Genomic DNA, 72,089 nt, shown 5'->3' with positions numbered 1-72,089 from the left:
CCCATATCTGTGGAAGTTGTGCAGTGATCAGGTTACTAGGAGATGCATTCCGGACCATGAGATTGACTCGGTCCTTCAGTTCTACCATGCCTCCTCACTTGGTGGTCATCTGGGAATTCAAAGAATAGCTCGCAGGGTGCTAGATTGTGGTTTTTATTGGCCCTCCATCTTTAAGGGTGCGAAGAGGATTTGCAGTACCTGCGAGCCATGTCAAAGAGCAGAAGGATCACTTTCATGGAGACAACAGATGCCTCAACAGCCTATGCTGTTGTGTGAGGTATTTGATGTCTGGGGTATAGACTTTATGGGTCCTTTTCCTATTTCTTTTGGTTTCTCTTATATTCTCCTTGCTGTGGATTATGTTTCAAAATGGGTAAAAGCTAAAGCCACCAGAACTAACGATGCTCGGGTTGTTGTAGATTTTGTTAGATCTCACCTCTTTTGCAGGTTTGGAGTGCCTAGAGCAATTGTTAGTGACCAAGGAACCCATTTCTACAACAGATCCATGCAAGCTTTGCTCAAGAAATATGAGGTGGTGCATAGAGTCTCTACACCATTCCACCCCCAAACAAATGGGCAAGCTGAGATCTCAAACAAGAAGATAAAGAGGATTTTGGAGAAGATTGTCCAACCCAATAGGAAAGATTCGAGTAATAAGTTGGACGATGCTCTCTAGGCCCACAAGAATGCCTACAAAGCACCTATAGGAATGTCTCCTTATCGGGTTGTCTTTGGAAAGGCATGTCATTTACCAATTGAGATTGAGCATCGGGCATACTGATGGACAAATTTATGAACACCAAAATACAGTGTCACAAACTTGTTTCACAATCGGCAAGTATGACCGAATCGTTTCAAGTAATAAACTTGGTAAGACCAAGTATCGTTCTCCCAAAGGACTCACGGCCTAGTTTAGTTATGTGATTCGTTGATCAGCTAAGACTTAAGAATGAAATAATTGGATTTTACTATGCAAAAGACGAAAATAAACATGTATGCATGAGATTGATCAATGGCTAAAACAAAATACAAACACTTTCAATGGAATATATGGATGAGTATGTTGTTGGGGTTTATCAATTTCATCTTATTCCACTCTCATATATTTTAGGAATTCAACATTCAAGTCATCATTGTTCATGCCACTCTCTAAATTACCTTTCAAGAAGGCTTCTCCCTAATTACGAGTTCATACAATTCCTAGCATCCCTAATAATTAGTTTATTTAGCGCAGGAGCTTAAGGCAACCAATATACTATTGGGAGAAATTCCCCGGATCTAGACTTCCCCGTACGTTTCCGTATCGACAAAACCAATAATCATGCGTTGAATGAGTTAAACAAAGCAAGCCTTGAGCAAAGAGGAAAAACCCTAACTAATGATGAAAGAAAGCATAGGTCTTAAATGTAAGATGTAAAAACAAATTCCATATATGAGAGTTTCATAAGACTACATTGATTCCCCAACAATAATACAAGGTTTAGTTCACCATATTCATGGTGAAACTAGATGAACAACAATGAAATAAGGAAAGATAAAACCCTAAAAAGGTGAAGAGGTAGCCTGAGCATCCAAGATCCTCCTTCAAAGGGGTGGAAGAGAGAGTGTTTGCTTCGTCACAGCCAAAGATACAAACCCTAGGACGTCCTAAAGCTTATATACTATTGTAAAATTACAGAAAATTTAGGTCCAAGCCCATAAGTGTGCCGCTCAGCGGTAAAGTACCGCTAAGCGGTGAGTGCGTGAGTAGTTTCTTCCCCTCAGCGGCCATTTTGCCCCTCAGCGGATCTCCCGTGAGCTCCTGAGTGCCGCTCAGCGGTAAACTGTCGTTGAGCGGTAGTTGCGGCTTCTCCTTTTGCACTTTTTGATGTCTTTTCTGATTCCATCTCTCTCCTTCTTCACTTCTTTCACCAAATTCACCTAAAAACCTGCACAAAAACACTGAAATCAAGCATAAACCTGTCCAGCTCTCTTATTTATGAAAATATGAATAAAAGCATGATTTCAAGCTAGTTACTAAGTATAAAGGTTGCTTTTAGTATAAATTTTAAGCAAGAAAATAACAGTTTTTCAACTGTTATCAGAACCCCAAACTTAGAACTTTGCTTGTCCTCAAGCAAACAAGATGTAACTCAATCTTCAACCAATTCATATGATGGGTCACTCATTCAAAAATCTCCTTTTTAAGATAAATAAAGACTTCAATCAAACTTATGACCAAGATTTCAATCAAGATTTGCACATGCTTTAGTGTTCACAAAGTCAGTCAATATCCAACAAATGCTATTTTTCATGAATGATCAATCAATTAAGCATGGATGTTCATGTGCTCATGGAATATTTCCTCACTAGGTAAAGTGTTTCACTCACACACAAGTGTATAAGAGGTAATCACTCATTCACTCTACTATCACAATATTACATGAATCAACTTTGCCTTTCATTTAACCACAATCAAAAACATTAACAAGAATGCATCATCACAAGGACTTTTCAATGGCTTATAATGTGGCTGGGCTAACAAGAAAATTGGTTTTTCTGGATCACAAAATCCTTGAGTTAAGAGAATTATAACAACACAATCATTCTTATTTTTCCCAACTTGCCTTTGCATTTGCATTGAGCTTTGCTTTTTCTTTTCTTTTCTTTTCTTTTTCTTTTCTTTTTCTTTTAGCTCAATGCTTTTCCTTTTTATTCTTCATGGTTTCCCAACAACCCCAAACTTGAACATTTAACAATACCACACATGATTTTCTACTTAACTCAAGGTAAAGTTTTTCAACAAGGGTTTTCAATTTATGTTCAAGGCTAAGGGTTCAAAGGATAGAACACAAGGTGTTCTCTTGTAGTGGGCTAATTTTTTGAATTTGGCCAATAAAAAGGGTTCCAACAAACGGCCTTGATCATATGATGCAAAACAAGCAATTGATTCAATCATAGAAAACCTGGGCAAAGTCATTCATGCATCCAAAGTAATAGCATTCAATCATAACAAAAACTCTGGAGCTTAAAACCTCACATATAAGCTCATTCACATTTGACATGCGCATCCTGCTTAATATCACAATCACAATCATAATATTCTGCATTTGTTCACAAAGCTTGTGAATCACCTGTATAAGCATTTTATGTGCACATCTATCTCAACATCAATCAATCAATAATCATCATCAAGCACTACTTATCACACAATCACAGTCAATAGCAAACCATCATAACAAACCAGGTTTCCAATAGAGTACATCAACCTTAATCTAAAACAAAAATAAATAAATTCAAAACAACTGGGTTGCCTCCTAGTAAGCGCTTGTTTAACGTCACGAGCCTGACCTAGATTTTCAAGGATCAACCAACAACATCATTGTGGACAATTGTTGCACTTTTCCCCCTAGGTAAGGCTTGAGACGTTGACCATTCACCACCCAACTTTTCCGTGGATCAGCAGTAGCTGGATCAAATATTTCAATTGCTCCATGCGGATGCACTTCTTTTATCACAAATGGTCCTGACCATTTTGACTTCAACTTCCCAGGAAATATCTTCAATCTTGAATTGAAGAATAGTACCTGTTGTCCTGGATTAAAAACTCTATTTACCAACTTCTTGTCATGATAAAATTTGATCTTGTCTTTGTAAGCCTTGGATGAATCATATGCATGTAATCGCATTTCTTCAAGTTCCAAAATCTGCCTTCTGCGTGTGCATGGAGTTTCATAGGGATCAAAATTCAAGAATTTCAAAGCCCATAACGCTCTATGCTCCAATTCGACTAGCAAATGACATGCTTTCCCATAGACTAATTGAAATGGTTATAACCCCATAGACGTCTTCATTGCCGTCCTATAAGCCCAAAGAGCATCATCTAATTTGAGAGACCAATCCTTTCTTGATGAAGTCACCGTTTTTTCCAGGATCCTTTTTATCTCCCTGTTAGACACCTCAGCTTGTCCATTGGTTTGTGGATGATAAGGTGCAGCTACCTTATGTTTCACTTCATAGTGCTTGAGTACTTTTTCTAGCTGATAAGTGCAAAAATGAGATCCTCCATCACTAATCAACACTCTTGGAGTGCCAAAACGTGAGAATATTTGCTTCTTCAAGAATTTAATTACCATGCTAGCATCATTTATAGAACAAGCTAATGCTTCCACCCATTTACTCACATAATCCACTGCTACTAGAATATATTCATTGTTGAAAGATGGAGGAAAGGGTCCAACAAAGTCAATACCCCCAGCAATCAAAAACCTCAACCTCTAAAATGCCTTGTAATGGCATCTCATGACGTTTAGTGATTGTCCCTGCTCTTTGATATTTATCACAATTTCTGGCATGATTATGGGCATCTCTGAATAAAGTTGGCCAGTAAAATCCTGACTGAAGGACTTTTGCTGTTGTTCTTTCTCCATTAAAATGTCCTCCATAGGGTGAATCATGACAATGCCAGAGAATTCCTTCTGCTTCTTCATTCATAACACATCTCCTCAGAAGGTTATCTGCTCTAATCTTGAACAAATAAGGATCATCCCAAACAAACTGCTTGGCATCATGCAAATTTTTTTTTCTTTGTTGCCAAGTTAAGTCTTCTGGCATGACCCTTGCAGCTTTGAAATTAGCCATATCAGCAAACCAGGGCCTCTGCTGAATATACATGAGTGTTTCATCTGAAAAAGATTCCCAGATTTCGGATTCCTTGCTAGTGACCTCATTGTTGACTAACCGTGACAAATGATCAGCAATCAAGTTCTCACTTCCTTTCTTATCACGAATTTCTACATCAAATTCTTGCAACAGTAGTACCCATCTAATCAGACGTGGCTTAGAATCTGACTTTGTCAGCAAATATTTGATAGCTGCATGATCTGTATAGACAATCACCTTAGATCCAATAAGATAAGGTCGGAATTTCTCTAAAGCATATACAATAGCCAGGAATTCTTTCTCTGTGGTAGCATAATTCAGTTGAGCATCATTCAGAACCTTGCTAGCATAATAAATTGGATGAAACTTTTGTTCTTTTCGCTGGCCAAGAACGACTCCTACTGCATAATCACTTGCATCACACATCAATTCAAACTTTTGATTCCAATCTAGCGCTACAATTACTGGAGTTGAAACTAATTTATTCTTCAATATGTCAAAAGCTTTCAAACAATCTTCATTCATCACAAAAGGAGCGTCCTTCATCAAAAGATTACTCAATGGTTTAGCAATTTTTGAGAAATCTTTGATGAATCTTCTATAAAATCCAGCATGACCAAGGAAACTCCTTATCCCTCTTACATTTCTTGGTGGAGGAAGTTTCTCAATGACTTCTACTTTAGCTTTGTCTACCTCAATTCCTTTAGTAGAGATTTTATGCCCTAGCACAATTCCTTCAGTTACCATAAAATGACATTTCTCCCAATTAAGAACAAGATTTGTCTGGACACATCTTTTGAGAACAATGTTCAAATTAGCCAAACATCTTTGGAAAGAATTTCCAAAAACTGAGAAATCATCCATAAACACTTCAATACATTTTTCTAAGAGATCTGCAAAAATTGCCTGCATACACCTTTGAAATGTGGTTGGAGCATTACATAATCCAAATGGCATCTTTTTATATGCAAAGATACCAAAAGGACAAGTAAAAGTCGTCTTCTCTTAGTCTTTTGGATCTACCACAATTTGATTGTATCCAAAATATCCATCTAGAAAAAATAGAAAGCTTGACCTGATAATCTTTCTAACATCTGGTCCATGAAAGGAAGAGGAAAATGATCCTTTCTAGTAGCTTTATTCAGCTTCCTATAGTCAATGCACATACGCCAGCCAGTAACTGTACGAGTAGGAATGAGTTCATTTTTATCATTATGAATTACTGTCATCCCACCTTTCTTTGGAACCACCTGTACTGGACTCACCCATTCACTATCAGAGATTGGATAGATGATACCAGCTTCTAGCAGTTTCAACACTTCTTTTCTAACCACTTCCTTCATAACAGGATTCAACCTTCTCTGTGGTTGAGCACTTGGTTTATAATCTTCTTCCATAAAGATCTTGTGCATTCAATACATTGGGCTAATACCTTTAAGATCCGATATTGACCACCCAATTGCTTCTTTGTTGGCTTTTAAAATTTCTATCAACTGCTCTTCTTCTTGTAAAGATAAAGAGTTATTGATAATGACTGGCTTTGTTCCATCTTCTTCTAGAAAAACATATTTCAGATGTGATGGCAATCTTTTCAATTCTGGCGTCTTTGCTTTGACTTCTTCTTCCTTATCAATTATTTCAAAGATTGGATCTTCCACTGGAATCTTTTTCAAGGTTTCCAAGTCCATCAAACATTCATCAATTAATTTCTCTTCTTCTTCATCTAAATCTTCACAAGCATCAATGAGAGTTTTCTCTAATGGAGAAATATTTCGCACCATCCTTTCTTGCACCATATTTCTTGCACCATACAAACTTCATCAAGTTCATCAAATTGAAAACATGCTTTGTCATCATTTGGGTATGTCATAGCCTTGGATACGTCAAAAGTGACTTCTTCATCATCAACTCTCAACTTAAGCTTACCATTCTCTACATCAATTTAAACTCTAGCAGTCTTCATAAAGGGTCTTCCAAGAATAAGAGGAACATCACTATTTCCTTCCATCTCCATCACAATAAAATCCACTGGGAAAACAAATTTATCAACCTTTACTAGAATATCTTCAATCACTCCATATGGATATTTAAGAGACCTGTCCGCCAGTTGAAGCGCCATTCTGGTAGGTTTGATTTCTACACCCTGAATTTTTCTGCACATGGCTAGCGGCATTAAATTGATGCTAGCTCCTAAATCAATCAAAGCTCTTCCAACTTTCAAATCTCCTATGGTGCATGGAATAGTGAAGCTTCTACAGTTACCCTGTACATTGATAGTTTCCTTTTCAATATACTTATTTTTCTTTGTAAGAAGTTCCTTCAAGAACTTTGCATATGCTGGCATCTGTTGCAATGCTTTAGAGAATGGTATAGTGATCTCCAGCTTTTTAAATAACTCCATGAATCTTTCCAACTGCTTTTCTTTCTCCTTTCTTGAATAGCTCTTTGGATAAGGAAGTGGCATTTCACCCTCTTTTTCTTTTTGTCTCTCCTCTCTTTCTTCTCTCTCTTTTTTTTCTCTCCTCTCATCTTCTTTTTTCTTTTTCTCTCTCTCAACCCTTTCTCTCCACTCACAAGTTTCTTTTTCACTCTCATTCTCATTTTCTTCCTCCTCTTTTTCATTTTTTTTCTCCTCTAACACTTTACCGCTTCTGGTCACAACAGTTTTACACTCCTTTCTAAGATTATCATGTTTCATCTTGTCAACTATTCGTTCAGCATATATCTCCATATTTTTAAATGCAGCATCCACATTCTGACAATAAGATGCATTCGTCTTCAAGAACCTTTGGAAAGTCTCGTCAAGTTTTGTTGTCTTCTCAGATGGAGTAGGTTGCATTTGCCATTTTTGCTGTTGCTCTTGAACCATTGAAACCTAGTGTATTTCTTGTGGTATTTGAGAAAGCTTCATAATTACTTCCTCCAACTGTTGAGAGATAATTCTATTGTGAATAAGCAAAGCATCATTTGATTGTAAGAACTCCTTCTGACTAAAATATCCTCTTTCAATGTTAAGTTCGTTGTCACTAGTAGCCATATTTTCAATAATTTATGTTGCTTCCTTTGGAGTTTTCCATTTAATGTTTCCTCCTGCTGAGGCATTAAGCATCATCTTGGTTTGTGAACCAAGACCTCCAAGGAATGTAAGGACTACTTCCCCTTCATCAAAGCCATGCGTGGGTGTTTTTCGTAGCAAGCTTTTGTATCTATCCCATGCATGCCCCAGTGATTCTTCCATGCCCTGCTTGAATGAAGAAATCTCTTGCTTGCCTTTAGTCACCTTTGATTGTGGGAAGTACTTGTTTAAAAATTTGGTTACCACTGCTTCCCACTCTATGAAACTTCCCTCTGAAAAAGAATTTAACCAAAGCTTAGCATTGCCTCCCAATGAGAAAGGAAACAAGCTAAGTTTGATCACTTCATCTGGCACCCCATTTATTTTGACTATGTTTCAGATCTCATTAAATGTAGTGAGGTGCTCATACGGGCTTTCATGAGATAACCCGTTGAATTGATTGCTCTTCACCAGTTGGATTAATGCTGGTTTGACCTCCATGTTAGCTGCATTGACTCTAGGTCTAGCTATACTGTTAAAGTGTTGAGGTCTAGCTGTATTGGTGTAATCAGCAAGAGTTCTTCTGTTATTATTGTTCTCCATATTTTCTGTGCTATGGTCAGAACCTTGTGGTGATGGTTGCAACAGAGTTTCCGGAGAAGGAAAGAGTTCTCTAGATGTTCTGATTCTTCTCCTCCTTCTACTCTCATCCAAACCTTCAAGAAGAGGTTCTGCAATTATCTTGCTCCTAGTTCGAATTGCTTCCTGCATACACAAGAACACAAAACCCTAGAATTTTTGGTTAGCACAAAAAGATATAGGAGAATATAAAATAAAAACAGAAAAAATAAAAACAGAAAACAGAAAAATAAAATAAAATAAAATAAAATAAAATAAAAACAGAAAAAATAAAAACAGAAAAATAAAAACAGAAATTCAAAATTAAAGTGAAACATAATCAATAATCACACAAATTAACTAGTGAAACCAGAGTCCCCGGCAACGGCGCCAAAAACTTGATGGACAAATTTATGAACACCAAAATACAGTGTCACAAACTTGTTTCACAATCGGAAAGTATGACCGAATCATTTCAAGTAATAAACTTGGTAAGACCAAGTATCGTTCTCCCAAAGGACTCACGGCCTAGTTTAGTTATGTGATTCGTTGATTAGCTAAGACTTAAGAACGAAATAATTGGATTTTACTATGCAAAAGACGAAAATAAACATGTATGCATGAGATTGATCAATGGCTAAAACAAAATACAAACACTTTCAATGGAATATATGGATGAGTATGTTGTTGGGGTTTATCAATTTCATCTTATTCCACTCTCATATATTTTAGGAATTCAACATTCAAGTCATCATTGTTAATGCCACTCTCTAAATTACCTTTCAAGAAGGCTTCTCCCTAATTACGAGTTCATACAATTCCTAGCATCCCTAATAATTAGTTTATTTAGCGCAGGAGCTTAAGGCAACCAATATACTATTGGGAGAAATTCCCCGGATCTAGACTTCCCCGTACGTTTCCGTATTGACAAAACCAATAATCATGCATTGAATGAGTTAAACTAAGCAAGCCTTGAGCAAAGAGGAAAAACCCTAACTAATGATGAAAGAAAGCATAGGTCTTAAATGTAAGATGTAAAAACAAATTCCATATATGAGAGTTTCATAAGACTACATTGATTCCCCAACCACAATACAAGGTTTAGTTCACCATATTCATGGTGAAACTAGATGAACAATAATGAAATAAGGAAAGATAAAACCCTAAAAAGGTGAAGAGGTAGCCTGAGCATCCAAGATCCTTCTTCAAAGGGGTGGAAGAGAGAGTGTTTGCTTCGTCACAGCCAAAGATACAAACCCTAGGACGTCCTAAAGCTTATATACTATTCTAAAATTACATAAAATTTAGGCCCAAGCCCATAAGTGTGCCGCTCAGCGGTAAAGTACCGCTCAACGGTGAGTGCGTGAGTAGTTTCTTCCCCTCAGCGGCCATTTTGCCCCTCAGCGGATCTCCCGTGAGCTCCTGAGTGCCGCTCAGCGGTAAACTGCCGCTGAGCGGTAGTTGCGGCTTCTCCTTTTGCACTTTTTGATGTCTTTTCTGATTCCATCTCTCTCCTTCTTCACTTCTTTCACCAAATTCACCTAAAAACCTACACAAAAACACTGAAATCAAGCATAAACCTGTCCAGCTCTCTTATTTATGAAAATATGAATAAAAGCATGATTTCAAGCTAGTTTCTAAGTATAAAGGTTGCTTTTAGTATCAATTTTAAGCATGAAAATAACAGTTTTTCATTTTTTATCATATACTAGGCTGTGAACTCTTGCAACTTCTCCATGGACCAAGCTGGAGAGGAAAGAAAGTTGCAACTGAATGAATTGGATGAGATCTGATTGGACCACCTTTCCAACAGGTTTTATTGTATAACTATAGGCTCGAACTCATGGGGGGTAAGCTGAGATCAAAGTGGACTGGACCTTTTGTTGTGACTAATGTTTATCCTTATGGTGTAGTTGAGATATGTTTATCCCTCGACAAGTGTAACTGAATCGTATCAAGTAATAAACCTGGTAAGACCAAGTATCCTTCTCCCAAAGGACTCACGACCTAGACAGTTATGTGATTTATTGATTAATTAAGACTTGTGAACAAATTGTTGTAAGTTTCAAATGCAAACCACTGAAAAGTAAATATGTATGCATGTGATGATCAATGGGCAAGAAGAAACCAAACACGTGAATTGAAATATATGGATGAATATGTTGTTGGGGTTTATTAATTTCATCCTATCCACTCTCTTGTATTTAGGAATTCATCATCCTTTTCATTAATGTTAATGTCACTTTCTAAATTACTTTAAACCTGATGTCTCGGCAAAGAAAGCCTAATCATAATCACTAGTTTACAATGTCTTGTCTCCTTAACAATTAATCATGCATTATAATGAACAGAAGCTTAAAGGCAACCAACTGTCATACTCCTATGTCTAGGTTTGTAATATATTGATGGGAGAGATTCCCTAGATCTAGATTTCCCCGTATTTGTCAATATCGACAAAACCAATAATCATGACCTCGAATGAATTAAACAATGCATGCTTTGAGCAAAGAGGAAAAACCCCAACTATTAATGAAAGAAAGCATGTATCATAAAAAAGATCTTGAAGAACAAATTCCATACAAGAGAGTTTCTAAGGATTTACATTGATTCCCCAACAACAAAAAAAGTTTAGTTCACCATATTCATTGTGAAACTAGATGAAATACAATGGAAAAGTGAATGATAGAACCCTAGAAAGTTGTAAAAAGAGCCTTAGCATCCAAAATCCTCCTCCAAGGGGTGAAAGAGTGCATTTTTGCTTCGTCCCAGTCAAAGATACAAACCCTAGAACGTCCTGAAGCTTATATACTATTCTAAAAAATACAGAAAATTAGGCCCAAGCCCATAAAAGTGCCGCTCAGCGGTAGTAACGCGTGACCACTTCTTCCCCTCAGCGGCATTTCTCCCCTCAGTGGTGCCAACGGGTCTTTAAGAGTGCCGCTTAGCGGTAATTTGCACTGAGCGATACTTGCAATTTCTCTTTTTTTGCACTTTTTGTGTCCTTTTCTGATTCCATCTGTATCCCTTTTCACTTCTTTCATCAATTTCATCTAAAAACCTGCAAAAGCAAGGAAATCAAGCATAAAACCTGTCCAACTCTCTTATTTCCAACAATTCAACAAAATCATGAGTTCAAGCTAATTTCTAAGTCATAAAGGTTGTAATTGAAGTCAATTTTAAGTATAAAAATAATAGTTTTTCAACTGTTATCACAACCCCAAACTTAGAACTTTGCTTGTCCTCAAGCAAATAAAATGTAACTCAATCTTCCACCAATCCACACAATGGTTCATCAAATTCAAAAACCCTTCTTTCAAGATAAGTAAATACTCAATTTAGCTCATCAACAAGACTTCAATCAAGATGTGCACATGCTTTTAGTGTTCACTCAATCACATAATATCCAACAAATTCTATTTACATGAATGACCAATCAACTAAGCAAAGATGTTCTTATGTGTTCATGGAATTTATCCTTACTAGATAAAGTGTTTCACTCAAACACACACATGTATAGGAGATATTCACTCATTCACTTTACTAACACAATGTCACATGAATCAACTTTGCATTTCATTTAACCATAATCAAAAACACTTACAAGCATGCATCACCACAAGAACTTTTCAATGGCTTATAATGTGGCTGGGCTAAGAATAACAATTGGTTTTTCTGGATCACAAAACCCTTGAATTAATAGAATCATTTAAACAAAACCATTCTTAATTATTCCTAACTTTCTTTTGCATTGAGATTTTCTTTTCTTTTTCTTCTGCTTTTCACATGCTTAACTTTTGGCTCAATGCTTTTTATTTTCCATTTCAATTTTCCAACAACCCCAAACTTGAACATTTATCAATACCACAGAATATTTTCAACTCAACTTAAAGTAAATCTTTTCAAAAAGGGTTTTCAAATCATGTTCAAGGCTAAGGGTTCAAAGGATAACACACTTAGTGCTCTCTTTTAGTGGGCTAAATTCATGCATCTGGCTAACAAAAGGGTTACCAACAAATGGCCTTGATCATATGATGGAAACAAGCAAGTGATTCAATCATAGAAAACATGGGCAAAGTCATTCATGCTTCTTGTGAACCACCTGTATAAGCATATAATGTGCACATTCTGAATCATTAATCAAGATCAAAACATCATCAAGCAATACTCATCATGCAATAAGTGATAAGCAAACCATCATAACAGAAAAAGTTCAAATTGAGTACATCAACCCTATTCTAAAAGAAGAAGCAAATAAGTTCAATATTACAAAACACTAGGTTGCCTCCCAGTAAAGCGTTCTTTTAACGTCAATAGCTTGACCCAATAAAGCTCCTGTTCCATCTTCAATGTTGGTGTCTATCTTTCTATCATCACACCAACTCATCAACTGCTTCCGGTCCACCTCTTTGATTCTTCTTGAATGTGGAGACTCAATTTCTATCACTGCATCTTCCTTATAGTCTTTTACAACCCACAACCTGTTTTTCAATCTCACATGTTTACCAGGTTTGGGTTGTTCTTGCATTGAATCATCATGAACCGTCCTTCCTTTGTTATTTTGTTCTTCTTCCCTATCCTGAAACAAAAAACATTTTTTACCTGTAAAGCTCGGCTTTGCATCTTGAGGACTAGTCATGAGTACACTTTGATATGTAGCTTTATAACTAGTCTTTGTCTACTGTTCCTCTTTGAAGACATCAATAATCATTATTTCTTCTTGATCCTGAAGCACTACCATTCCTTCATCTACATCAATAATGACTTTGGCCGTTTATATAAACGGTCTTCCAAGAATAACAAGAATTCTTTCATCTTCCATCTCCATAACCACAAAGTCTGCCAAGAATTTTAGTTTGTCTACACAAACTATTATATCTTCCACTATATAAGGCTATTTAAGAGACCTGTTCGCCAATTGAAGTGCCATTCTAGTGGGTTTGAGCTCTAAGCCCTCAATTCTTTTAAATACAGAAAGCGGCATCAAATTAATGCTAGCTCCCAAATCAATTAGAGCTCTTCCAACTCTCCTATAATGCATGGAATAGTGAAGCTCCCTGGATCTTTAAACTTGGGAGGTCATTGTTGTATGATTGCACTATAATTACCTTTTACCTCAATGGTCTCCTTCTCAATATATTTTCTTTTCTTTGTAAGGAGTTCTTTCAAAAACTTTGCATAAGATGGCATCTGTTGCAATGCTTCTGAGAAAGGAATGGTAATCTTCAGTTTTTTAAACATCTTCATGAACCGCTCAAAGTGTTTTTCTTTTTTCTTCCTTGAATAAATCTTTGGATAAAGAAGTATTTTTTCTAACTCTCTCTCTTTTTTTCTCTCACCTAACTCTTCTTTTTCTTTTTCTTTTTTTCTCTCATCTTCCTCTTCTCTCTTTTTTTCTTTTTCAACCATATCTTTCCACTCAAGTGTTTCTTTTTCACTCCCATTTTCTTTCTCTTTTCCCCCTATTTTTCTTTCTTCTAACACTTTACCACTTCTTGTTACAATGGTTTTACATTCTTCATTCAACGTGTTCTTTGCATTCTTTTCAGAACCTTTTATCTTGTTAATCATTTTTCCAATGTTCATTTTCATACAGTTAAATGCATCTTCCACATTCTTACAATAAGAGACACTCATTCTCATAAATTCATGGAAAGTGTCCTCCAATTTTGTGTTTTTCTCATATGAAATAGGTTGTGGTAGCCATAGTTGCTGCTGCTTTTGGACCATTGAAATATTATATATCTCTTGAGGTAGTAGAGAAAGCTTCTTTGTTACTTCTTCTAATTATTGAATGATGATTTCATTTTGCGCAAACAAGGCGTCTTGAGTTTGCATTTGTAACATTCCCATTTGTTGACTGGAAACTCCTATTTTGCTATATAAATCATTATCACTAGCAGCTATGTTCTCTATGAATTTTTTTGCTTCCTCTCGAGTCTTACATTTAATATTATCTCCAGCTGAGGCATCTAACATCAACTTGGTTTGTGAACCAAGACCTCCAAGGAAAAGTAGAACTACCGCTGCTTCACCAAAACCATGCATGGGAGTCTTTCTCAATAAGCTTTTGTACCTGTCACATGCTTGACCTAATGTCTCCTCCATGCCTTGTTTGAAAGAAGAGATCTCTTGCTTCCCTTTGTTGACTTTAGATTGTGGGAAGTACTTGTTCAAAAACTTTGCAACCACAGCTTCCCATTCTGTAAAACTACCTTCTGGAAAAGAATTTAACCATAACTTAGCATTGCCTCCCAATGAGAAAAGAAACAAGCCAAGCTTGATTGCTTCATCCGGCACTCCATTTATCTTAACGGTGTTACAGATTTCATTGAAGATGGTGAGATGTTCATACAGGCTTTCATGTGATAGCCCATTAAACTTATTCCTTTTCATCAACTGTGTCAATGCTGGTTTCACCTTCATGTCTGTAGCACATGAAAGAAAGCATGTATCATATAGATGATTTTGAAGAATAAATTCCATACAAGAGAGTTTCTAAGGATTTACATTGATTCCCCAACAATAGTAAAAGTTTAGTTCTCCATCGTCATGGAAGAACTAGATGAAAAATGGAATGAAAGAATGGAAGAGATAGAAAAACCCGAGAAAGAGAAGAGGAGAGTCGTCACCATCTCCAATTTTACCTCCAATGGGTGAAAAGTGTGTTTCTGCTTTGTTCTCAGCCAAAGATACAAACCCTAGAACGTCATAAAGGTTGTAATTAAAGTCAATTTTAAGTATAAAAATAACAGTTTCTCAACTATTATCAGAGGGCACTACGGTAATTTTACTCTTTGGGCTTTTAAGAAAGGGGTGCTTCAATTAAAAAGGGGAGTGACATCCAGCGAGGCCCAGGAGCAAGGTTTTATTTTTGATTTCAATTGGAGCAACTTAAATTGAAGAGGTCACGGTCAGAAAAGAAAAAAAAAGGTGTCAGGCCTTTTTGGAAGCACACAGCATTGTTTTTAGGTTTTTAAAAAATGTAACGCCTTCAATTGGAGAAGCAGCTGCCACGTCCTGGAATGACAAGGAACTCACGTCCACAATGTAGGGTCAGGTTGGTGTGCACACCTTGAGGGAGTTGCTGCTATCACGTAAAAAGAAAAGCACTGTTGGACCCATTTTGGGCTTGACCAGGAGGTGCTGGGAGAAAAAATCAAAAGCATTTGGCCCAGGGGGACGCGAAGCACATGAAGGTTACGGTACTTCAGGATGTAGGAATTTTATCTTTTTGGCTTGGAATCAGGAGTGCAGCCGCTACCACAAAAACACACATATTTTATTTTTGAAAAGGACTCACTCGGTCACGGCAACACGGATTGCTGGAAGAGAAGCGGTGCTCCAAAAATCAACATTTCAAGGCCTTTTGTCAGACCTCGGAAACTTAACCCAAACCCCACCTGTTTAATATCATTTAATGCGCCCAAAACCCTACTCAGAATCATTAAAAACCCACCCAAAAATCTGACCACTGACGCCAAGTGTCACAGTAGAAGATTCGGAAGTCAGTTAGTGGAGTGCAGGTGTCAACAGGAGAGTGCACGACCGTTTGGACGTGGGGTAAACAAAAATGATTTTTCTGAAAACGCTGCCCACTCTCCTGCACGCACCTTCTTCTTCCCAAACTCAGACCTTCCATTTTCTCCTTCTTCTCTCTAGAAAACCTTTTCTTCTCTCTACTGTAACTCATCCTTCCCTTCTCCGATCCCATTTCAGAGACCATAGAAGAACTCCCGGCGTCGTAAGATTCAATCTGGACCGAACAGTTCCAGATTCTGAAACTGGTAAGTTTCTCTTCTTCGTCGAACGTTCTTTTGTTACATGCAAAGCCAAATTCTGGTTGCATGAAGGGTTAAATTCTAAGTCATTCTTGATTTTTATGGTTAGATTTAGTTGGAAGGATTAAGTGATCTTTGAGGGTAGAAAGCTGTAGACGGACGAACCCGAAATCTTACGTTTAGAAGTTTCACTCACTAATCTAGGTAAGGGAAGCTTATTTAATTTAATTCTCATGTTTTGACTATATTGCATGAATGTTCGTTGAATTGTATGAACGTCCGTTGTGTGAAGGAATGAGTATGATGTATGCTGTTTGATATGTATGACTATGGTTGATATGTATGAATGTGAATATGAGTAATTATTTTGGAGTATGAATTGTTAGTATGGATTCTATAAAGTATGTAAATTGATATTTGATATGAAGTTATAAGGTATGGACTGATATGTTGAAAATAGTAGAAAATTTGAATATGAACTTCTCACTATGATAATGTACGTTCGTCATTGAACGGTCCTCTACCGTTCGGTTTTCTAGTAAACTGTTTAAAATGGAATTCTTTCATTTGGAGAGAACTCTGGTCGAGAATGAGCGTCCTCATGTGAAATACCAAGTTGAGCGTTCGGCTCAGCATAGGTATACCCGGATATCCGAAATAAAGTAATATGTATACATCCTCGAAGTTTAAAATAAGTAGTGCTCGGTCTTATACCTAGCGTTCGTCCTAAGTAGTGCTCGGTCTTATACCTAGCGTTCGTCCTAAGTAGTGCTCGGTCCTATACCTAGCGTTTGTCCTAAGTAGTGCTCGGTCTTATACCAAGCGCTCGCATTATTATATAACCAATCTTGATAAAATAGCGTTCGTTCAACTGTAATAATATTTCCCTTTTTCCATGTTCGGTCATTTACTGACATTTGACTTCCGTATGTGAATTATTCTAAAGATAGTCCCTCACACCTTGATTTTCTTCTTGCATTGGATTCGGTCTAAAGTCTCCATACTTGACTTATTTCTTGAGTATTATTTTGAATTCAAGAGAGTTAGTTCATTTAACTGACTCACGTGGTAACTACCATTCGTTACCGATTTCCTTAGTTTACTAAATCCATTTCTTAAATCTAATAGATATTCTCTTAGTCTTCTTCTGTTCTGAACGAGAGAATTGTTGGTCTTATTCTTATCGTTCGTCCTCGTTCTGATGAGGGTTGAACGTTCGTTATTTTAGGTCCTTGTAACCGATGATGAAAATGATAATAAAGTGGAAGATTTTAAAGGATGGATATTATATGAGATGAATAAGTGATATTGGATATTGAACGAGCGTTCCGGGGAGGAACGACTCCTGTATTGAGTATTGGAATTGGTAAAGTATGACTATGGTTATGCTAATGCTGGCAATTCATCCTGATGTTCCGTGAGTACTCATTCTCACGTAGAGGGGGTAGGTCATGTGTGGGAACGGCAGGAGGTCCTAGTCCTTAGGGGTACTTTGGATAGGGCTAACCTCGGGTGGCAGCTGTTGAGTGTATCCTAGTTACTACATCACCCGGGTGCAAGAACGCCTGTAGCTACACAGATTCATACAGTCCGGACGGTCCGTCTAGTGATAGATTTCGTATGGTTTTATATATGTTGAACTATTCTTATGTTGTTGAAATGTTTGATTTAAATGTTGATGTATGAATTAAATTACATAAGCTTACCCTTCGTTTTTCCTTGTGTTGTCTCTCGTCCCTGTACGTCCGTCCTATCGATGCAATGATCATCCGTGTGGAGGTGAGCAGAAGGCGAGGCATTGCTAGAAGATGTTATTGAAGGGGAGAATCTGGTAGAAGTGGAAGTCAAGGCCGAGCCCTAGAGCGTTCGTTTGTTTAGATGTTAGTTAATTAGTTTTGATTTTTGAACATTCGGTTATTTGGTTTTGTAAAACCGTTCGTCCCTGACTCTTATTATTTCTGTAGTATTGTAGTATATTCTGTACTTAAAGCCGTTTGGTTTATGAACAGTAATTTTAGTGTAAAGACTGCACTGTTTGATTATGAAATGTAATTAATTCTAATTTATGGTTATTACTGTATTTTGGGATGTTACATTAGTGGTATCAGAGCAGTTTTGTTCTCTTAAGGATACTGTAGGTATGAGTACACTATGTTTTTGCTGTGTGCTTAATGTGTGTTTAATGAGTTATTTTTCAACTCTTTAAACATGACTAACGCTCGTTTTCTCTGTTTCCCAGAGAACAAATGGCACCTAGACTCCCTCCTCCACCACAGCCCAATGAACCTGATGCGCCCAACAACACTAGGTTGTTGGAAACAGTGATTGATAGGCTACAACAACAAAACACTACCCTAATGGAGCAGAACGCAGCTGCCCTACAGAGTTTGGAGGCCGCTCGCGCCAACTCTGAAGCTACACAGAGGCAGTTGATGGAGATTATTGCAGCTACTAGGAATACGCAGGGAGCGTCTTCTTCCAATGCTACCCAACATGCTGAATGGAGTTTGGAAAGCTTTCTTCAATACCACCCCGCCAAGTTTAATGGGAAGTGCCTTCCTGATGAGACAGATCAGTGGCTGTGAGATATGGAAAAGATATATAATGCTAAGAGGTGCCTTGATGACAACAGGTTGGCGTTTATCGAGTATTTACTTACTGGTGAGGCCAGCCACTGGTGGTCGAGCGTGAAGACTATACTAACTGACGCTCACATTCCCATCACTTGGGAAGTTTTCAGAAGTAAATTTTATGAAGAGTATTTCCCAGACAACGTTCGTTACGCCAAGGAAGTGGAGTTCCTTCAATTGGTACAAGGGGGGAAGTCAGTATCGGAGTATACCAACACGTTCAAGCAATTATTGAGGTTCAACACTATGGCCACTAGTGAAGAGTGGCAGTGTAGGAAATTTGAGAACGGACTGAGGAGTGATCTGAAGGTGTTGATCTCCAGTTTATGTATTCGGTCATTTCCTGCCATGGTGGAGAGAGCCAAAGTACTGGAGAAGAATCTGGCAGAGGTAGAACGACAAAAGAAGCAACAACAGGTGGTTAGGGGACCGATCGTATCAAGAAACAATACTAATCTGAGAAGGACCCCCTACACTCATCCAAACCAACCATCAAATACAAGTGGGTCTCAAGCGCTGGTCACTACCAGACAACCTGGACAACAAGGAAACGTTACTTGTTTCCAGTGTGGAGGACCACATTACCGTTCGTCATGTCCTCAGCTGGTGGGAGGAAAACACTGCACTCGTTGTGGAAGGAATGGACACTTGAAGAATGAGTGCAACTTTGGAGGACGAGCGGTGACGAGACCACCGAACGCAGGAAGGAATCAACCAAGAGGTGGTCGAGCCCAAGCGGTTGGGCGTGTATATGCTATAACGGGCGCGGAAGCAGCAAGCTCAGGTACACTTATCACCAGCACCTGTTTAGTGTATGGAATACCCTGTTGTGTACTGTATGATTCGGGGGCGACCCACTCCTTCATCTCGAAGGCGTGTGTTGAAAAACTGGGTTTAGAAGTGAGAGAGATGCAGTTCGACCTGGTGGTGTCAACCCTAGCGGCTGGCGAAGTTAGGACGTCCACTATGTGCGTCAGATGTTCTATAGAAGTGGAGGGGCGTAAGTTTACAGTTAATCTCATCTTCTTACCTCTTCAAGGTTTGGAGGTGATTTTAGGAATGGATTGGTTGGCTACCAATCGCGTTCTGATAGATTGTGGTAGGAAGGGATTAGTATTTCCTGATGAAGAAGAAGAAGAGTTATCAGTGACGCTCAGTCAATTGAAGGAAGATATCATGGAGGGTGCCAGCTGTTTCCTGATAATGACGCACGCAGATGAGGAGTTTGGAGGATTAATACTTGAGCGATCGTCCAGTAGCGAACTCGGTGGAGGACGATCGGTTGTGGATGAGTTCCCTGATGTCTTTCCGGAAGAAATGCCTAGACTACCTCCTACTCGTGAGGTTGAGTTCACGATCGACTTGGTGACGACCGCAACACCCATCTCCGTTCAGCCTTATCGTATGTCGCCTGCAGAGTTAGCTGAACTCAAGAATCAGATTTAAGAGTTGATGGACAAGCAGTTTATCAGGCCGAGCGTATCCCCCTGGGGAGTGCCTGTTCTCTTAGTAAGGAAGAAGGATGGCAGCTCTCGGCTTTGTATTGATTACAGACAATTAAACAAGTTGACCATCAAGAATAAGTACCCATTGCCAAGGATAGATGATTTGCTGGATCAACTGCATGGGGCCACAATATTCTCGAAGATTGACTTGCGATCTGGATATCATCAAATCAGAGTTAAGGAGGAAGACATCCAGAAGACTACTTTCAGATCTCGTTACGGACACTATGAGTATGTAGTAATGTCGTTCGGTGTAACGAACGCGCCAGCAATCTTCATGGATTATATGAATGGTATATTCGGACCTTACTTGGACAAATTTGTGGTCGTCTTCATAGATGATATCCTCATCTACTCCAAGACTCAAGACGAACATGAGGAGCACTTGAGAATTGTACTTGGTATACTAAGGGAAAAAGAGTTGTATGCTAAGTTATCAAAATGTGAGTTCTGGATGAAGGAAGTTCAATTCTTGGGGCACGTGGTGTCGGCTGGAGGTATATCAGTGGATCCGGCCAAGGTACGAGCGGTATTGGAATGGGAGAGTCCCCGTTCGGTCACTGAGGTTCGTAGCTTCGTGGGACTTGCAGGCTACTACAGACGTTTTATTGAAGGATTTGCTAAGATAGTAGCTCCGTTAACTCAGCTGACCAGGAAAGACCAACCGTTCGCTTGGATCGATCGGTGTCAGAAAAGTTTTCAAGAGCTGAAGCACAAATTGACGTGCGCTCCAGTTCTGATTATTCCAGACACGGCCAAACCGTTCGAGGTATACTGCGACGCTTCTCACTAAGGTTTGGGTTGTGTGCTGATGCAAGAGAAGAGAGCAGTAGCGTACGCTTCCCGACAGCTGAAGATTCACGAGACAAATTACCCAACGCACGACCTGGAGCTGGCAGCGGTCGTTTTTGCACTAAAGATCTGGAGGCATTACTTGTACGGATCTACGTTCCAGGTCTTTAGTGATCACAAGAGCCTCAAGTATTTATTTGATCAAAAGGAGTTGAACATGAGGTAGAGGCATTGGCTTGAATTCTTGAAGCACTACGATTTTGAGTTACTCTACCATCCAGGGAAAGCGAACGTAGTGGCGGACGCTCTGAGTAGGAAGGTAGTGCACGTTTCGTCCATGATGGTCAGAGAACTTCAGTTGGTGGAGAGCTTTAGAGACCTAAGGTTACAGTTTGACTTAGAGCCGAACAGTATTAAATGTTGTAACCTTAGGATATCCAGTGATGTGTTCGACAGAATCATGGAGAAACAATCTGAGGATGAAGAACTGGTGAAGATTCTGAACGCGCTCGGTACTGATCAGGCCAAAGAAATTAACACTGGAACGGACGGTTTCTTACGCTATAAGGGCCGGACGTGCATTCCAAATGATGGAGAGCTAAAGCGGATCATCCTGGAAGAAGGTCACCAAAGTCGTCTTAGCATGCACCCTGGCATGACTAAGATGTATCAAGATCTCAGGAAGTCATTTTGGTGGCCGGGAATGAAGAATGACATCGCTCGTTTTGTGGCGTCTTGTTTGACTTGTCAACGAGCGAAGGCAGAGCACCAGAGGCCGGGCGGCCTACTGCAACCACTAGAGATTCCCAAATGGAAGTGGGACAGCATTTCCATGGATTTTGTGACCCACCTACCACGCACGGTCAGAAATCATGATTCAATTTGGGTAATTGTGGATCAACTAACGAAGAGCGCTCACTTCCTGGCAGTCAACTTGAAGATGTCGATGACCAACCTAGAGTTAAGGAGATCGTTCGTCTACATGGAGTACCTTCGAGCATCATTTCTGACCGAGACACGAGATTCACATCTCGATTTTGGCAATCTTTGCAAGGCGAATTGGGAAGCAAACTGCAGATGAGTTCAGCTTATCACCCTCAAACGGACGGTCAGTCTGAAAGGACAATCCAGACGCTGGAAGATTTACTGAGGACGTGCGTCCTGGATCACATGGGCGTCTGGGATGAAGTCTTGCCTTTAGTGGAGTTCACTTACAACAACAGCTTCATGTCTAGCATCGGAATGGCGCCGTTTGAAGCTCTCTATGGAAGGAAGTGCCGCACGCCATTGTGTTGGTTTCAAGAAGGAGAGAAAGTGCTGACCGGACCTGAACTAATTCAACAAACGACCGAGAAGGTGAAGCTGATTCAAGAAAGGTTGAAGACGTCTCGGAGCAGGCAGAAATCCTACGCAGATAAGAGAAGAAGACCGTTGGAGTTCGCTGCAGGAGATCACGTGTTCCTTAGGTTGAATCCGACCACGGGAGTAGGCAGAGCCATGCGACCAAAGAAGCTATCCCCAAAATTCGTAGGACCTTATCAAATCTTGAGGAAGATCGGACCAGTGGCGTATGAACTAGCACTACCTCCTCAACTGTCCAACCTTCACCCAGTCTTCCACGTCTCCCAACTCCAAAAATACATAGCCGACCCCTCACATATACTGGAGTTAGAAGACGTTCGTCTTCGCCAAGACCGAACGCTGGAGATGCAGCCGGTACGCATTGAAGACAACCGCACCAAGTACTATAAGGGAAAGGGCGTTCGTTTAGTGAAAATGGTGTGGGACGAAAAGACTGGCGACACTACTTGGGAAGTGGAGGATGCCATGAAGGACTTGTACCCTCACCTATTTCCAGGTAAGTTTTAATTTTCGAGGACAAAAATTTTGTAGTTAGGGTGAATGTCAGACCTCGGAAACTTAACCCAAACCCCACCTGTTTAATCTCATTTAATGCGCCCAACACCCTGCTCAGAATCATTAAAAACCCACCCAAAAATCTGACCACTGACGCCAAGTGTCACAGTAGAAGATTCGGAAGTCAGTTAGTGGAGTGCAGGTGTCAATAGGAGAGTGCACGACCGTTTGGACGTGGGGTAAACAAAAATGATTTTTCTGAAAACGCTGCCCACTCTCCTGCACGCACCTTCTTCTTCCCAAACTCAGACCTTCCATTTTCTCCTCCTTCTCTCTAGAAAACCTTTTCTTCTCTCTACTGTAACTCATCCTTCCCTTCTCCGATCCCATTTCAGAGACCATAGAAGAACTCCCGGCGTCGTAAGCTTCAATCTGAACCGAACAGTTCCAGATTCTGAAATTGGTAAGTTTCTCTTCTTCGTCGAACGTTCTTTTGTTACATGCAAAGCCAAATTCTGGTTGCATGAAGGGTTAAATTCTAAGTCATTCTTGATTTTTATGGTTAGATTTAGTTGGAAGGATTAAGTGATCTTTGAGGGTAGAAAGCTGTAGACGGACGAACCCGAAATCTTACGTTTAGAAGTTTCACTCACTAATCCAGGTAAGGGAAGCTTATTTAATTTAATTCTCATGTTTTGACTATATTGCATGAATGTTCGTTGAATTGTATGAACGTCCATTGTGTGAAGGAATGAGTATGATGTATGTTGTTTGATATGTATGACTATGGTTGATATGTATGAATGTGAATATGAGTAATTATTTTGGAGTATGAATTGTTAGTATGGATTCTATAAAGTATGTAAATTGATATTTGATATGAAGTTATAAGGTATGGACTGATATGTTGAAAATAGTTGAAAATTTGAATATGAACTTCTCACTATGATAATGTACGTTCGTCATTGAACGGTCCTCTACCGTTCGGTTTTCTAGTAAACTGTTTAAAATGGAATTCTTTCATTTGGAGAGAACTCTAGTCGAGAACGAGCGTCCTCATGTGAAATACCAAGTTGAGCATTCGGCTCAGCATAGTTGTACCCAGATATCCGAAATAAAGTAATATGTATACATCCTCGAAGTTTAAAATAAGTAGTGCTCGGTCTTATACCTAGCGTTCGTCCTAAGTAGTGCTCGGTCTTATACCTAGCGTTCGTCCTAAGTAGTGCTCGGTCCTATACCTAGCATTCGTCCTAAGTAGTGCTCGGTCTTATACCAAGCGCTCGCATTATTATATAACCAATCTTGTTAAAATAGCGTTCATTCAACTGTAATAATATTTCCCTTTTTCCATGTTCGGTCATTTACTGACATTTGACTTCCGTATGTGAATTATTCTAAAGATAGTCCCTCACACCTTGATTTTCTTCTTGCATTGGATCCGGTCTAAAGTCTCCATACTTGACTTATTTCTTGAGTATTATTTTGAATTCAAGAGAGTTAGTTCATTTAACTGACTCACGTGGTAACTACCATTCATCACCGATTTCCTTAGTTTACTAAATCCATTTCTTAAATCTAACAAATATTCTCTTAGTCTTCTTCTGTTCTGAACGAGAGAATTGTTGGTCTTATTCTTATCGTTCGTCCTCGTTCTGATGAGGGTTGAACGTTCGTTATTTTAGGTCCTTGTAACCGATGATGAAAATGATAATAAAGTGGAAGATTTTAAAGGATGGATATTATATGAGATGAATAAGTGATATTGGATTTTGAACGAGCGTTCCGGGGAGGAACGACTCCTGTATTGAGTATTGGAATTGGTAAAGTATGAATGTGGTTATGCTAATGCTGGCAGTTCATCCTGATGTTCCGTGAGTACTCATTCTCACGTAGAGGTGGTAGGTCATGTGTGGGAACGGCGGAGGTCCTAGTCCTTAGGGGTACTGTGGATAGGGCTAACCTCGGGTGGCAGCTGTTGAGTGTATCCTAGTTACTACATCACCCGGGTGCAAGAACGCCTGTAGCTACACAGATTCATACAGTCCGGACGGTGCGTCTAGTGATAGATTTCGTATGGTTTTATATGTGTTGAACTATTCTTGTGTTGTTGAAATGTTTGATTTAAATGTTGATGTATGAATTAAATTACATAAGCTTACCCTTCGTTTTTCCTTGTGTTGTCTCTCGTCCCTGTACGTCCGTCCTATCGATGCAATGATCATCCGTGTGGATGTGAGCAGAAGGCGAGGCATTGCTAGAAGATGTTATTGAAGAGGAGAATCTGGTAGACGTGGAAGTCAAAGCCGAACCCTAGAGCGTTCGTTTGTTTAGATATTAGTTAATTAGTTTTGATTTTTGAACGTTCGGTTATTTGGTTTTGTTAAATCGTTCATCCCTGACTCTTATTATTTCTGTAGTATTGTAGTATATTCTGTACTTAAAGCCGTTTGGTTTATGAACAGGAATTTTAGTATAAAGACTGCACTGTTTGATTATGAAATGTAATTAATTGTAATTTATGGTTATTACTGTATTTTGGGATGTTACACTTTTCAATTTGAGAAATGGTGCAGCAGCTCACTTCCATTCTTGGTTTGCTGGTCATTTAGAAGCTCATTTCTTTTATTTGCTAAAGTGGTGTGCACACGAGAAGGAGTTGGAGCAAGGATGGAGGGCTACGGCTGAAGAGGAGCAGGTTTGGCGTGCTACGTCCAGCAGGTGCAGCAGTGGGTCATTCAACCTTCATATAAGGTGTGCTCCAGCCGCCACGAAAAGGGGGGATGATTCATTTTTCTAGAGAATAGGATGCAGTGGTTTATGGGTGAAGGGGTGTGCACGAAAAGGGGAGCTGGAAGAAATTCTCGGTTTATTTTTACTGTAGCAGCACAAATGCTTCCATATTTCTTTTAGAGAAGAGGATAAGCATGTTTCTGGGAGGAGGATGAAATTCTAGAATGCTTTCATTTTTAATTTTAGAAAGAAATGGAGACATTCATTTTGTTGGAGAAGTGGTGTCACGGATGGAAGGAAAAGCAGCAAGGTGATTAAATAGGAGTAGGTGTACGTCACTAGTGCAATATACAGAAATGGCATCGGTTAGTTTCGTTTATACGCACCGGTTTTACAACCGGTGCATATAGAGGCGAGGTAAAAAGAATACGTTTAATGCCTCGGTTCTAAACCGGGTCAAAAAAGATCTAGTTTTGCCTCGGTTATCTTTTGAACCGAGTTAGTATCTTAAAAAATTTAATAAAAAAAAATTTTAGAAAACTGCAGAACCATTCTGGGTCTTTTCCTCAATCCTTTAACACAGGAGCATGTCTCAATGAAGAATTCGAACTCAAGCATTTTCAGTTATAATTCCAAAACACAAACGAACTCCAAAAATCATAATAAGATACATCACAGAGCAGATAAAACCACAAATCAGAGTAGGATACATCAATGAACAAATAAATCCAGCATAACAAATGGAAAAAAATGAAAGAAAATTGCTGCCATCCTCGGCCCCTATTTCCCAGCATCCTTCCTTCTCCCCCATTTCCAGTACAAAGAACTCTCCTTTTCAATCGGTAGAACCCAGCCTTCATCCTCATTGACGCTGCCATCCTCGGCCTTCGAAGCGGAGCCGGACGGTCCCACAACAGCTTCATCCACGGTGGTTGAGGGCTCGGAAGGGGGCTGGACCGGGTGCTAGGCTAGCGGCTCCACCACTGGCACGGGCCGTACCAGGCGGTCCACGAACAACACTAGATCTGAGATCGCGTCCGCTGGTGGAGTGAGATCGTGTCCGGTTGGTGGTGGGGTTGGGGTTGCGGGGTGGGAGGCGTGACGGGTTGGGGTTGCGGGGTGGGATGCAGCCATGGCAAAGCAACAGAGAGAAGAAGAAAAGGAACTGTGAGAAGGAGATTTGAGCGAGAAAGAAGAAGAGGAAAAGTGAGAAGGGTACCTTGAAAGGAGATCTGAGCGGCGGAGCGGCGGAGTGAAGGAGATCGCGTGAGCGAGAGAGAAGAAGAGGAAGAGTGAAGGAGAGGAAGAGTGAAGGAGATCGTGTGAGCGAGAGAGAAGAAGAGGAAGAGTGAAGGAGATCGCGTGAGAGAAGAGGAAGAGTCTGAGCGTGAGAGAAGAGGAAGAGTCTAAGCGTGGAGAAGAGGAAGAGTCTGAGCGTGAGAGAAGAGGAAGAGTCTGAGCGTGGAGAAGAGGAAGAGTCTGAGCGTGAGAGAAGAGGAAGAGTCTGAGCGTGAGAGAAGAGGAAGAGTCTGAGCGTGAGTGAGAGAACAGAAGAGGAAGAGCTGTAATATTAATGAGTATATGCCTCGGTTAATATTTACGTGAGGTAAGAGAGGGATACTGACTCGGTTTTAAGATAACCGGTGCCTAAAGTTTTGAAAAATAATTAAAATTTAAAAACATATACGGGTTATATGTCTCGGTTGGCGCGTAACAGATGTTGAAAATCTTTTTGGCTTCGGTTCTACTGATACCCGAGGCATATAAGTTGTCTAAAACTACGAAAATGCCACCGCGCTTTTATACGCTTCGGTTTCAGTAAAACCGAGGCATATACCGCGCGTTAAAAAGCTTCTTTTTTACTAGTGCGTGCACGGGAGTGAGCTGGAGGCAGGGAGAAGCGATGCATCATTCCAGCAGCACGCTATTGAATAAAGTAAGATTGGCACGGTGATTAATAATGATGGGAGGAGGTAGCATCCAGCACGGTCAAGTCAGGGGATTGTTTTACTTTCTTTTAAAAAAAAGCATTACGGTGATTAGGTGCTGGAAGAGTGTCCCGTGAGGTGATTACTTGGCAAGGAGAAAGGCACGGCCTCGGGATGGACGTCCAGGAGAAGCATGTGGGACGTTAATTTTCTTTTAGAAGGAGCTCATTTATTTAGTTGAATATGCCACGGCCTGGAAGAAATAGCACACGCCGCTACCCACATTTTGGATTCACTTTATTTTGCTTTTAGAGGTTAAAGTAGCTGACTCACTTCATTGTTCAAGCATTTTTTTTTAAGTGTTGTTCGGTGATGGATGTGCATGGTAACAATAAGCAACTCTCGTTTTGGCTCTCGTTTTGGCTCATTGGTTGCATTTTACAGCGTTATGCATTGATAGACGTCTTCAATCAGCGTCTCACCCTTTAGTTTACTCGTTGCATTTTTAATTGGTTAACGCCCTTTAGCCATTAAAGCTTTATTCGCCATTAAAGCTTTATTCTCACTATAATGTGTTTTCTTTCTTTGTTAGCTTAAGTATTCTATTTGAATATCACACCACGTGTTTCTTTATTATCTATTGCATTTTAATTAGTTCACACATCTTGTTTTAGGACTGTTCAGTTTAATGTTTTCATTTACTTTAATGTTTTCAACTATGTTTGGTTGTCTTTAATTTCCAGTTTTAATTTAGTTCATTTTTAATCACAAAAACACTTTCACCAAACCCCCCGCACTACGTGTTTGACCTAAGTCTCCAACCACATTTGGTCCTTGAGAGACGACCTAGGAGTCACTTCCTAGCACTATACTGCATTTATTTGCACATTAAATTTGTATGGGCCGCGACAGCCCCATCAATCATCCCCCGACAACAAATTTAATTTAATTTTTCATTATCATGGAGAAACTAGATGTACAATGGAATGGAAGAGATAGAAAAACCCTAGAAACTGAAGAGGAGAGCTTCCCCATCCCAAATCTTCCTTCAAGAAGTGAAAAGTGTGTTTCTGTGCTCAAGCCATCAAGATATACAATTCCTAGGACGTCCAAGTCCTTAAATAGATCCAAAAAATAACAGAAAACAGGTTCAAACCCAACACGCTGGCGCTCAGTGATAATGGTTGAAAAATCGTTATTTTTATACTTAATTTTGATATTAAAAAGACCCTTTAGACTTAGAAACTTGCTTTAACTCATGTTTTTGCTTTAGTTTTGTGAATAAGAGAGTTGAAGGTGAATTTAATGGTTTTGTGCTAGATTCCCTTGATTTTGTAGGCTATTGGAATGATTTGAAAGAAGAGATAAAGTACCGAATGGTTGGAATGCAGAAAAGTCAATCCGTCAACCAGAGTGCAGAAAAAGTTGTGATGAGCGCCAGTTTTGAGTGCCGCAGCTATCGTTGAGCGTAATTTTAGCGTCGAGCACCGACACTATTATTTTTATGGGCTTGGACCTGTTTTCTGTTATTTTTCTTGTCTATTTAAGTACTTGGACGTCCTAGGAAATGTATCTTTTGATGGCTTGAGCACAGAAACACACTTTTCACCCTTTGGGGGTAGATTTGGGGATGATGACAACTCTCCTCTTCTCTTTCTCGGGTTTTTCTATCTCTTCCATTCTTTCATTCCATTGTTCATCTAGTTTTCCCATGACGATGGAGGGCTAACCCTTATTGTTCTTGGGAAAGATGTAACCTTTTTAAACTCTCATGTATTGAATTGATTCTTGATTATATATGCTTTACTTCATTAATTGTTAGGGTTTTTCCTCTACACTCTATGCATGTTTTGTTTAACTCATTCAATTGCATGATCATTTATTTTGTCGATATGGACACATAAGGGGAAATCTAGAACTGGGGAAATTCTCTCGAAAGCAATATTACCTAGACATAAGAATAGGAGGATCGGTTGCCTTTAAGCTTCTCTGCGAATGTAATGCATGAATAATTGCTAGGGAGACAAGACATTCTAAACTAGTGATTAGGATTAGGCTTTCTTCACCGAGACATCGGGTTTAAGGTAAACTAGAAAGTGGCAGTAACATTAATGAAGAAAGATGAATTCATATATGCATGAGAGTAAACTAGGTGAAATCTAAACCCCAACAACAATATCATCAACTTCATCCATTTCTTCTTGTGTTTAACCTCAATTAATCAAATTGCAGTCATATTTATTTTATTGCATTTGCATTCAAAAACTCCACAATTTGTTCTTTAAAGTCTTAATTAGTTGAGTAATCACATAACTGTTTAGTGTCGTGAGTCTCTTGGGAAACGATACTTAGTCTTACCATTTATTATTACTTGATACGATTTGGTACACTTTCTGAGGTCTTAACAAGTTTTTGACTCTATTTTTTGGGATTAAAAATTTATTTATCACTCAATGCCCTCATTTAGGGTGCCCGGGCAAAACTACGACAAAATTGGCGCTCAATCCCCCCTCAGGGGCGCTCAGCCCTGGCGGTAGCATTCCAAAACTCACTTTTCTTTTGTTGTTTTACTTGCTTTTATGGCCGATTCAACTCTATATATTGTTGGTGATTCTTCCAGACACATTATTAACTACAAAATTAAGGGAATTTAGTTATAAAATCATAAAGTATAAGTTCTACTCACTTATTCGCAAAATTAAAGCAAAAACATGAGTTCAAGCAAGTTTCTAAGTTAAAAAAGGTTGATTTAATATCAAAATTGAATCACAGATAACGGTATATTCAACCGTTATCAACAAGAACTCAAACACAGTGTTTCACTCTCTTTTTTTTCTCTCACTCAGACACTTAAGGCATAAAGTTGTGATACCAAATTATAAAATAAAGTTCGTAGAAATAAAATGAGGAAGAATTCTCATAAGACATAGCTCTATTATGAGTGCAAGAAGTCCGAGCATATGGAGTTTAAGTGCCAAAGATGAAGAAGAAGCCAAGACTCAAGAAGAGTCTGATGGCTACATGGGAAGATTTTAGACCCAGGGTTTTAGACTTTAGCATAAAAGAACATGCAAATGTGTGTTTACTGGCAAACACAGATGAAAACATACATTATTATCCTATCTATGATTTTCCTTCTAATTCTAACTCGTCTTGTTCATTGATGATGAAGATGAGGATGATCTCCCTTACGAGGATTTTCTCGATAGCAGCAATTGAGAATAAAAAGTTCAAACATGACAAAGTTGCATAATGCTAGAAAGTGTCTACTCTAAAACAAATTACATTATTAAACATTGTCAAAACTGAGAGTTTAAGTAAAAGATAACATGTTGTAAGAAGGATTTTAAAGTATTTATTGAGAGCTCTGAAGTTAAAGCTCAAAACCTTTAGGTTTCAACCTTTAGACATGCATTTGATAAGTGTGAACTTGGGTGTGATTTTCAACGAAAGAAAGATCATAATAAAAGCTCTCATAAAAAGAAAAGAAGTTTTTGTTCTTATTATGCGAAACCTGGACACCATAGTGTTAACTGTAAACATGGAAGAAAAACTTCAAAGGCTAATTGAAAGGGCCCAATATACACATGTGTAGTACCATTATCTAATAGACAAACCATCTTTACACATGACAAAAGAACAATATCTATAATAAGATGGATCCATTAGATCTTAGAAAGCGGAGGGTCACTTGTCTGTTGTCCAAAAACGATAAGAGATATTTATGGAAAAAAACGCTAAGGCATCTAAATCTTAAATATATTTCAAAGCTTTCAAAGAAAAATATCGTTAAAGAATTGCCTAACCTTTCTTGGAAAACTCATATTATGTTAGGCATATAAAAAGGGAATTCGTTAAAAAGTTCTTCCAAATCTAAAAGTTGTGTTTCACTTACTAAACATTTTAAACTTTCATGACAACCTTAAGTTTAAAAGGAAAGAGGTATGGTCGGGTCATTGTTGATGACTTCTCAACATATACCTAGGTTTTCTTCCTTCCTTTTAAGAGTGAGTATTTCTATGTGTTTGAGATATTCTACAAAAGACTATAGATGAAGTAAGGTTTTGTTTCTCAAGTATGAAAAGTTCCCATGGGATTGAGTTCAAATATAGAGAGTTTTATATTTTTCGTGAATCAAATAACATTATACAGTAATCTCTCCTCGTTCAGAAAACCTCAACAAAATAGGGATGTTGAAATAAAGAACAAAACTCTTCGAGAGATAGCGAGAACCATGCTCTATGAGAACTTCATCCAAAGCACTTCTGGTGGAGGTACTAGACATTGCTTCCTGAGACTGATAACAGTTGAATATACCGTTATCTGTGATGCAATTTTGATACTAAATCAACCCTTTTTGACTTAGAAGCTTGCTTGAACTCATGTTTTTAATTTAGTTTTGTGAATAAGTGAGTAGAGGGTATAATTAATGATTTTATCACTAAATTCCCTTGACTTTCTAGGTTATTGGAATGATTTAAAAGAGGAGTTAAAGTACCAAGGAGTTGGAATGCAGAAAAAGAGAAAAAGACGCAGTGCAAAAAAGTCAAGCTGAAGCGTAGCGCGAAAAAAAGGGGCCCTGAGCGCCAGTCAGTCAAGGCTGAGTGCCAGTTCCATGTATCGCATAAAGCTTGAGCGCCCTTTTATGGGTGTTGAGCGTCAGTTTTATCGCAAGCTCGTTTGGGCGCCCTAAGTAGGGGTGTTGAGCGGTGTCAACACTGGCCCATGATCCAATTTAACTATATATAAGGACTTGGACGTCCTAGAGGGAGTATCTTTTGACAAAATTGACACAAATTCAGACTTTTCCAACTCTCTAGAGGCAGAAATGGATGCAGAAGCTCTCCTCTTCAATTTTTAGGGTTTATCTTTCATTCTCACTCCATTGTTCATCTAGTTTCTCCATGACAAGGGGGAACTAAATTCAATTTTTTGATGGGGGATGATGTAACCTTGTGATCTCTCATGTATTTGAATTGGTTTTAATTGATATATGCTTCTTTCATCAATTGTTAGGGATTTTCTCCTTTGCTCTATGTTTGTTATGTTTTTATCATTCATGGCATGATTTTATGGTCTTCTTTGTTATTGAGAAATACCTAGAAACCACGATCTGGAGAATTTCTCCCAAAAGCAGTACTGCTCAAGGATGAGGATATGAGTTTTTGTCATCTTGAGCTTCTAATGTAATGCAGAATTAATTATTAGGGATGAAAGGGATTGTGGTCTAGTAATTAAGGATAGGCTTTCTTTGCCGAGGGATCGGGTTTTAAGTAATTTAGAAAGTGATGTTAACAATTGAATGAAGAAGATGAGTTCTTATATGCATGAGAGTAAACTAGGTGAAATCTAAACCCCAACAATCTCATAATTTCAATATCATTCATTCACCTTTGTGTTTTTCTTCAATTGATCAAAAGTGCATACATATTTACTTTCTTGTTTTTGCATTCAAAACCATAAATTGTTCTTAAAAGTCTTAATTAGTTAAGTAATTACATGATTGTTTAGTGTCGTGAGTCTCTTGAGAAACGATACTTGGTCTTACCACTTATTATTGCTTGATACGACTCGTTACACTTGTCGAGTCTTAACAAACACCCATTATTGAAAAGATTTCCTATGAACTCTAGAGGAGTAGAAAACCAAACATAGGACATTTTTCATGCTTTTAGTGGTGATTTTTTTATCCTTAACACCAATATTCAAATTATAAAATTTGACTCTATGAACTCTATAGGAGTCTAAAACCAAACATAGGACATTTTCATGCTTTTAGTAGTGATTTTTTTATCCTTAACACCAATGTTCAAATTATAACATTTTACTCTAAGGTAGGCAAAAATGTATTTCTTGGTTACTCGAACATATCAAAAGGTCTATAGAATTTGTTATTCTTATACCTTGATTATTTTAGAAATCATAAATGTAGAATTTTCTTAAACTATAGAAGGTTGTTCGATCCTGATCTTGAGTTTACAAAGATGCAAATTAGTAGCTTGAAGAAAGAAGAGTAGAAGAAGGATCATTTGTTGATGCAACAAGAAGATCAAACAAAGATGATGTGAAAAAAGAATGTCCATTTGAACCTTATCACTTTGGTTAGGCCCCTTAGAAAGAGTGGATATATGTTTTGTCTCGTCCTCAATATCAAAACCTAGGTGAGAGAAAAAATGGTGACAAAAGTAGATCTTCACTTAGATACAAAGTTGTTATTGCATTGGTGTCTCATATTGAGCTTAAAAGCATAAGGGAATCCCTGTAAGACGAAGATTGAATTCCATTCATGGTTGAAAAGCTAAACCAATTCACCAAAAATGATGTCTTGTCTTTGATACCTCCTTCATCGGATCAAAGTTCGATTGAAACATGACGAGCCTTCAAAAACTAGGTGAAGATTGTAAAGTGGTAAGAAATAAAACTATATTTTTAGCATAGAGCTACAATCAACAATAAGATATTCACTTCACCAAAACTATTGCTCTATTGAGGTAACAAAGATTTTATTAGCATTTCCCGCTTTGAATATATCAAGCTTTATATGGCTGTCAAAAGTTAATTTTTAAATGCTTTTATTGAAGAAGATGTGTATGTTAAACCATCTATAGGTTTTGAAGACATTTCTAAATTAGACCATGATTTTAAATTTATAAAGACTTTGTATGGTTTAAAGCAAGCTTCCAGAGTTTGAAATGATGGATTAAGAAATTTTCTTTAAGAGAATGATTTTAAAAGAACAAAGGTTGATACAACCTTATTTAGAAATAGCATAACAATAACTTTGTAATTATATAATTTTATGTATACGATATTATTTTCAATACTACTAATTACGAGAACTTTTCTAATTTAAAGCACGGAATTCAAAATAAATATGATGAGTAAACTTGACTTTTTTATTAGGTAATGCATGAAGGAAAGAGGAAAAAAAATCATCATGCATAAACAAAAGTATCTACTTATTCTTCTATTTAAGACTCATTCAATCTCAAGTAGTACTAGAAATATGATTTTATAGTTCAATTTGAATATATTTTTTAATTTATTTATAAAAACATAAACTATTCTATTTTAGGTTTAATTAATTTGGTCCTATATTTCGAAGGTTCCTTCAATGTGATTCTTTAAATTTTTTTTGTCCTCAATTCAATGTTCATTTTATTTAAAAAGAGCGAGTTCATTTTATTTAAAAAGAGCCAATTCATTTTATTTAAAAAGAGTCTATGCGACCTATTATATTAAATGGATGTTCATACTATTTGGAGGAGGATTACATGTTAGTCCAAACCATCTCTCTCTTCATCTTTTATAATGACAAAATCCCATCCATCACTTACCCTAACTACACTCATCACCATCACCACCACCACTCTAACAATACCCATCACCACCCATCTCGACAAAACCTACCCCCACTTCCATAAGCTTGACGTTGAGACCATAGTGGTAGCTTCCACTACACTTATTTTTCTTGTTGTGGTTCGATCCTCGACATCATGTCACTTTTATTTTCATGTGTTTTTTTACTTATATTTGTAAGTTCCTTTTAAACTTAGCTTCCTCAATTCTCTTTAGAGTTTATCATTTATGTTTGTGTTTCATTGACGTTTGAAAAGGTGAACATTTGTTGTTGTTAGGTATCATTAATGAAAATCCTCTTTCACGTGTCATTTCTCAAGACCATTTCTTTTTCTATCTTCTTTGTCTCATAACAGCATTATGATCATTCTTCTTCTTGGAAATAGAGTCTGATAAGTTTGGATGGTGAGATTATGTTGTTAGAAAGATGAAGGAGAAAAAGGTTTAAACTATATGTAGTTACCTTTCAAATGGTGTTAACATCAATTTAATGAAAAAAAAATGGATTGACTCCTTTTAAACAAAATAAAAACTAAATTGAGGATAAGATATAGAACCAAAAGTTAGCCTTTATTTTTTATATTTGAATTTATTTTTTAAGATATCTTAATATAAATTATAATTTTGACAATTGTCAATATAATTCTTTATAATTGACTGCCCCCACAGATCAACACGAGGTTTTCCAATGTACTTTGCCCTCAAACTTTTCGGGAAAACTTCACAAAAGGTCACCCATCCCTAAATTACTCCAGGCTAAGCACGCTTAACCATGGAGTTCTTATGGGTTAGGCTACTAAAAAGCAAATGCATTTTGGTGATATGAGTAGCCAAATCAATCCCTTTAAGCTATCCTTCAACTGTATAGTCTCATACTTATAAAGTCTCTAGATCCCTCTCATTCCGGTGTATGTTCGATTCATCCATGTGTCCCTTCCACTAGAATCCTACCAGGAGCCGCTCCTTGTTTGTGCCCCTTGCACTTCGTGCCTCTTGCACCGGCGATCACTCCCCGCCCTCGTTAGTGCCTGGATGTCACATGCTGTTGTGACATCCCGATTATATAGAAAAACATATATAATAAAGACGTCATCATGCATAATATAGGAAAGCAGTCAAGAGTAATTAGGATTATAGTCATCCTCAAAATAGCTTCAGAATTTAAACTTTAACAAAAGAGGTCTAAACTGTAAACTTAAAGAGGAAAAGTATTTCAAAATATCATCAAATGACTAAGAAACCCCTAGGAAGCCTAAACTGTAGCATTGTCGTCTTCTTCCAAAGTTGTCTCCAAGGAAACCTCCTCGTCATCTGCTCCCATCCAAGTGGATGATCATCGCAAAATGATTCATACACAACCAACACAAACAAGCAAGGATGAGCTAGGTATAAAAAGCATGTTATACAGTCACACACAGCATGCATAGTTCACTTAAAACATGGTAAATGACATTACAATACTTGTTGCATTATAAACCGACTCGTCCGGACTAGAATGATTGTCGAGCTAATGCACTCGTGGTGGCCTCTACTGCTTTGCAAAGCCATTGCCAATGGGTTCCACCCTACCACACTCACGAGGTTAGTCCGTTTCTCGTCCTGGAGCATACTGGAAGCCTCCAAGAGTAGGACCTCCTGCTACTACTCACCACATGATTCAATCCTCTCTACTTGAGAATGATTGATCATTGTAGTTTCACGAAAACCCCCAAGACTGAGCTGCCATGCAATCATTCTACACACTACTAGGGCACCACCATGTATCCTCTCCTTGAGGATCATGGAATTACGTCCATGAACCATACTTGTTACACTTACGCCAATCACAACTTTGTTTCATACATACTTCCAAACTATAATTCACACATAATACAACATACCCTCAATCATGTTGCAAAATCAAGCCACTCAAATCAGTTATATAGACATACATACACCCTGGCAGTCAAACAACATCAAACAGCTCAAACAGATGAGGAAAAATGTGAAACTCACTGAATCAGGTCGCACAGCGCACCAGGGTGGCAAGACAGCAAAAATTCGCATAGCGCACCACCCTTGGTGCGCTGAGCGAATTTTCTTGACGGGGGAGGCAAGGTTTGACAGCAAAAATTCTCACAGCGCACCACCCTTGGTGTGCTAAGTGAATATTCCTGACGGGGGAGCCTTTTAGGTAAAATTCGCATAGCGCACAGGATGCGTTATGCGACTCTACATAATCTGTAGAACGAAATTATGCAAATTTCAAGCACTCAACACCCTAGAACTCGTTCTAGACCTCTTCCTTAACTTCTAATGATCCTAGATCATATAATTAAACTTTTCTATTTGATTATAAACATTATTAACATGATTCTAAAGTGATCAATACCCAACTTTTAACTTAAAATTCCAATTTCATTAACCCAAGAACCCAATTTCAATTCTACCATTTTAAACATGACTTTACTCTGTTTTATGACCCTAACTAGTTCTAATTAACTCATCCAAGCTAGCCAAACTGCCCTATTGCACTCAAGACCACCTATGCTCAAATTTTCTACCTCGGTTCCTCTCAAAAGACCTAAAATAGTACTCCAGTAACTGTTTACTCATCTAACAAGGCTAACGCATGATTTCCACCTCAAACACTCCTTACTAACCCAATTGGTCATCGAAGAAGAATCCAATGTCTGAACGCATCAGACTCACCGTCGACGCCAGCACATATGACTAGTCACAACTGATTGGATCAGACTAGGGTTGCTCTATGATCAGGGATGTGCCAACTCAGGTTTTTAAGATTCCTCTATCCTACCAACAAAGTACTCTCAAAAGGTCACAATTGATTTATCTAAGTCATCCAAACTGTCCTATGGTGTTCTAGACTCCAATTGCCCAATTTCAATACCTCACTTTCTCTCACAGTAACCTAAAACAGTACCTGTGCACCTACTTACTATCCATATTAACGATATTACAGAATTCTTACTCCAAACCTCTCCAACAAAATCAAGTACAGCCAACAAACTCATCCAAGTCAAATAATAATCAGCATACCATGGTTACACAAATTTCACATTTTCAACAAATGAAACTCAACATGCTCACCACCAAAAATATAGTATAACAGCAAGACAAATCACAATTTATCAAACATGCACATCATACAACTCCTAAAAAAAATATAACTAGCTCCCCTTACCTGGGTTTCTCCAAGCACAACTAATTGAAATTGTCCTAACAGTACCCTTCACAGCACGAGAACTCAACCTGACCCTACAAACCACCAAAGTGGTGACAACAACAACTCTTAGAGCTTGATTTGACAGAAAATATGAAGACGAAACCCCACTAGCAACATGCAACCAGTAACGTTGCATGCCCTAGGCTCTAGAAACAGCGAAGGAAAGGGGAAAAATCACTTACCGGTCCAAACGAAAATATGATCGGGTCAAAAGGAAGTCTTCGGTGTGGTGAACGCTTGAGCACCTTCAAATCCAAGATTGAATGGTTCAGTGAGTGGAAATTTTTTTTAGAGAGAAGGCAAAGAGAATTTAGGGCAAAAGAGTTTTAGAGAGAGAGCTCAAGCAACTAAATCAGACTTCTGAGAAGTCTTTCCTAAGGCTAAGTTGTCCTTGGTTTGATAAGCCTGGCTGCCTCACATAAGGCCCAATGACTCCTTTATATTTTTACAAGCCCTCACAAAATTAGAGTTTACATTTTATCAAAATCGTAATTTCAGTTGTATTTTACTTCTGTAATTTGTTCCCTTAATTTTTAATTATTAATAATTTGGATTTCTGAACTTTTTTTCTACACAGATTTATATATTGGTATCCTTGTATATGGGTATTAATAATCTCTTAAGCTTTGAATATTAGTATCCTTCATTTTCAATTTTAAAAAAAGTCGTCGTCATCATAATTCAGCAGTAATTCTCTTCAATTCTTTGAAAAGAAATTACAAGTAAATTCTCTTCAACTCTTTGAAAAGAAATTACAAATATTGCATTGTCTCTCAATTTTACTATAATATGTAAGGCAACAAAAACTATAAATAATTAAACTAAAAATTGAATAAGGTTATGGATGATTAAAAATGGCTTAAATGCTTACTTCGTCCTCATATTAAGAGATAAATTTCTATTTAGTACCAAGTTTTAAAAATGAAGACATTAGGTCCCTATGTTATGAAAAGTGTATGAATAAGATCTTGTCTGTTAAGTTGACAGCAATGACATTAAGTCCATGCTGATGTGGCTGTACTTTTTCTCTTTTCTCTTCTTTTGTCCAGCATTTTTCTTTCTTGTTCAGTTTTTTTTTTATGATTTGTTGAACTTGTTCTTTCTTTGTGGACCTTATTCATATATTTTTCATAACATAGAGATCCAATGTCTTCATTTTTAAAACCGGGTACTAAACAAAAATTCACCTTTTAACATGGGAACGAAGCAAGCATTTAAGCCATTAAAAATTTACTAAAGTTACAAAGAAAAATAGAAACTAAAATTACAAATTCTGTAGGGCCAAAATTACAAAATTATAAGATTTTATGTTGCGTTGGAGTCACTTTAGTTTGTCCTCGGGTAGGTTCTTGTTGCACCTTCATATATTTCTTCGTGCACCCTCGAATAAAGAACATTCCATTTTTCCTTCTTCTCTTTTTTATTGTATTACGCGATTTAAAACTTTTTTTCTCTCAAAATAATTGCTTTCGTGTGTGTGTATATATATATATATATATATATATATATATATATATATATATATATATATATATATATATATATATATATATATATATATATATATATATATATATATATATATATATATATATATATGAATGAGTTTGTTAACTTATGGTTATTACATTTTAGATAAGTGTACCAAATTTTAAAGGAAAAAAATTTTCTCATTTATAAAAAATGCATATTTTAAATACAAAAGTATTTTAATAATTTTTATTTTTAATTTAAAATAAAAAAATCAAAAATACACAAAATAATTAATGATATTGATGTCGATTTTTGATTGGAGAGTTACATTATATCTTTTTCCGATAATTATTAAATTTTATTTTTAAATTTTAAAAATAGTAATGTATCTTTAGGAAGGTTTGTAATTCCCGTAACTCACCAAAGCACATTACTCTAGTTGATGCTTTGATTTCTGAAATTACCAAACAAATACCAGTGTCAAAAATGCAGTGACGCATTTTTTGTGAATCATCTAGAAGGAATAAATCATTTTTTCATTTTGACTATCATGTGAAATATATAAATCATTCATTACAGTCTTTTATCAACATATTCAAAAAAGACTGTCGTTAGACTCTGAAAATTTGATCCAACATCTTAACGAATATGGTAAACAAATTTGGATTCAGAGGATAACAGTAAAAATTATTCATAACAGATAGAAAAATAATCTTCAAAATTGATTTGTCTCTTACTATGAAATGAGTATTTCTCACAAAATATTAAGGAAATGGATTATTGAGTACTTAAATACCTAAATTGATTATTTAATAGTTTATTAGCATACAATTGTAAAAGAATTTCATACTTATGCAATAAAACAATTAAACTAATGATTGGTCATGATAATTGTAATCCCAACTTAAGAATCCTGAGTATATCAAACTTACGAAGATAAACTACGACTTCTAAAATTTAAAAATGAAATTTAATAACAATCCAAAAGAAAAAAATATAACACAATCTTTCAAACAAAAATCAACATCAACATTATCAATTATTTTGTTATTAAAGTGATAAACAAATAAACAAACACAACAAGAACAACAAATTACAATATCGGATTGTTGTGTGTTGATGAAATAAAAGATGAAGAAACACAAATTAGATAAGTGAAAAAAGTAGATCATAATTAAATGAGTGTTTCTTATTTTTTTTATATTTTATTTTAAATTAAAAATAAAAATTATTAAAATACACTTGTATTTAAAATATTTTCTTTTTATGAAAATGAAATCTTTTTTATTAAAATATACTAACAAAAAAATTACACGTAAACAAAATTCATATATATATATACATATATATATATATACACATATATATATATATATACACATATATATATATATATACACACATATATATATATATATATATACACACATATATATATACACATATATATACACATATACACACATATATATATATATACACACATATATATATATATACATATATATATATATATGTACATATATATGTGTACACATATATATATATACATATATATATATATATATATATATTTACATAATATATGTACATAATATATGCATATTTACATAATATATGTATATATATATAGAGGTGCATGAAGAAGCTGCCTTGTTCTCCATCTGTCTTAATTCTCCTAACAGCTTCAAATGCAATTTATAGCTTCAATATTTAAAGATTCAATCCCTTTTTTTTTATTTCGATAAGTTTAAGTTTATTTTGTAATAATTTTGGTTCGTATTAGTTAATCCCTATAACATATAAAACATTGTTCCAAATGGTTGTAACCTCTGCAGGACACAACACTTTGGCAGCAGGGGTTGAAACCAATGGGGAGGAATACTTATGGAAGCCAACTCAACAATATAAGAGATGCTTTGATTGGTTTTGAATACAAATAAATGGGGATACCTTTTTATATAAAGATTATCAGCCACTAATGTTTACAACAATACGCCTAAAACCTTAATTTTTCATAATATACAAGTAAACTGTAGAATATATTACCATAGTTCATAGGCCACCACTCCCATCTACTTTTCTGAGTCTTTCGAGCAAAGACAACCAACCTTGAAAGCAACTTTAACACGAATGTTGGGAACATTCTGCAACAATTATAGTTTGCCTAATGACTTCTTATTATCCTGAACAGTTTCCGATGAAACAAATACAGTAAATGTTTGAGATTTGTTAAGCATTCAGTGTGAAAGAAACAATAAGAAAATGCTTTATGTAATTACCTTCCCAATTGAGACAGCTCAGGTTCTGCCAATAGCATATCTTGAAGCGGTTTCATGTCAACTCTTTTATCGCCAGTGCTATAAGAACTACAAGAAATGTGATTGATGTTTTAGTTAAAGGATAGCATTTATGATAAGTGTTAAGTGTCTGTACTCGTGAATATTTACATAGGCTGTTATGAAAGCTATCACATTTGATCATTAAATAAAGAACAGCAATCTCTTCTATGAAGAAGAAATAAATTAAACTTACCCATAAACCTGGTGCAGAGAAAGTAGCCTGTGGTGCAGTTTGTAGTCATTGCCAACATAGGTTACAACTAAGCTACCAGCATCTGGATGTGGCCAGCTTCGTGAGGTAGGAAATCGGAGTACAAAGGTACCAGGTTCTTGAAATCCTGTGGGACCTTGTAGTGAAGCTTCAGCTTCTTCCTTGGTTATAAACCCTTCTATCCACTTAGGTGATGTGGATTTCCAGATAGGATTTACCCAGTCCCTTGATATTGTAATTGCCACAGGGTACAACCAACACCACAACTTCTCGAAGTTCTCTTGTGTTAGGTACTCTTGACATCCAGCGATCCTTCTCAGAAGATTTAGGTCCTACAGTAAATGCAAAATTTATCATATTTCGCATGCAATTTTTCTATGGTTTTGGTACTTTCAAAAACTCAGACCGCTAATAATAGTATTTTTTTTCCTTTTATTTACTATTATTTGCTTATATTTCTAATAATGGTAAGAATAATAGGCTTCAATGGGGATACTTAGTCCTGAAAAGAAAAGCCATGCTTTACCACATGAAATTAAGTTCATCAAGGCAATATTATGACAATAAATCATAATGCCTGAATGCGTAAGACTCGCATTTTACTATTGGTAATCAGAAAACGATATATATTCATTTGTAATGTAATGGTAATTACAAAACCCTCCAGATGTCCAAACCATTTAGGAACAAAGTATTTCACATGAAACCAATTAATAAATATTTAGACATTTAGTAGCTTTTATAAAACATAACAGTAACTTTCCTTCAAAAAGTAAAAGATATAAACCTGAGGTGAGAGAGACCTTGAACTGCAACAAGCAATATTCACGAAATGCTCTTGAATCTCATACACAGCATTCTCCCAAGGAATGTGGTGATTGTTTAGAGGCATCACCTTCCAGAGATTTCTTCCATGGTTTATTAATCTCTTGGCAATTAATATTTGGTTTCTGATATGGAAACAGAACCAGTAGTTAAAAAGGAGAAAACGATCTAGGAGAAAACGTTCTGATATAGCAATAAATTATACTTAAGAAAACTTTTAAGAAAGTAAACAAATTTGAGAATCGAATAATTAGGATACAATCTGGGCACAAGAATAAAATGTATTTGCCAGAACATTTGAACTTGCATTTAGATTTTATTGTGCCAAATCTTTTAATCAAATGAAAGCAAGCAATAGTTCCAGATGTCACGTTTGTATAGATGTTATAACTATTGTTTGAGAATGTAACAAAGCCATTCATGAGCATTTGCCTGGTTAAGCTCTTAGGATAGTTGATCAATGACATGGTGTATAACGGACTCAAATTAACTGTCAAGAGGAGTTTGATCCTTGCTGTCTCTCTCCAACTCATACATACAGGAGTTATATTTAAGCACATGGCAAAAGTGGGTCTGCATTGTCTACACCTAAAGCCGAAAGGGCTTTTTCCAGGGATTATATGGTAGGTTGTCTTGGATTGTTGGTTTAAGCCTAACTCAATCCCAAAATTTAACTCATACATAGAGTTACCTCCACTAATAATAAAGTCATTCATGAACCTTCAGCTAACAGCTTAAGCATTAAAATAGTTGCTTGTTGACATCATATGCAGTACCAGTAGTAAATATGAAAATATGAATACCACAAGCGAGTATTAACGTTTGAAACTGACAAGGACCAAACAGCTTAAGCTAAGAATTCATAAAGATATAAAATTTGAAAAATAATTATCCATAAATATTTTAGATTCTTGATACAATTTTTCTATTTACATGCAATTACACCCATTCACCATCCTTAAGCAGTTACATAATTGCTTCTACAAAAATCACTCACCCATGATGCGAACATCCTGAATAGTGTGACACATGATTAGCGAATTCTAAAATTTCTTTGTCAGGAGCAGAGGTTGCAATTTCCTTGAGTATGAGAGATTTCTCAGCCAAGCTTGCAAGGCAGTATTTGAAAATGGTCATATCAGATATTGGATATCTTTTACTCGCAGTATTTAAAGGTGAATTTCCCTCCCCTATACTCTCTGAATCAGATGGAGAATCATATGCTTCATTGAAGTTTGCAGGTCTTCCATCGAAGCTTCTTGGAAATTCATTTTCAACCTAGTGACAATAAGTTTGCAGTGTCAGTTAAGAGAAAATAAGAGCAAAGAGGACCTACTTAAGAATATCTAAGAAAATAATTTAAGGAAGCATCTACAAGCAAAGGTTGACAAATTGGCCTTGTCTACACTTAAGTCTAGGTTAGACCAGTATAGTAAGAATCTGAAGTAGATTAGAACATCATATAGCTGACAATATCAGATTGGCCTTAGAGAGATCATATTTATGAGAAATAAAGAAGATTGGGAGAAAATATCCCTTGTGTATTTAGACTACACATAGGGTAATTTATTTATATTGTAAGATATGGGCCAATGCCCTTAATACATAATAGACTAAGCCCAAATAACAGAAACACACATCTTAACATCTAACACTCCCTCTCAAGCTGGAGCATATAAATCATATGTTCCAAGCTTGTTACAAAGATAATCAATTCTAGGTCCTCGTAAGGACTTAGTGAATATGTCTGCCAACTGGTTGCTTGAGTTAACAAACTCAGTCTTGATATCTCTGGATATGATTTTTTCTCGAATGAAATGACAATCAACTTCAATGTGTTTGGTTCTCTCATGAAAGACAGGGTTAGAGCTAATATGGAGAGCAGCTTGATTATCACATATAAGTATCATGTGAGTGACATCTCCAAATTTCAATTCACTAAGCAATTGTTTAAGCCACACAAGCTCGCAAGTAACTGATGCCATAGCTCTATATTCTGCTTCTGCACTCGACCTTGCCACAACACTTTGCTTCTTACTTTTCCAAGATATCAAGTTGCTACAAATAGAGACACAATATCCAGAAGTAGACCTCCTATCAGAAGGGGAACCAGCCCAATCAGCATCTGAATAGCAAACGATCTTTGTATCGTTGTTAGGGCCATATAGCAAACATTTTCCAGGTGATCTTTTAATATACTTCAGTATACGAACAACTGCATCCCAATGGTCTTCACATGGGGAGTTTAGAAATTGACTCACCACACTAACTGCGAAGGAAATGTCAGGACGCGTAACAGTAAGATAGTTTAATTTACCAACTAGTCTTCTGTACCGTTCAGGATCTGAGAAAGGCTCCCCCTGATTTGGTAGGAGTTTGATGTTAGGGTCCATAGGTGTCTCAACAGAAAGGCTCCTCCAAGATGTCTAACGCATACTTCCTCTGAGATATGACAATACCATCATTGGATTGTGCTACTTCAATACCCAAAAAGTACCGGAGTTTGCCAAGATCTTTGGTTTGAAAATGATGACAAAGGTGTTGTTTCATCTGAGAGATGCCAAGATAGTCGCTTCCTGTGAGAACAATATCATCGACATACACTATTAAATAGATACTTTCAGCACTCGAGTGGCGATAGAACACTGAATGATCCGCTTCACTGCGAGACATACCAAATTGTTGAACAACACAACTGAATTTACCAAACCAGGCCTGAGGAGACTGTTTTAGGCCATATAAGGATTTGCGAAGACGACATACCAATCCAGATGACTCCCCCTGAGCAACAAAGCCAGGCGGTTGCTCCATATAAATTTCTTCCTGCAAATCACCATTGAGAAAAGCAGTTTTGACATCAAGTTGGTAAAGAGGCCATTGTCGAAGAGCGGCCATGGCAATGAAAAGGCGAACAGAGGTCATTTTTGCCACTGGAGAAAAAGTATCACCATAATCCAAACCAAAAATCTGTGTGTAGCCTTTGGCAACCAGTCGAGCTTTCAAACGATCAATTGTGCCATCAGGACCAACCTTGATAGCATACACCCACCTGCAACTAACAACAGACTTTCCAGATGGTAATTGGACAAGCTCCCAAGTTCCACTTTCCTGTAAAGCACTTAATTCATCCATCATAGCTTGACGCCAACCAGGATGAGGTTAAGGCATCACCCACAGATTTGGGAACTGACACAGAAGAAATGGATGAGAGACAAGTATAAAAAGATGGAGATAATCTGTGGTAATTAAGAACAGTATAATGGGGGGAAGGGTTACGGGTAGAGCGTATACCTTTACGGAGGGCAATAGGCAAGTCAGACTCAGTTGCTGGAGCCGGAGGAGACACATGAGGCGGCACCGGAAGTGAGTCATGAGGGAGACAATTACGGCGACTATAAACCTGAAGGGGTGGAGGTGAAGGATGATCCTGTGGTGAATGAGAGTCTAAAGAAGGAGAAGACAAAATGGGTGGAGCATCACCAGGAGGATCACAGATAAGAGGAATATCAACAGTAATAGGGAGAGGTACAGAACTAGAAGATAGATGTGAAAAGTAAAAAGAAGACTCATCAAAAGTGACATTAGCAGAGATAAAATGACGATTGAGGGAAGGGGAAAAACACTTATAGCCCTTTTGTGACCGTGGAAATCCTAAGAAGACACATTTGTGAGACCTAGGAGATAACTTATCAAGACTAGGACTAAAATCATGAACAAAACATGTAGACCCAAAAACTCGAAGAGGTAATGGATGCAGAGGGTCTTGAGGAAATAAGATAGAATGAGGGATTTTGTTATCTAGGACGGAAGATGGCATGCGGTTGATAAGATAACATGCTGTGAGAACTGCATCACCCCAAAAACGTGAGGGTACTTGACCATGAATCAGAAGTGTACGAGTTGTTTCAATAAGGTGTTTATTCGCGCTCAGCCACCCCATTTTGTTGAGGGGTATAAGCACATGAGGTTTGGTGAAGAATGTCATGAGAAGCCATAAACTGTTTAAACGGTTGAGAAAGGTATTCACGGCCATTATCACTACGTAAATTTCTAATAGACACCCCAAACTGTGTTTTTATTTCATTGAAAAAAGATTGAAAAATAGAAAACAACTCAAAACGATTCTTCATTTAAAACAACAAAGTACATCTGGAATAGTCATCAATAAAGGTAGCAAAATACTGAAAACCTAAAATGGACTTAACACGACTAGGTCCCCAAATGTCAGAATGAACCAATGAAAAGGGGGACGACGCCCGTTGTGAGCCACTACGAGGAAAGGAACTACGAGTATGCTTCCCTAACTGACAAGACTCACACGACAAACTTGATAATGTGGACAACCTCGGGACAAGTTGTTGTAGTTTGGCAAGACTAGGATGACCGAACTGAGCATGAAGAAGGGATGGTGACTCCATGACTACGCCGACATGTGGAGAAGGGCGGAGATGATAAAGGCCATGAGACTCACATCCTGTGCCAATCATGTGTTTCGAACTCCGGTCCTGCAACCAAACAGAATCTTTAGTAAAGGAAATAACACAATTAAGAGTACGAGTTAAACGACTAATGGACAATAAGTTGAAGGGAGACCCAGGGACATAAAGTACATGATCAATGGATATGGATGGAAAAATATTAACAGTACCAATACCATGAGATGAGACTCTAGACCCATCAGTCATTGTTATCGAGGGTAAATTAGCCGGACATGACAAGGAAGAAAACAAGGACTTGTTACCAGTGATATGATCGGTGGCGCCTGAGTCAAGGACCCAAGGTCCAAGGGAGTGAGTTAGACCAACAAAAGGTGTACCTGTACGTGCAACAGATGCAGATGTAGTGGAACCAGAGTGCTGATGATCCTCATACCATTTGAGAAATTCGTTAAAGATTGCAGGTTTGTCTACGATAGTAGATGAAGTAGGATGGTCTGCAGACGGTGATCGGGGAGGTGGATCAGAATTGGCCATTGCTACAGGTCGAGGAGGACGTCCATGGAGAGCATAACATCTATCAATCTTGTGGCCTAACTTGCCACAATGGTCACATTTTGGACGTCCTTTACTTGGCTTGCGAGACCGACTTCGATCATCACGTTGAGCAGCCATAACAGAGGAATCATCAGTACGAGGGGATGTCTCAGTGACGGGTTTGCTCGGTATACGCAAAAGAGCAGAACAAGTAGAAGTGAAGTTGGGTATGACAAGAGAACCCAAAATCTGATCACGGACATGAGAAACATCATCAGAGAGTCCGTATAATGCCAACAACATGAAGAACTTTGATCGTTGTTCCAATTCTTCAGCAGGAGTGGAAGCAGGAGGTAATATATCATTAAAGTCATGAAGAAGGGCATGAATTTTACCCAAATATTCTGCCATGGGACCAGGATTGCGCGGACCAATAACAGTTGATCCTGACAAACACCATAAAGACGCTGAGTGTCATTTGTGTATAACAACTTCGCTTGTGCCCATACTTCTAAACATGTCTCATAGGATCGAAACATTTGTTTCAGTGAGGAGTGAATGGTGGACTTTATAACAATGCATAACTGAGCATCAATTTTCATCCAGCGGGAAGTGTCATCTATGAGAGCAGTAGTCACATTTTGAGTAAGATGATCTAAGTACCCCTGACTCTTCAACCAAAGTTTGATGTCGGACGCCCAGGTTGCATAATTTGTGTCATCTAACTTGTCAATGGACAAGTGTACATTCATATAATTAGTATATATTGAGGGATCAGAAGATGAGCCACCAATAGAGGTGTTTGTAGACGAGGAAGACGCCATGGAGAGGGAGAAACCCTAAAAATTCAAAGTGCTCCGATTGACGCAACGACCACAGAACCAGAAAGAGGGCGAGGAGGCGATCACGGCGGTGCTGATCGGCGGCGGAAAGCTCCGGCGACGCGCCGGCACGCGCGGCGACAGCGGCGACTCTTGCGGCGGCGCGTGGAGGCGCGTGAGAGGTCCGATCGCCGCGATCTTCGTACGACGGTGGTCGCCCGGCCGAGACGCTTCCGATGGTGTGGTCGTCGGTCGATTCTGGAACTCCGGCGGCGGCGGCGGTGGCGACGGTAGCGGTGGCGACGGCAGCGACGGCGACTGCGACAACAGCAGCAGTGATGGGTGCCGGAGACCGTGGAGTTGACTGGAACTATTCCTGTGCTCTAGATACCATATAAGAAATAAAGAAGATTGGGAGAAAATATCCCTTGTGTATTTAGACTACACATAGGGTAGTTTATTTATATTGTAAGATATGGGCCAATGCCCTTAATACAGAATAGACTAAGCCCAAATAACAGAAACACACATCTTAACATCTAACAATATTCAATGTTTGATATAAATCAAAACCATTCCAAGGCCTTTTCCTTAACTTTTAAGCGTCAAAGATAGCCAACTACTTTTTACAATAAAAGAATATTAGACCTATTGCTCAAGGCTAACTCTTGGATTCTCTTAATTAAATCTTAGCAGGTTTGAATTGGTCTGTGCTTTCAAATATTTGGTATTTGCATGAGGTGGAATAATGGACAAAATTAAAATAACGAATCTAAGAAGTCCAAACACGTACACTGAAACTAATTTTGTCAATGATGATCACATCAGCCTCTGCTGTCAGTAGTAAACCAACTAGGTAGACCATCTCCATGTATACAGAAAACAAGATTGAAAAATAAATCATGTAATCACCTGGTTAGCTGTCTGGACTTGAGAGTTACATTCTTCATCAGGTTGCTCTAAGGTGGGGTCAGTCTTCACTGATACAGATGTCTTGTCTTGACCAAGTCTAAACCGCTTCACTAGTGGATTGGCTTGTGCTTCATGACCTGAATGCTGAAGTTCGAAGGACCCATCATCCAAAGCTGAAGATTGAGATACACTAGAGCAATTAAGAGCAGTTGACTTTTTCCACACCAAAGTGGACAATCTTGTGTTACGGCTTCTGGAGATGCATCGAATTGGATGGGAGTATGTCTCAAGAAAAGGATAATTTCCTAATTTTGGAACACAAAATCTGATGACGAAGAACCTGTTATCACACTTGGATGAAAGCTGGCAGATGGGAGAATAGTTACATGGTGCCAAGTAATATTGGATTGAAATTCAAGAGCATAAATATCAAACTGGGAGCAGAGTTAATTCAAGCATAATGCACTATGAATTTGAAATGAAACATGCTTATATGCTATGATACTAAAATTGCTGATAAATACAACGACAACCCCATGTCAATAAAATTAACATATTATGGTCTTTGGTTCCAAGTAGAGCATCACACCATGTACAAATTCCAGAAAGACCAAAGAGCAACAGCGATATGGATAATTATAATACTTTTATGTATACTTCAACGTCTAGCGTTTTTCTAAATTTTCAAGGAAAACAATATCACTAAAGAGAAAACCATAAATTATTGACAAAAAAATACCCAGGCAATGTGTCTATTGAGAATTAGGAACAAAGGATATACAATTACTATATACTTATTTTGTTAGAGATTTCACATTGTCCTGAGATATGGTTATAATATATAAGTGAGTACCAATCTGTTAGGTTTCTTGGGAACAAGAAACCAGATTTATAATTCAGTTTAAGAAATTAACACAAAAATCTTCCTGCACAACGGAAGATAACATTCTAATTCTAAAGAACATAATACAAGAAAACATACAACAACTTCCAAGGGAAGAAATTCCCTTCTACACAGGACAAGCCGTGTTCTAAAACAAAAAATACACACAACAGCCAGGATGGACAATTTCCTCCTTAAAAGATAACCCTACTTAATAACCTCCGCTAACCACCTATAAACTGCCTAACTACTGCTAACTTGTTTTGTAACTTCTACTTTTGAACTTTTTTTCTAACACACACCTTAAGAGCCTTATCAATACTCCTCGGATTCCAAACAACCTTGTCTTCAAGGTGAAAATCGGGAAATTAATCACGAATAGTCCCTTCATCATGTGCATTTATCTTCTCACTCTTCTCTTGAAGAGTGGCTTTGCTCTTCTCCAAACCAGACTTGGCAGAAGCAACAATGTTTGTTGCGGTTTCCTTCACACAATCCATGACTTTCTTCGCTGCTTGCATTTTCAATCTTCTTCTTCTTCGGGTTCCTCTTCCTCTTCATTCTCCCCTAAAATTAACACCCAAAGGTTCTTATTGGGACATTTATGACCAGGACTATATGGTCCTCCACAATGAAAGCATATGCCCTATTCTCTTCGCTTAATTCAGGGTAGGGTAAATTTTGCCATCCCCTTATTCTGTTTTCTCCTGGATGCGAACTACTCATCTTAGACTCTAAGGTTACTTCTCCTCCATCTCTTCTACTCATGCTAATATGACTAGAACTCCCCGATTCAGTCCAAGTCCCCTTCAACATTTCTACCCAAGAAACCACTCCCCCACTCCCTTGAAAATGTCCTTGATACAAATTACTTCTGGTTGTTGTCTTCTCACCATCTCTTCTAGTTGTGCTAATATGACTAGAACTCCTCGATTTAGTCTAAGTGCCCTTCAACATTTCTACCCAAGAAACCAGTCCCCCACTCCCTTGAAAACGTCCTTGATACAAATTACTTCTAGTTGTTGTCCTCTCACCAGACCTTCCATCACTAGAAACTTCTTCCACATCTCTAGTAATCTCCATGTCTCTCAATAGATCCTCTAGATTTTGTGGGCGGATCTCCACAACTTTAGATGCTCAATCCTTAGCATAAGTAAGTATATGTCGGGGATCCCACATTGTTTATAGCTTGGTACATGTAATTTGTATGCTCTAACTTAATGGGGAGTGTTAAAATATGTATTAAATATAGGTAGTTAGACTTGTAATATCTTGTATTAAATATTTACTATTGATAATACAAAGAGAGGTTATACAGCATTCTGTGGAGTCCAGCGAGAAAAAACCCCTTTATGTCTTCTCGCAGACCGGCAAGAAAAAAACCCAGCACAAGCTCCTCTGATAACCCACAAGTCTAGCCTATCAGTATTTCAAAGTTCCGGACGTACTCCTCCATTGATCCTTCTTGCCGCATTGTCGCAAGCTGCTCAAACACAGTTCCTCTGGACCCCCCTCCAAACCGATTAACTAACGCCGTTTTCAGGGCCGTCCAAGAACGAATCTTGGCTTTTTCCTTCAAAATGTTAAACCAGTAACTCGCACTACCCTCCATACTAATATAAGCGAGCTCCACCTTGTCCTCCTCCGCCACCTTCTGAATGTCAAAGTTTTGCCCGATTAATCCAGCTGTGAGGTTCCACCCCTTCGAAGGATGGTAGATCCACCCGTTTTCGCCAATATTGTTGTATCCCTACGTGATCGGGTCTTCCCCCATTATCATTCACCGAACTGTCACTCCCGTCAGGGTTTCCGTCGTGATTGTTCATTCTCATCCCCATCATCCGCATCATTTGTTGTATATCTCGTCGCAGGGCGGCGGCCTCCACCTTCATCCCCTCCATTGTGATTTCCAGCGCCTCCATTCTCCCCTCCATGGTTTTCACCCAAACACTTTGCACGTCCTCTTGATCCGGCAGGTTGGACCAATTGATAGGTTTCTGGTAAAGAAACCTATAGAAACTCACACTGACACACCCAAACATACTCCACAGAACGTTGTATAACCTCTCTTTGTATTATCAACAGTAAAGAATACAAGGTACACGAATGATGAGAGCTTAACCTCCCCCTTACAGGACTAAAGAATTCCTGTCAGACTACAATTCTCAAAAACGCTCCCCCTAACCAAAATACAATGCTTATTTATACAACCCCTTCCCGCCTTTCGTAACTACCAAGGCAGTTAGGCTAATTAATGTTTCTTTCTTCTTTCATACACTCTCAACCTCCTAACAGAAAGTGTCACAATAATCAAGACCATAAACCTGAGTGTAACATTTTGCAACAAGTCCGGCTTTGAGCCAATCAATTTCACCATCAAGGCCATGCTAAATCATTTGCACCAGGAGGCGTGGGAGGAGGTGACGAGGGAGAAGAATCTGAAGTAGGAGATTCACCATTGTCTTGGGTAAGTGGACTATCCATTGGGGCCCTGTATGGCATGATCTCATGTGGAGAAACGGGTTCAGGTGGACTATGATCAAGACTTGGAATGATAGAGACAGTGGAACTATTTGACTCAACCACGGGAATAGGAAGGACCTGATGGAGGATAGAAACATCTTGAACAGATGGAGAGAAGGAGTTTGTTCAAAGAATGTGACATTGGCAGACATGTAATACTTCTTAGTTTCAGGAGAGTAACACCGATATCCCTTTTGAAGTCGAGAATAGCCTTAGAAGACACATTTGAGAGCGCGAGCGGAGAGTTTGTCTAGACCTGGAAACATATCATGAACAAAACATACACAACCAAACACTCGGGGAGATGTATGAAAGAGAGGATCATTAGGAAACAGAATGGAGAAAGGGACTTTATTATCAATAGAGGAAGAGGGCATCCTATTAATAAGATAACATGCAGTTAAGATGGCATCCCCCAGTGATGGACAAGAATATGGGTACCCAGCAAAAGGTTACAGACAGTTTCAACCAAGTTAAGATATCACTCTTTTGCATTATCACTTCTTAATATTTTGATTACTTAACCAAATTGATTCTTGATTTCATTCAAAAACGATGTAAAGATGGCTAACAATTCAAAACAATTTTTCATAAGATCTAAAACCAAAAGAAGGTAACAAAATATCTAAAACCAAAAGAAGAGATACGACTAGGTCCCCATTTATCAGAATGGATGATGAAAAAACTAAAATTACATATTGATTGAGACCTTTTAGGAAAGGAAGATCTAACATGTTTTCCTAATTAACATGACTCACATTCTAAGGTCTGGAGACCACTAAGTTCAGGACACATCTTTTTTAATTTGGACAAATGAGAATGGCCAAGTCGATCATGTAGCAGTTTAGGATTAGGAGCAGCAACACAAGACACCCTTGGACGAGATCCAAAATGGTATAATCCGCCAGCTTTATATCCTTCTCCAATCTGTCTCTCCGAACCACGCTCCTGTATAACAAAAGATTTGTGATCAAAGGTTATTAAACAATTTAACATTTTGGTCATCTGGCTTAAGGATATTAGATTAAAAAGACAATTAGGAACAAAAAAGACTGAGTTGAGATTGAGGGAGGGAGACAAGGAAACATGACCGACTCCTTTAGAGGAAGTTTTAGATTCATTTGCAAGGGTTATGAAATGAGGTTTTTCTCGAAAGGAAATAGATGAGAACAAAGAGGTATTACCAGAAATGTAATCAGAAGCACCTGAGTTAATTACCCATGAATTTTGACCTTCCATGGATTGAGAAACACAAGTTGTTGATGTACTCGGAGATTGAGATGGTTGTTCCAAATTGTTAGACTTTAACCTTAAATACTCTTGATATTCATCCTCGGAGAACTTAGAAGTAGAAGTTTCAGTCTTCGAAGTGGAAGTTTCAGTCTTCGAAATATTGGCAGTTTTGGAAGGGAAACCATGTAAGGAGTAGCAATTCTCTTGAGTGTGACCCATCTTTTTACATTATGTGCATTGAGGACATCCTCGACCTCCTCGTCCTCCTCCTCTAGTGCCACGTCCTCCTCTTCCTCGTGTGGCAACCATGACAGATGGTTCCACTAGTTCATGCGCTTCCTGAGTTTGAGGTACCGGGACACACAGAAGGCGAGTGGTCAATGTTTCCATGGAGGGGACATCATGATCAAAATCGGATGTAAGGCACGAAGGATCAACACCATGTAAAATTTGTCTAGTTTCATTTTGATATCCTCTAATGGGTCTGCTTCCAAAAACATCTTGAGTTCTTCGACGGCAGATTGGGCTTCAGACATGAAGGACACCATATCACGGTCTACCATTTTAAGAGATGCAAGCTTGTTTGTAGTGTCATAGAGACGTTGAATAGTTGTCATAAATGCTTTGAGCTTGCTTCCAAAAGGAGAAACAAGTTTTGAAAGCCCTTAGAGATATAAGAAGTTTGGGTTCCACTGATTGCCATAACAGAGCACACAACTAGAAATCTACTTGTTTCCATTGACAACTTTTTCAGTAGGCACATGGCTTCCATCTCGCTCAAGGTGGTCATAATGCCCTTGGCCAAGAAACCACATTTCAACAGCAGCAGACCATGATAGATAATTTTTTTCATTTAACTTCTCGGAGGTAATTGATGGACTTCCGGAGAAGGAAAAAGTACTGCGAGATGTCATCTCTGAAGAAGACAACTCGTACCAGCAAGGAACAAGAAAACCCTGAGGGTTTAGACAAACAGAACTATGACGGTGGTTGGTGGCGGCCGGCTATGGACGGTGGCCGACGATGACAGTCGGAGACTAACGACGGCGGCTGGCGGCGACGGTGGTGGCCAGCAACGACGGTGGACGGTGGCGGGCGACACCAGACTGTGGCACCGGACAGATGCTACGAGACAGAAACCAAAGCAGGATCGACCCGCTCTGATACCAACTTGAGAATTAAACTGTAAAATAATTCTAGAGGGCTTGATTGATCCCTCTCATAATCTTCTATTTATAAGAATAAATTGATACAAGAATACATGATAAATAGGTTAACCCTAGACACAATATAATCATGATAAATAGGGTAACCCTAGACACAATATAATCATGATAAATAGGGTAACCCTTGACACAATATAATGATGATAAAATAGGATAAATATCCTAACAGTTAGCACTTGTATTGGAAAACCGCTATATGTTATACCTATGAGTTGTTAGCATTAATTACTTAGATATTCATGACGTAATTTTCTTCTATAAATAAGAAGGACCAATCTCTTAAGCTCTTTTTCTCACATTCTCAATATATCTTCTCTTGCATCTCAAAGCATTAATTCAGCACATTCCCAAACAATGACATTATATTCCAAGTATTGTCACAACTACAACCACCATCATCATTGTTGATCATTTTGGAAAATGCACCCAATGTGATCAATATCAGATAATGGAAAAGACCAATAACACAAAAATACTTTACAAAAATACATAGAAAGCAATAACGGATTATGTCATAAGCATCACAAACAAATAATATAAAAAAATGTAGGAATATCATTGCAATGCTAACGAAAGATAACCATACAGTTAATAAAATACCAAGTCTAGATATTCAAATAACAAAATTAATGCCAAAAAACCACCAAGTTCAAATTCAAGACTTTAAATAAAGGCAAATAATACAGTAGAAAAGGAAAAATAAAATTGAAAAAGTGAAGGGGAGCACTATAGAACGAAAGAGGAAACAAAAAAGGGGAGGGTGGCGATGAAGAACAGAATAGGAAATAGAAAAAAGAGAAAAGATAATATTTTTGCATTAGGGGAAAGGTTAGGTGGAGGAAGAATAAATCATAGGCAGCAATGGAATAGATTGCAATTCGTGCAACACAAGTCACATGGACGACACCAATGGCTTGCTGAGCTATTGTGGTTGTTTAATGAAACTAGTTCGTTTTGGATTGTTGTAGGTACCTTAGGTTTTTTTAATTGAGTTAGGTTTGGGTTAGGTTGTACCCTATTTATCATGATTATATTGTGTCTAGGATTACCCTATTTATCATGATTATATTGTGTCTAGGGTTACCCTATTTATCATGTACTAGTGTATCAATTTATTCTTATAAATAGAAGATTGTGAGAAGGATCAATTAAGCCCTCTAGAATTATTTTACAGTTTCAATCTTAAGTTGATATCAAAGCGGGTCGATCCCGCTCTGGTTTCTGTCTCGAAACAGTTCTTCGTCGCCCGCCACCGTCCGCTGCTGCCCGTCGTCGGCCACCGGCCACCGCCCGCGGTTGCCGGCCACCGTCGTCCATCACTGTCACAATTTCCTTCGTCTAAACCCTTAGGGTTTTCTTGTTCCTCACTAGTACTATTCGTCTTCTTCAGAAATGGCCTCTGGCAGTACTCTTTCCTTCTCCGGAAGTCCATCAATTACCTCCGAGAAGCTAAATGGAAAAAATTATCTATCATGGTCTGCTGCCGTTGAAATGTGGTTCCTTGGCCAAGGGCATTATGACCACCTTGAGCGAGATGGAAGTCATGTGCCTACTGAAAAAGCTGATCAGTGGAAACAAGCAGATTTCCAGTTGTGTGTCCTGTTATGGCAATCAGTGGAACCCAAACTTCTTGTACCTTTGAGGGCTTTCAAAACTTGTCACTCCTTTTGGAAGAAAGCTCAAAGCATTTATGCCAACGATATTCAACGTCTCTATGACACTACGAACAAACTTGCATCTCTTAAAATGGCAGACCACGATATGGTGTTCGTCATGGCTGAAGCCCAATCTGCTGTCAAAGAACTTAGGATGTTTTTGGAAGTAGATCCATTAGAGGATATCAAAAAGAAACTAGACAAATTTTACATGGTGTTGATCCTTCGTGCCCTACATCCCGATTTTGATAATCTCAGAGATCAACTTCTAACTAGTCATGAGGTCCCCTCTATGGAAACATTGACCACTCGCCTTCTGCCTGTCCCGGTACCTCAAACTCAAGAAGCGCATGAACTAGTGGAACTATCTGTCATGGTTGCCACACGAGGAAGAGGAGGACGTGGCACTAGAGGAGGAGGACGAGGAGATCGGGGACGTCCTCAATGCACATACTGTAAAAGGATGGGTCATACTTCCTTACATGGTTTCCCTTCCAAAACTGCCAATATTTCGAAGACTGAAACTTTCACTTCGAAGACTGAAAATTCCACTTCTATGTTTTCTGAGGATGAATATCAAGAGTATTTAAGGTTAAAGTCTAACAGCTTGGCACAACCATCTCAATCTCCCAATACATCAACAGCCTGTGTTTCTCAATCTATGGAAGGTCAAAATTCATGGGTAATTAACTCAGGTGCTTCTGATCACATTTCTGGTAATACCTCTTTGTTCTCATCTATTTCTTTTCGAGAAAAACCTCATTTCATAACCCTTGCAAATGGATATAAAACTTCTTCCAAAGAAGTCGGTCATGTTTCTTTGTCTCCCTCCCTCAATCTCAACTCAGTCTTTTTTGTTCCTAATTGTCCTTTTAATTTAATTTCCTTAAGCCAGTTGACTAAAATGTTAAATTGTTCAATAACCTTTGATCACAAATCTTTTGTTATAAAGGAGCGTGGTTCGGGGAGACAGATTGGAGAATGATATGAAGCTGGTGGATTATACCATTTTGGATCTCGTCCAAGGGTGTCCGGTGTTGCTGCTCCTAATCCTAAACTCCTACATGATCGACTTGGTCATCCTCATTTGTCCAAATTAAAAAAGATGTGTCCTGAACTTAGTGGTCTCCAGACCTTAGAATGTGAGTCATGTTAATTAGGAAAACATGTTAGATATTCCTTTCCTAAAAGGTCTCAATCAATATGTAATTCTAGTTTTTCCATCATCCATTCTGATATATAGGGACCTAGTCATATCTCCTCCTTTGGTTTTAGATATTTTGTTACCTTTATTGATGAATATTCAAGATGTACTTGGGATTATCTTATGAAAAATCGTTCTAAATTGTTAGCTATCTTTACATCATTTTTGAATGAAATCAAGAATCAATTTGGTCAAGTAATCAAAATATTAAGAAGTGATAATGAAAAAGAGTATTTCTCATCCTCCTTTTCTGCCATCTTGAGTTCTCATGGTATCTTACATTAGTCTACTTGTCCTCATACACCACAGCAAAATGGTATAGCAGAAGGAAAAAATAGACACTTGGTTGAAACTGCTCGTACCCTTTTGCTTGGTGCCCATATTTCTGTCCATCACTGGGGGATGCCATCTTAACTGCATGTTATCTTATTAATAGGATGCCCTCCTCCTCTCTTGATAATAAAGTCCCTTTCTCCATTTTGTTTCCTAATGATCCTCTCTTTCATACATCTCCCCGAGTGTTTGGCTGTGTAGGTTTTGTTCATGACATGTCTCCAGGTCTAGACAAACTCTCCGCTCGCGCTCTCAAATGTGTCTTCTTAGGCTATTCTCGACTTCAAAAAGGATATCGGTGTTACTCTCCTGAAACTAAGAAGTATTACATATCTGCCAATGTCACATTCTTTGAACAGACTCCTTACTTCTCTCCATCTGCTCAGGATGTTTCTATCCTCCAACAGGTCCTTCCTATCCCAATGGCTGAGTCAAATAGCTCCACTGTCTCTGTCATTCCAAGTCTTGATCACAATCCTTCTACACATGTTTCTCCACATACTGAGATCATCCCACACAGGGCCCCAATGGATAGTCCACCTCCCCAAGACAATGGTGAATCTCCTACTTCAGATTCTTCTCCCTCGTCACCTCCTCCCACGCCTCCTGATGCAAATGATTCAGCATGGCCTATTGCCCTCAGAAAAGGTACTCGTTCCACTCGAAACCCTCATCCCATTTATAATTTTCTAAGCTATCATCGATTGTCACCCTTCTATTTTTTTCTTTTATCCTCAGTGTCCTCTGTTGTTATACCCAAGAATGTGAAAGAAGCACTTGATCATCCTGGATGGCGACAAGCTATGATTGCAGAAATGCAGGCTCTTGACCACAGTAATACTTGGGAGCTGGTGCCCCTTCCCCCAAGAAAAAAGGTGGTTGGTTGTCGATGGGTGTATGCAGTTAAAGTTGGCCCTGATGCTGAAATTGATCGGCTCAAAGTTCGGCTTATTGCAAAAGGTTACACTCAGGTTTATGGTCTTGATTATTGTGACACTTTCTCTCCTGTAGCCAAGATGATTACTATTCGTCTCTTCTTTGCCATGGAAGTCATTCGTCATTGGCCACTTCATCAATTGGATATCAAGAATGTCTTCCTACATGGTGATCTTGAGGAAGAAGTTTATATGGAGCAACCTTCTAGGTTTGTTGCTCAGGGGGAGTCTGGTATGGTATGCAAATTGCATCGATCTCTATATGGCCTCAAGCAATCCCCACGTGCTTTGTTTGGAAAGTTTAGCTCCATTGTTCAAAAATTTGGGCTAAAACGCAATGAAGCAGACCATTCAGTTTTTTATTGTCATTCTTCTCTCGGAAAATGTGTTTACTTAATAGTATATGTTGATGATATTATCATTACAGGAAATGATGCTGTTGGAATATCTCAACTAAAAGAGTACTTGTGTAGACATTTTCAAACCAAGAATCTTGGAAGTCTCAAATACTTCTTAGGCATTGAAGTAGCGCAATCAAAAGATGGAGTTGTAATCTCCCAAAGGAAGTATGCTCTTGATATATTACAAGAAACAGGCATGATTGATTGTAGACCGGTAGACAGTCCCATGGACCCAAACCAGAAATTAAGGACAGAAGAAGGTGAATTATTCTCCAATCCAAAGAGGTATAGGAGGCTGGTTGGAAAACTCATTTATCTCACTATTACAAGGCTAGATCTATCCTTTGCAGTTGGAGTGGTTAGTCAGTTCATGCAGGCTCCATGGGTTGACCATTGTAATGCTCTCATTCGTATTCTAAGGTATGTAAAGAAGGCTCCCGGGCAAGAATTGTTATATGAAGATAAAGGAAGCATTCAGGTGTCTGGGTATTGTGATGCAGATTGGGCAAGTTCACCTATTGATAGACGGTCTACTACAGGATATTGTGTTTTTCTGGGCCGGAGTCAGAAATTGATTGTCATTTTGTTCGTGAAAAGTTGTTGACCAAAGAAATATGTACTGAGTTTATTGGGTCAAACGATCAACTCGCAGATGTATTGACCAAGTCATTAAGGGGTCCTCGGATTGAGTTTATTTGTTCCAAGCTTGGTACATACAATTTGTATGCTCCAGCTTGAGGGGGAGTGTTAGGATATTTATCCTATTTTATCATCAGTATAGTGTGTCAAGGGTTACCCTATTTATCATGATTATATTGTGTCTAGGATTACCCTATTTATCATGATTATATTGTGTCTAGAGTTACCCTATTTATCATGTACTTGTGTATCAATTTATTCTTATAAATAGAAGATTGTGAGGGATAAATTAAGCCCTCTAGAATTATTTTACAGTTTCAATCTTAGGTTTTTGCTTACTGCAAGCGTTGATAGTTAGGTTTCCAACCCAGGAACCTAACAAATTGGTCTGACCTGCCGGATTCGAACAAGAGGCCTAATCCCCCTCTTCTAGCCAATCTCCAGATTTACAAAATAATCTTCAAAACTCCCCCACAGAATTACCAAAGGGCTTATTTATACTCTATTTCTCCCCCTAACAGCCTAACAAACTTTCCCGCTCTTTACTTCTATCCTAAATCCATTACCCATTGTGGAAAATAAGACTTATTTATTATTCTCAATCATCAAAAAATACATTCTGATACTCTTTATTTGTAATAATCTGATTCTCCTAAAAAGGGAAATAGGGAAACTAGAAAAGTAAAATAAAGGGAAATAGGAAAACTAGGAAAGTAAAATAAAATAAAGATTATATATCTATTTCCTCTAATTAGGAAGATTCTAAAGATATTATCTCAAATTACAACACTCCCCCTCAAGCTGGATCATACAAGATTGTATGAACCAAGCTTTGAATAGTCAAACTTAATTGTAGAGAACGTCAATAAACCAAATTGGACAGCAATGGACGAGGGCGAACTAGCACCATGAAACTTCAACTTGGACAGCAATGGACGAGGGAGATTTCCATCAAAAATGGATGATAACTTGCAGCAGCAAACAACAACAAACTACAAGAACGGATGAAGGGCCTCCAGTGGCGAACAGCAACAAACTGCAGATACTAGATTGCCATCAATACTGATGAACAACAAAACTTCAAGAACATGATTTCCATGAGTAACATATGGCAGGCCTTCAAAGGCTAACAACCACAAACCTGTAGGGACTTAACTACCCTAAACAGCAGCAAACCTTCAAGGACTTAACTGCCTTAAACAGCAACAGACCTGCAGGGATTACACTACCCTACAGCGGCACTAAAAGGCTAACAGCCACAAACCTGTAGGGACTTTAACCACCCTGAACAACAACAACCTTAAGGGACTTAACTGCCCTACAACGGCTGAATAAGCAACAAACCTTCAGGGACTAACTACCCTGTGGCGGCTGAAAAAGGGACTTAACTGCCCTATCAACAACGAACCTTTAGGGACTTAACTGCCCTGAATAGCAACAAACCTGCAGGAACTGAACTGCCCTGCAGCGGCTAACAGCAACAAACCTGTAGGGACTTAACCACCCTACAGCGGTTGAAACTTTTATTCCCCTCACGACTGAATGGCATATGCACGTCAATGACAGAACATGAAGGTGGAAGAGCTAGTGAGAACCGATCCGTACTTGAGGACAAATCTAAAACCCCTAACGTCGAACGAGCCAAATCAGCGGGCGGTCTCATAGAACAACTCTCAGTGAGCTGTTACAACAAGGCATTAGAACAACTCTCAGTGAGCTATTACAACAAGGCGATGGCGGTGAAAAGATCCTTTCACATGACAGAAACCAAAACACCAAATATTGGGACTTATGATGGTATCAAAGGACAGGTTGGATGTCCAAAAATGCTCATAGGACTACTCCCAAAATACTTAGCTTTGTATCACACAACGACATACTAAACTTGAGCCCAAGAAGAAATGTGATGCAGTGGCGTCGAGAGAATGGTGGAGACAGAGACTAAAAAACACAGTAACGAGAGGAAGAACCCAACGATGCGGAAGCATGTGAGATCAGGACAGAGTTGGGAGATACGGATGAGAGTTTCAGCGCTGATGGTCTCGTCTTCGTAGCTGAAATATCTGAGACTAACTTCGGTGACGGTATTGAAGCGAAGGAAAAGAGAGGGCATGAAGTCAGAGAGATGTGATTCGACGGTGAGGGAGAGAGAGTGACGATTGTGTCCGTCCACCTTCAACCAACGCCGACACACAAGCGAACAACTGTTGCAATCGGCGATGCCAAGTAACCGAAAAACGGAAGCCAAGCAGTCGTCGGCAAGAAGCGTGTGGCGAGAAGACGAAGATGTTGTGAAGACAATGAAGATGGCAGCAATGGTTGCTCTGAAGGGTTAGAACAGAGAGATGAAGGTCCGGCGAGACGACCGGCAGCGGCGCAATGTGATTCCGAGACCAGGACGACAGCGCGTGACAAACACGCACCCGAGACCAGCTGAAGAAAGGCGGCACGTGGAGGCGCGTTGAGAGGAGTCTGGTTCTGACTCCGGCACGGTTGACCGTCGCTCGAGGAGACGATTCAGATCCGCTGGTCACCGGTTGAAACTGTGACAGTGGCCGGCGGGGGACGATGGCCGGAGGCGAACAGTGGTCGGAGGCGGATGGAGGACGATAGTGGTGTACATCGTAATTATCAGTGAAGGCAATGGCCTTTCATGTTCCCTCAAGAAGAGACTTTCGGTCTTTGATTGGCAGCCAATGAGAATGCCAAAAAAGGATTGGGCATCACTTAAAATACCCCTTCTGAGATAAATTCTGGAAGTATAGCATATAGCTAGGTCAGATTAAAATCTGGAAGTATAGCTTATAGCTAGGTCAGATTTTAACTGGAAGTATAGCTTATAGCTAGGCCAGATTATGGAAGCACAACACAACTTTGGGTAGCTGTTATGAGAAAAAACAAATGTATTTGGTAATATGGGAGAAAGGCCAGAATTCCAAGGCATGACTTGACTAAGGAAATTGGAGCCCATTAAAAACATATGTTAAAGAAGAGACCTTTAGGGGACTGCCGGCGGCCATGGCGGTCGGCCACCGGCAGACAGCAAAGACAGCGGAAGCGGATCGGACAAGATCTGATACCATATGGAAAATAAGACTGATTTATTATTCTCAATAATCAAAAAATACATTCAGATACTCTCTATTTGTAATAATCTAATTCTCCTAAAAAGGGAAATAGGGAAACTAGGAAAGTAAAATAAAGGGAAATAGGAAAACTAGGAAAGTAAAATAAAATAAAGATTATATATCTATTTCCTCTAATTAGGAAGATTCTAAAGATATTATCTCAAATTACAACACCCATTATACCCTGCCATCCCATATCCTAACATTACACCTCGCTGCAGAACAACCTTGTCCTCAAGGTTGGACCCGAAAAGCTTGGTCTCTTGGCTCCTCTTCATCATCTTGTTATCATATGAAGTGAATCCACTGGCTACTGCCCACCAATTCAGGTCTGGAGGCTTAGTTGGTGGCAATTCCTCCTCCACTATCTTCCATTCATCCTCTTTCCTTCCTATCACCCCCAAATCCCACACCAAGGTCCATGGTTCTACTTCCTTTATTTTAAACAAAGCTTCTGGCTCCCCCCACCTTCGAGCTAGTGTTGGATCCCCCTTATGGGTAATGGATTTAGGATAGAAGTACAAAGCGGGAAAGTTTGTTAGGCTGTTAGGGGGAGAAATAGAGTATAAATAAGCCTTTTGGTAATTATGTGGGGGGAGTTTTGAAGATTATTTTGTAAATCTGGACATTGGCCAAAAGAGGAGGATTAGGCCTCCGATAGGGTTAAGAGGGGGATTAGGCCTCCATTAATGCTATCAGTGTACTTTGTTCTCAATTTCAATACAGAAATTCATTCTTTCTTTGTTCTTTTGCTTACTGTGAGCGTTTATAGTTAGGTTTCCAACCCAGGAACCTAACAGCATTACATTCTAGTTCTATGTATTCTATAACTTTTATTGATGATTTTTCATTATGTTTGTGGATATATTTATTGAAAAACAGGTCTAAGTTATTTTCTAATTTTGGACAAAAAATTTACCTTGAAAATATAAAACAAATTAGTATCCTATACACTTTCCTTGAGTGATAATGCAAGCAAGTACTTGTCTCACTAATGTTAGGAATGTATGGCACCCAAGGAAGTTCTCCATCAAACCTTGGGCACCCACACCCGTTAATAAAATGGGGTTGTTAAGCACCCCGTTAATAAAATGGGGTTGTTAAGCACAAAAACAGACAGACATTATAGTAAACAGACAGACATTAGATATTTCCCTTTAAGTTTTGGGGAGGATGTTTGTTACATATTCGAGTAGGAGACGTAATTAAACATGATCACAATAGGTAGAAAAGACAATGAACGAATGATAATGGATGAATGAATCTCTTTTATTGATGGCAATATCTGAATAAACAAAAGTAAACAAAGATAACTGGGAGCATAACCTCCCTCACAAGACTCTAGCTGCTTGTCAACAAAACTCAATAATCAAAAGCATGCCTTCAACCCTAGCATCTAGGCTTTATTTATATTAAATATTTCCCTTGAATATAGTTCTATTTACTATAATTAACTTATACTGAATATTTTCCTAGGATTTAGCTCTAATTACTATAATTAGCTTGTACTGAATATTTTCCTAAGATATAGCCCTAATTACTGTAATTAAGTTGTACTGAATATTTCCCTGGGATATAGCTCTATTTATTATAATTATCACTAAATATTTCCCGCCTATCCTAATTGGGATAGTTAGGATAGTCACTCTTCAAATGATCGGCTCAGGGTCTTCACTGCTTCCCATCGTTTCGCTCAAGCTCTCATTGCCTTCGGCCGTTCGTCTTGACTCCTCACCGTCTTCCACCGTTCGGCCTGACCTCTCCCCGCCTTCCACTGTTCGGTCTGGCCTCTCCCCACCTTCCACCGTTCGGTTTGGCCTCTCCCCGCTTTCCACGGTTCGGCTTGGTCTTCCGTCTTCCCCCATTCAGCCTTCTCCTTCTCTCCAATACCTTTTTTCTCTCATTTACCTTCCAACCCCTAACAATGTTGTTCTTATATCTTGTTATCTTATCAAAAGGATGCATTTGCTATTTTGTCTAACCAAGAGCCTCATTCTATCATTTTCTCTCACTAACTCCTAATGGTGTTTTCCAAAAATCGTTACACCTATTTCCATTGCCCACCCATTTGACACACTTTTCAATATGGTGGTGCTTCCATATTATGTTCTTTAGGATTTTTTTGTATTTTCTGAATGAATCTGCTGCCTATGTCTGACCATCATAATTATGGTAATGATATAAAAGTATGAATTGTTGTGCACGGCACATGACATCAATCATCTTGTTAGCTTCCAACTAAAAGTTCAGAAAGAGTTATCAAGTAGCAGCAGAAAAACAATAAATTAGAGGAAATGACAAAAGCACACATTCATTGTTGGCATCTTCACCTGAGATATTTTGAGCTTAAACGAAGCACGACCCAGCATAAGCTTACTTGGTCTTTCACGTGAAGAAAATTCAATTCCATCATAACTAGCTAAAAGGGGTGCTTCATCATCAGTTGTATTCTCCACTAGAACTCTAGTGTCGGCATACAAAAGTGAAGCAAAAACCTGCTTACAATCAACAATGATAATGTGAAATTACAAATCCAAGCTCCTTTTTCCAGAGACCATTAACTTGCCCAGAATAAAAATCAGGATTATAAACCTCATTCTCCTTATCTACGGGCTGTCCAAAAGCATCTGATAGAACAACATCCAAAGAGAAGTTCCTACGACAAGATGCCTGTGCCAAATTATGCAAATGAATTTGAAATTAAATTTTTCACTTAAGGAAACTTTAACACTGGAACTAATTTGTGCATTTCTCAAAAGTATGAGCACTGGAAAGAAAAGAGTAAGAATTAATAGTCACATTTTCAGAAGTATAAATAATAGGTATGCAAATACTAGAAACATAGCAGTTGTTTCACCTCTCCATCATCTATTTTATTTGTTCATATTTATTTTCATGGTAACAAGAAAAGTTTGACTTAACTCTTAACACTTGCAAACTTGCATATACATGATTGGTTTACAAGAACATTTAAAATGTTATACATAAATTCCATCACATCACATATATCCAAAATTAAACTCCAACTGAAAATGCAGGGCTTAGCCTGGACTTTTCTCTTTATGATTTATGACAATAAAGATGAACGTATAAAATAAGATTAACATGGTATCGTTTATAAAATATCTTTCTTACCTTGCCACCAACAACAGCCCAAACACCATCACTTTCTTCTTCAATCTCGGAGACAGATGATTCATCAATTGATAACTTCAGAGGAGGGTCCTGGCATTCAAAGGATCAAATAAGGTTTTTGCTGATTCTTATAAACAAAGATGCACAACGAAATGTGAATCTACCATGTACTTTAAAAATATGAGCATGGAATCACCTTTAAATGGTAATCCTTAACAGAAGAAATAGTAGGATATATTTCAAAATTGTGCACATAACACTGTACACTATTTCCATCTCCGCCAACATTTGCCAATGTGAGTTTCTTCAAATCTCTTGAACCAGATTTTTCATTTAATAAGGAACAGTGAGACTTGTCTCCTACAATCTCTCCATTAATCTGAAGCTGGATATAATCTGGACAAACCTGCACAAGAAGGTAACCATCTGATATTCCAATTAGACAAAACTAAAAAGTATAAAGGAAAGGACAGGAGAGGGCTCTACTAGTAGCAGCAAGAAAAGTGCTCCATTGTTCGTCACAAGTTCTTTCATGGAAGGCAAAATCTTACGAGAAGGAATTTGCTTTTCTGTTTCATTCTATTATTTTTACCCCAGTTTATATATTCCAGCAAGCAAAAATAAAAAAATCAATGATTGAAGAATACACATATTAGGGCAAGTGCCTTATGGTAAAATAAGTCAATTTAGGAGTGTAGCAGGATGGCATTTCAGTCAAGTGAAAACAACCAACAAAGAAACATTAAAGTAGTTTACGAAAGGTAATTCTCAAATAATTATATAAGATACCTGACATCCAACATGAACCCATTTTTCCAAAGGAAACTTAAAATCAATAGTTGCATGTGGAACTTCTGCCCAGGAATTTATATTGCCGGTATCAGGAGCTTCTTCGTGTAAGAGCAGAACTGGTAACAAATGGATTCTCTTGTTATCATCAATAACAAGAAAAGGAGCACTTTCAGAGATATCAGAGTAAACCTGCAAAGCAAATTGATTTATACTTCTGTCCATGCAATGATTAAAAATATTAAGTTTTATCCCCAAAAGGTAAGAAAATGACAAAAAATTACTGCCCGTAGTAATTGGCATGGAAAATTTTCAACCTTAAGTATCAAGACAGCAGACAAAATATTAAACAAAAACAACTATCGCTTCTAATATATCACTACACAAACCTAAATGCTAAACAGTTAAAGTTGAATGATCAAATATCAAAGCATTTAACCTTGCACTTGAGAGATGGCGTAGCGTCAAATGGAGGATGGGAGATGTTTTACCATTCCTGGCCCTATTCATTTTCGCTATGGAAAACAAATTCTCACACTTTCTAAAGAGACACATGGTCTTATGTAAATTTATGACTAAAATGAGATCATCCATTCTAATTTCATTCAACAAACCGTTCATAATAAATTCTATCGAAATCAGTTTCCCCAACTCTATAGCAAGCCGGCATTACTAATATAATGTGAGCATCACATATTTAGCTATATATAATCGAATAGGTCTAGTCTAAATTCTACATCTCTAATTTACTAATAAGGATTTTTGAGTATGAAGTAAAACAACAAAAACATTCTGCAAAAACTGAGTTAATCCTATCAAAACTCCAACTTTAGTTAACTCAAAGAGGTTTAGCAAAACAGGAAGTAATAAATTTACTGATTGAAAGCAGATTTCAGACTAAAGAGCACAAATGAAAACCCCTTAAAGCCTAAACCACCAACTAGAGGCATGAGAAACACACGTTCAAGCAGTCCATCAGTTATCAAAACCAAAACAAATTTAATGTGCAGTGAAAACATAGAGAACTCACAACTTTCTCGAACGAGACTATTCCAATTATACAGAACAAGGAAAACAGAATGTCCAGGCCCACGATATTACGATTACAAATTCCAAATAGTGAAAAAAGGTTGATCAAGAAGATTGAGAAAAACCTTAATACCCACAAAAACACAAAACTTAGAAAGAAGGGAAAAACTACAATGTGTAAGACCTGCTGAATAATGGTAAAGGGGAATGCAGAGGAAGTCGTGAAATAAAGCCAAAAGCAGAGAGAGAAAGTTCCGTCCTTTGCTTCAATTTCGAGTCTTAAATCCTTCAGCAAAGAGTACTCTTCGCTTCCCACTGAATCACGGTCCATCTCTGAGTGTGATCAAAAGTGGAGTTCTCTGCGTTATGGTGAACTCTTTCGCTTCCTGTTTCTCTGTTTCTTTCTCTTTCTTGGGTTAGCAGAAGAATTAGTGTGGGTTTGTGTTTGGCTTGTTGGTGGTTCCGTTTGTTCGGCTCTGAAACTAACGGTTTGGTTGCGCGTTTCGGTGTGTGCTCGGATCTCCTGCTTGGAGGTGCACGGCAACGGTGTAGGCTCACAAGGGAGAATTTTTCTTTCCAAGTTCCAACTAATACAAACACGCGCTCTCGCCCTGTGTATCCCTACTTTTTAGATTAAATATAATAATACAATTTAAAAAATTATGATTCTAAAAAAATATTTACAAATTAAAAGATGTATGTTTATATTATTTATCTGGGAGAATTATTGATAAAAAGTGGATTCGAAATAGTTAAGAAAAATATATATTCTCTCTTATATATAACTATATAGAATCTATAATGTATACTATTTTATTATTAATAAAGGAGATTGTTGTACATATTTTGTTTTCACTTTTATCTTTTTAATAATTATTTTTCTAAATTCAAATAAAAAATTATTTTTCAATTTTATTTTTGAGTAAGTATTCTTTTGAATTCAAATAGTTATTTATAGTTTAAAAAAATTATAAAATTTATTTTTTTTGTATAATTACTTTTTTGTAAAAATTAATTTATGATTTATTAATGTAATAATCGAAAAATTTGAGTATATAAAGTAGATTGGTGTTTTAGTTTAATGAGATCGACTTATTTTAATAATAAAGGTTTCATAATATAAACAGTGTCTTATTATCTAAAACACAATTCATTTTTTCTAAAACTTTTTTCTTGAGTTCTCTACTTTTTGTCAAAGAGTTTTAACTCTTAAATCATCTCTTTAATGATCAAGAGGTACCTAAATAACCACGACAAACAGGTATATGTTACTACCTGATCAATTTCTCCTATAGAGCAAGTAAGTTTCGACTCATTTTTCCTTTCATTGTTTTGTTATAAAATCTTTGGTTTTGAGGGTTGGTGCATGTGTTCACCTTTATCTATTTGTTGTTCTTTGTCAATCAATTGTCTTAATGATCTTTTCTTATCTCAATTCTACGATTTGTAGGCATTTTGAGAGTTCCTTGAGTTGGAAGCAAGGGTTTCGACGTTCTTAGAGTTCAGTGGTGTCGGTGTAAAGTAAGAAAAACTATATTTTTGTTAAAAGTATGTTTGTTTTGTAAATCTAGTATCTTCATGAATGGTGATATGATTTAAATGTAAATGGGGGTAAACGCCAAAGAGACAAGTTTGAGGTCTTGTGTTAGACCATTTCTAGAGTTTCGACGTTCGTAGAGTGTCAAGATAACCCATCAAAACTGAGTTTCTTGTATTCATAACAACAACACATGAAATTACAAATAAGGAATTCCTCCTTAGAACTCTTTTTCATAACTTTTCATTCACATAGTATACCAATACATGAAACCACTGATCATACATTAAAAAGTCAAAAACAGCCTTAAAAATCATCAAAAATCACATGAAACCATTCCATATACATCAATATACAAGAAATGGTCCAAGAAGAACCACTTAACAACACAAAAACCCCTTTAAACTCATACTTACAAAAGTAAGCGCTACCCTAAAAACTAGTGCTCAATGCTACAACCACTAGAATCTTGGCACTCAGCCCTAGTGACACTAGAAAGTGGAGCTCAAGCGCTATGACAGAGGCGCTTAGCGCTATACTAGAGCTTGAAACTTTATTTCTATGACCTTGAGCACTTCCTACACCACTTCAATTAATCCCTCAGACCTTTCTGACATTGAGAAACCTCAGAAAACACCACTCTAACTCGAAATGACCATCCAAAACCAAATCAACTACTCTAACCCATTCGAACTCAATTATATACATTTTATACTAGATTTATGCAACTTAACAGTTGGAATAAGTCATAAATGACTCTATAACAGACCTCAAAACCTTCTAATTTAGAACCTCACCTATTAAAACCCCTAAAACTAGTTTCAATTCAAGCCAATTTCAACATATCAACTACTAATAAGTCTCACATCAGTTTTCCCACCGTTCTTAAAGTTCAAACCAGTTTTAAATCACCTAAGGATGGACTTAAAAGTTTTATTTTACCTCAGTCTTATTTCTTTTAGACTTTCACCTATTAATTAAAACCTCTAAAATTGAACCTAAAACATACCAAAATCACTACATTGACCCCTACCTAGTTCCTTATCAAATTTTTACTAATCCAAGTTGCTAACAACCTTCAAATAACATATAATCAAACTCGAAACACCAGATTTCTCAATCTAAATCTTATCTCACAAAAATGCCTATTAGAATCTCCATTTTCAACTTTAAACCTCTGCATTTAGAACTCTTTACTCCCTACCCTATCAACCAATTCCAATCATCAAAGTACAACTTAAACATATACAATTTGAACAATAATATTACCACGATCACACCTTGCTAACATTCAAACACCATACTATCAATAATCATCATATTATACACTGAATACTAGAATAAATACCCCCATTTACATTTAAATCATGTCACCATTCATGAAGATACTAGATTTACATAACAAACATACTTTTAACAAAAATATAGCTTTACTTACACCGACACTGCTGAACTCTGAGAATGTCGAAACTCTAGAAATGGTCTAACACAAGACCCCAAACTCTCTATTTCAGCCACTAAAAAAAAGTTATTTAGCGGGGGTTATTTTGCAGAACTTATTAAAAAAACCCCACAAATTAACATGATTTAAGATACTTAAGTTGAATTATCTAATTGACAATAATAGTGGGAGTTTTGATTGTTTTCTATAGAGGTTTATAACCTCTTCAAATAATTTATCTATTTTCTACATTTTTTTACATGTTTTCCCTCTAAAAAATTTTAGACTTAAAGTTTTTTCTTTCCCAATTCCAAATCCC

At 37.9% G+C, this 72,089-nt stretch overlaps 3 protein-coding genes across 4 annotated transcripts in view; 2 read left to right on the top strand and 1 right to left on the bottom strand.

The window, feature by feature from the left end:
* The window catches only part of LOC128196664 (uncharacterized), a 1,897-nt gene extending 1,221 nt beyond the window's left edge, over positions 1–676 (top strand). Inside the window, exon 3 of the mRNA XM_052878161.1 lies at positions 1–676. This exon is cut by the window's left edge and continues 5 nt beyond it. Within this exon, the coding sequence (XP_052734121.1) occupies positions 1–676 (676 nt within the window).
* An 18,004-nt stretch (positions 677–18,680) lies between these two features.
* On the top strand, positions 18,681–20,168 carry LOC108319498 (uncharacterized). Its single transcript, XM_017550657.1, has 2 exons — positions 18,681–19,506; positions 19,780–20,168. Exons 1-2 carry the CDS (start codon positions 18,681–18,683, stop codon positions 20,166–20,168), a joined length of 1,215 nt encoding a protein of 404 aa, XP_017406146.1.
* A 21,335-nt stretch (positions 20,169–41,503) lies between these two features.
* Positions 41,504–69,397, bottom strand: LOC108319501 (SH2 domain-containing protein A). 2 transcript variants are annotated; one of them, XM_052877743.1, is made up of 12 exons: positions 68,977–69,397; positions 67,764–67,955; positions 67,171–67,380; positions 66,975–67,064; positions 66,432–66,509; positions 66,170–66,334; positions 49,680–50,042; positions 43,971–44,251; positions 42,936–43,098; positions 42,131–42,480; positions 41,878–41,964; positions 41,504–41,742 (listed from the first exon to the last, which is right to left on the bottom strand). In XM_052877743.1, the coding sequence occupies exons 1-12, from the start codon at positions 69,121–69,123 to the stop codon at positions 41,595–41,597; spliced, it is 2,274 nt and encodes a 757-aa protein (XP_052733703.1). In that variant the 5' UTR covers positions 69,124–69,397; the 3' UTR covers positions 41,504–41,594. The 2 variants fall into 2 exon arrangements, with proteins under 2 accessions (XP_052733703.1, XP_017406151.1); XM_017550662.2 differs by having other exon boundaries at positions 41,504–41,781; positions 68,977–69,391.
* Positions 69,398–72,089: the final 2,692 nt, after the last annotated feature.

This window comes from Vigna angularis, chromosome 5, assembly GCF_016808095.1.
Source record: "Vigna angularis cultivar LongXiaoDou No.4 chromosome 5, ASM1680809v1, whole genome shotgun sequence".
Lineage (NCBI taxonomy): Eukaryota > Viridiplantae > Streptophyta > Magnoliopsida > Fabales > Fabaceae > Vigna > Vigna angularis.
Note: the sequence above shows the minus strand (reverse complement) of the source record. Positions and strands in the feature narration are given on the sequence as shown.

Excerpts from the sequence above, each read along its gene's own strand:
- LOC108319498 (XM_017550657.1), top strand. The coding sequence starts at position 18,681 with ATGGAAAAGATATATAATGCTAAGAGGTGCCTTGATGACAACAGGTTG. Across the intron at positions 19,507-19,779 it reads CGCGGAAGCAGCAAGCTCAG|GAATGGATTGGTTGGCTACC; the intron begins GTACACTTATCA and ends AGGTGATTTTAG.
- LOC108319501 (XM_052877743.1), bottom strand. The coding sequence starts at position 69,123 with ATGGACCGTGATTCAGTGGGAAGCGAAGAGTACTCTTTGCTGAAGGAT. Across the intron at positions 67,381-67,763 it reads GGGTTCATGTTGGATGTCAG|GTTTGTCCAGATTATATCCA; the intron begins GTATCTTATATA and ends CTTCTTGTGCAG. Across the intron at positions 66,335-66,431 it reads CCGTAGATAAGGAGAATGAG|GTTTTTGCTTCACTTTTGTA; the intron begins GTTTATAATCCT and ends GATTGTAAGCAG.